Here is a 71,598-nt window from a genome sequence, read left to right as displayed (position 1 = left end):
CTCCTGAATCCCCCGAGATGGGATTGGCGGCGGCGGCGTCTCTGGAAGGTTTTCCGTATCGTGGCTCTCGGTACTGGGGGTTTCGCGACGGAGGCTTTAAGTAGGCGGAAGGGCAGGTCAGGAGGCGGCACGAGGGGCCCACACCATAGGGCCGCGCGGCCAGGGCAGGGGCCGCGCCGCCCTATGCTCTGGCTGCCTCGTGGCCCCACTTCGTCTCCTCTTCGGTCTTCTGGAAGCTTCGTGGCAAAATAGGACCCTGGGCGTTGATTTCGTCCAATTCCGAGAATATTTCGTTACTAGGATTTCTGAAACCAAAAACAGTAGAAAACGACAAATCGGCACTTCGGCATCTTGTTAAGAGGGTAGTTCCTTAAAATGCACGAATATGACATAAAGTGTGCATAAAACATGTAGATAGCATCAATAATGTGGCATGGAACACAAGAAATTATCGATACGTCGGAGACGTATCAGCATCCCCAAGCTTAGTTCTGCTCGTCCCGAGCAGGTAAAAAGATAACAAAGATAATTTCTGGAGTGACATGCCATCATAACCTTGATCATACTATTTGTAAAGCATATGTAGTGAATGCAGCGATCAAAACAATGTATATGACATGAGTAAACAAGTGAATCATATAGCAAAGACTTTTCATGAATAGTACTTCAAGACAAGCATCAATAAGTCTTGCATAAGAGTTAACTCATAAAGCAATAAATCAAAGTAAAGGCATTGAAGCAACACAAAGGAAGATTAAGTTTCAGCGGTTGCTTTCAACTTGTAACATGTATATCTCATGGATATTGTCAACATAGAGTAATATAATAAGTGCAATATGCAAGTATGTAGGAATCAATGCACAGTTCACACAAGTGTTTGCTTCTTGAGGTGGAGAGAAATAGGTGAACTGACTCAACAATGAAAGTAAAAGAATGGTCCTCCATAGAGGAAAAGCATCGATTGCTATATTTGTGCTAGAGCTTTGATTTTGAAAACATGAAACAATTTTGTCAACGGTAGTAATAAAGCATATGTATCATGTAAATTATATCTTACAAGTTGCAAGCCTCATGCATAGTATACTAATAGTGCCCGCACCTTGTCCTAATTAGCTTGGACTACCGGATCATCGCAATGCACATGTTTTAACCAAGTGTCACAAAGGGGTACCTCTATGCCGCCTGTACAAAGGTCTAAGGAGAAAGCTCGCATTGGATTTCTCGCTATTGATTATTCTCAACTTAGACATCCATACCGGGACAACATAGACAACAGATAATGGACTCCTCTTTTATGCATAAGCATGTAACAACAATTAATTTTCTCATTTGAGATTGAGGATATATGTCCAAAACTGAAACTTCCACCATGGATCATGGCTTTAGTTAGCGGCCCAATGTTCTTCTCTAACAATATGCATGCTTAACCATAAGGTGGTAGATCTACCTTACTTCAGACAAGACGAACATGCATAGCAACTCACATGATATTCAACAAAGAATAGTTGATGGCGTCCCCAGAAACATGGTTATCGCACAACAAGCAACTTAATAAGAGATAAAGTGCATAAGTACATATTCAATACCACAATAGTTTTTAAGCTATTTGTCCCATGAGCTATATATTGTAAAGGTGAATGATGGAATTTTAAAGGTAGCACTCAAGCAATTTACTTTGGAATGGCGGAGAAATACCATGTAGTAGGTAGGTATGGTGGACATAAATGGCATAGTGGTTGGCTCAAGTATTTTGGATGCATGAGAGGTATTCCCTCTCGATACAAGGTTTAGGCTAGCAAGGTTGTTTGAAACAAACACAAGGATGAACCGGTGCAGCAAAACTCACATAAAAGACATATTGAAAACATTATAAGACTCTACACCGTCTTCCTTGTTGTTCAAACTCAATACTAGAAATTATCTAGACCTTAGAGAGACCAAATATGCAAACCAAATTTTAGCATGCTCTATGTATTTCTTCATTAATGGGTGCAAAGTATATGATGCAAGAGCTTAAACATGAGCACAACAATTGCCAAGTATCACATTATCCAAGACATTTTAGCAATTTACTACATGTATCATTTTCCAATTCCAACCATATAACAATTTAACGAAGAAGAAACTTCGCCATGAATACTATGAGTAGAGCCTAAGGACATACTTGTCCATATGCTACAGCGGAGCGTGTATCTCTCCCACAAAGTGAATGCTAGGATCCATTTTATTCAAACAAAACAAAAACAAAAACAAACCGACGCTCCAAGAAAAGCACATAAGATGTGATGGAATAAAAATATAGTTTCAGGGGAGGAACCTGATAATGTTGTCGATGAAGAAGGGGATGCCTTGGGCATCCCCAAGCTTAGACGCTTGAGTCTTCTTAGAATATGCAGGGGTGAACCACCGGGGCATCCCCAAGCTTAGAGCTTTCACTCTCCTTGATCATGTTGCATCATACTCCTCTCTTGATCCTTGAAAACTTCCTCCACACCAAACTTAGAACAACTCATTAGAGGGTTAGTGGACAATAAAAATTAACATGTTCAGAGGTGACACAATCATTCTTAACACTTCTGGACATTGCATAAAGCTACTGGACATTAATGGATCAAAGAAATTCATCCAACATAGCAAAAGAGGCAATGCGAAATAAAAGGCAGAATCTGTCAAAACAGAACAGTTCGTATTGACGAATTTTATCGAGGCACCAGACTTGCTCAAATGAAAATGCTCAAATTGAATGAAAGTTGCGTACATATCTGAGGATCACTCACGTAAATTGGCATAATTTTCTGAGTTACCTACAGATAAAACAGCCCAGATTCGTGACAGCAAAGAAATCTGTTTCTGCGTAGTAATCCAAATCTAGTATGAACTTTAGTATCAACGACTTTACTTGGCACAACAAAACACTAAACTAAGATAAGGAGAGGTTGCTACAGTAGTAAACAACTTCCAAGACACAAAATAAAAACAAAGTACTGTAGTAAAAACCATGGGTTGTCTCCCATAAGCGCTTTTCTTTAACGCCTTTCAGCTAGGCGCAGAAAGTATGTATCAAGTATTATCAAAGGGTGGTGCATCTACAGCGGGGTGTGGAGTTTTCTCAACCAGGCATAGTATATTAGATACATAAGTTTTAGCGTCCCCCTTTTCATTAGTCTTGGGTTTGCTACTCTCATCAAACAAATTTTCAGGAACAAGCCAAGCATAATTATTTTCTAGTGCATCATTCATTACTAGGAGCTTACATGGTATTGGTGCTTTGATCTCCCCACCATCATTAATATTATTAGTGTACTTTATTCTATCCATATCCATATTTTCAAGGAGACTAACAAAATTGGTATAAGAACCAAGCATATTATATTTAGCAAAGACCTTTCTAGCCTCTCTTGCTATACCACCAAATTCTCTAAGAAGGGTTTCTAAAACAAAGTCTTTCTTTTCCCCTTCTTCCATATCACTGAGTGTAAGAAACATATGTTGTATTATAGGATTGAGGTTAACAAATTTAGTTTCCATCATACGAACTAAAGCAGCAGCGGCAATTTCATAGGTAGGAGCAAGTTCTACCAAGTGTCTATCTTCAAAATCTTCAACGGTACTGACATGATTGAAGAATTCTTCTATATTATTTCTCCCAATTATAGACCCACGTCCTACCGGTATGTCTTTCGTGGTAAAATTAAAAGGAAACATGATGAATCAAGTAAAGTAAATGCAAGTAACTAATTTTTTTGTGTGTTTTTGATATAGCAAACGAGATAGCAAATAAAGTAAAACTAGCAACTAATTTTTTTGTATTTTGATATAGTGCAGCAAACAAAGTAGTAAATAAAACTAAGCAAGACAAAAACAAAGTAAAGAGATTGGGAAGTGGAGACTCCCCTTGCAGCGTTTCTTGATCTCCCCGGCAACGGCGCCAGAAAAAGAGCTTGATACGCGTACAGCACGCGTCCGTTGGGAACCCCAAGAGGAAGGTGTGATGCGTACAGCAAGTTTTCCTCGGTATGAAACCAAGGTTTATCGAACCAGTAGGAGCCAAGAAGCACGTTGAAGGTTGATGGCGGCGAGATGTAGTGCGGCGCAACACCAGGGATTACGGCGCCAACGTGGAACCGCACAACACAACCAAAGTACTTTGCCCCAACGAAACGGTGAGGTTGTCAATCTCACCGGCTTGCTGTAACAAAGGATTAGATGTATAGTGTGGATGATGATTGTTTGCAGAAAAGTGAGAAACGTATTGCAAGAGATTGTATTTCAAGATAGAGAATTGGACCGGGGTCCACAGTTCACTAGAGGTGTCTCTCCCATAAGATAAACAGCATGTTGGGTGAACAAATTACAGTTGGGCAATTGACAAATAAAGAGGGCATGACCATGCACATACATATTATGATGAGTATAGTGAGATTTAATTGGGCATTACGACAAAGTACATAGACCGCTATCCAAAGATGCATCTATGCCTAAAAAGTCCACCTTCAGGTTATCATCCGAACCCCCTCCAGTATTAAGTTGCTAACAACAGACAATTGCATTAAGTATTGCGCGTAATGTAATCAGTAACTACGTCCTTGAACATAGCACCAATGTTTTATCCCTAGTGGCAACAGCACATCCATAATCTTAGAGATTTCTGTCACTTCCCCAGATTCACGGAGACATGAACCCACTATCGAGCATAAATACTCCCTCTTGGAGTTACAAGCATCTACTTGGCTAGAGCATCTACTAGTAACGGAGAGCATGCAAGATCATAAACAACACATAGACATAAATTGATAATCAACATAACAAGTATTCTCTATTCATCGGATCCCAACAAATGCAACATATAGAATTACAGATAGATGATCTTGATCATGTTCGGTAGCTCACATGACCCGACAATTAAGCACAATGGGGAGAAGACAACCATCTAGCTACTGCTATGGACCCATAGTCCAGGGGTAGACTACTCACTCATCACTCCGGAGGCGACCATGGCGGCGTAGAGTCCTCCGGGAGATGATTCCCCTCTCCGGCAGGGTGCCGGAGGCGATCTCCTGAATCCCCCGAGATGGGATTGGCGGCGGCGGCGTCTCTGGAAGGTTTTCCGTATCGTGGCTCTCGGTACTGGGGGTTTCGCGACGGAGGCTTTAAGTAGGCGGAAGGGCAGGTCAGGAGGCGGCACGAGGGGCCCACACCATAGGGCCGCGCGGCCAGGGCAGGGGCCGCGCCGCCCTATGCTCTGGCTGCCTCGTGGCCCCACTTCGTCTCCTCTTCGGTCTTCTGGAAGCTTCGTGGCAAAATAGGACCCTGGGCATTGATTTCGTCCAATTCCGAGAATATTTCGTTACTAGAATTTCTGAAACCAAAAACAGCAGAAAACAGCAACTGGCACTTCGGCATCTTGTTAATAGGTTAGTTCCAGAAAATGCACGAATATGACATAAAGTGTGCATAAAACATGTAGATATCATCAATAATGTGGCATGGAACACAAGAAATTATCGATACGTCGGAGACGTATCAAGGTTCATTGTTCATAAAGGCTGACATGTGAAACCCATTAGCCAACAACGTCCTCAACGTTTCAAAACCGGTATGAGATCGAAAGAAAAAAGGCAAATATCCAAAAAGTAGGCGTAAAAAATAACTCCAGGAAAGGAAAAGTTTATTGTTCATAGAGGATGACATATGGGTTCCATTTTGTAGGAGCGGTCTCAACATTTCCAAGATGGTACATAATTGAAAGAAAAAACAAGTAGCCAAACATCAGGTGGTTAAAAAAATCCAAGAAAAAAACATTTATCGTTTAGAGAGGATGACATGCGGGACCCATAAGGCAGCAACATCCTCAACGTTTTTAAGACGGCACGAGATCGAAAGAAAAAAATGAGTAGCCAAAACTCAGGGGGTCAAAAAAATCCAAGAAAAAAAACATTTATCGTTCAGAGGATGACATGCGGGACCCATGAGCCAGCAGCATAAACGGCTCGATCGGTGAACGTGAACGAGATGACGCGATAAAAAAACATCGCTAGAGACGCTGCCATCTGGGCCCTACATCCCTGGGTGGTGCGGATTTGCGTTGACTTGGCCAACGCACCGAGAATTCATCATGCACCATGTCTCAGGCCACCATACGCGACGTTTTTCACGTTGACGTCGTGCTAGATGACCTCAAAAACAAGAAAAAAAGTTCTGACATGCACCACAGAGAGAGAAAAAATCGTCGGGGATGATGGATCAGTAACCTTGTCCTGACTTTGAATTCGTTGGTCACGACAATTTTTCTTGTAGTGCTCGAGCGCTCGTTTCGCCTCATCTTTTCGCGAACCGACTTCTTTTAACCTAAAAACTACTATATATATGACCCTGAGGGTTTCGTCGAGGCTAGGGCAGCGTAGATTAAAAACACATAAACAGAGAGTCAGCAGGCCACCACCGGCGGAGATCGGAGGGGGGAAACGCTTCCGGAATCGCCTTCGGTGGACTCTACCCCCCTCCGGTGAAGGTATCAACACCATCTTCATCAACATCTACATCAACCCTTCATCACCTCCCTCTGTAATCTATTGTCAAATATGATGTATGATGCAATATATTGTTTTCCCATGATCTATTTGCGGATGAAGCTCGCTACCCACGGGGGTAGCTGCGCACCCCTTCCACGTATGACACCTGTCCACTTGGTCAAACCTCATTACCCCATCCCGCCTGTTACTGTATCTGTTTTTAAAAGTTAAACCATCTAGCACTTTAATTAGTGGTTGAACCGGATAGGAAAATCTCCCACCTAACCCCGAACGACTAGACCTCGTCTCCTTCCTCCGCCTCCTACCAGCGGGGCGCCTCGCGTTGTCCCTGACCGCTAAACGCCATCGCCTGGCCTTTGAATGCCGCCGCCGCTGCATCACCGGAGGCGCCCCCAAATCACTAGACGCCGCCGCCCTGGCCGCTAAACTCTCAGTTCCTTTGGAGTGGCCATGGGTGCTTTCCTCGTCAACCAGCACGAAGGGTCTCCAGATCTATGCTGTAGAGCACCACCGTCCTCGAGCGCGCACCACCAACGCCGTCCAAATTGAGGCCCACCGCGTGAACTCGCTGTAGCTAAATACATCGGCGCGGGTTGAGAGGAGGCGCCCACCGCGCAGATCGAGAGGAGGTGCCCTGAGCCGATAAAAACTTGGCCGCTTCTACGACTACGGGCGCATCGAGCATGGTCGTCATCTCTGATGGATACATGCGTTGTTGCGGCGGCGCTGAAGAGGAAAGGCGCGGACGCCTCGCCTGTTCGCTGGAGGGCCCGCCCCGACGCCCCGCCTTCTCCTGGTCCCAACGGATCTCGGTTTACTCGTGTAGCAGTGATAGCCTCCCCACCGGCGGGCCTTCCCCGCAGCGCACCGCCTTACCGCCCTGCGCTAACCCATCTCGGCCTCGCTGGCCCGCGCCGGCGGACGCCACCACACCCCGACCGGCCGTCGACCGATTCATGCCATTCTGCATCGATTTGGGAAGGATGACCAGTGGCGGCGTGAGGAGGTGGTGAGGATTGGGTGGGGAGAGGGAGATGTGCGGCGTGGGTTGGGCTAGGTGGGGAGACACGTCAAGCGGGAGGAGCCAAGCACGGCGGGCACGCGTCGAGCGCATGGACGCCGGCCATCGCCGCTGGTCAGCGCTAGAGAACAGCGCGGCAGGTTCATGGTCGAGGAGCGTTTAGCGGCCAGCGGCGACGTGCGGCGCCGCACTGGCGGTATGAGCGGAATCGGAGAGAGAGGGAAATAAATCGCTGCTAGCCAGAGGAGGGGCGGAATTGATTGGGCCCGGCGGTGGGTGTGGAAGCTCTTCTTCCAACTCGATTTCCATTTTCCTAACTCTCAATTTTTCTTCCCCGCACTTGATTTGAGCTCACGATTTGTTGTCTTGCTGTTCGCCGTTCAGAGCTGGTGCGCGCTCGAGATGGAGCGGCCGAGAAGGGCAAGTTGGGAAGAGAGGCGATGGAGCACGGCCGGAGCAACGCGGCTGCGCGCGCGGACGGCTCCCACACGAGCGCAGCGCTCTACGGCGGCAGAATCAGGAGTTGACCGGCGCGTCAGCGAGCACTCGACGGCGGCGCTGGTGTTCGAGCGCGGCGGGGCGCCGTTGTCGGGAGGAAGCGGAGGAGCGGAGGAGACGAGGTTTGGTCATTCAGGAGTTAGGTAGGGGATTTTTCGTATCCAGATTAACCACCAACGATTAGCCACCAGCTACATGACACGGTCAACGCGTGCAAAGTACCAAAATGTAATCTCGATGCAGATCGGACAGCAACCAATGCATGCGTAGCTACCCCCGTGGGTAGCAAATGCACTCTCGATCTATTTGTAGGGATTCGTTGCATAGAAAACAAAAAAATTCCTACCGCGAGAACGCAATCCAAGCCAAGATGCAATCTAGAAGATGGGATCAACGAGGGGATGATCGAGACTCACCCTTGAAGATTTCCAAAGCCTACAAGATGAGGCTCTTGTTGCTGCGGTAGACGATCACTTGCCGCTTTCAAAAGCGCGTAGAAGATCTTGATGGTGCCACAATCGGGCAGCACCTCCGTACTCGGTCACACGTTCGGTGTTGATGAAGATGACATCCTTCTCCCCGTTCCAGCGGGCAGCGGAAGTAGTAGCTCCTCCTTGAATCCGGCAGCACGACGGCGTGGTGGCGGTGGCGATGGAGATCTCCGGCGGAGCTTCGCTAAGCATTGCGGGAGAGGTGGAGGAGGTGGGGCGGCTAGGGTTTGGGAGAGGGGGTGGCCGGCCACTATGGGGTGCGGCCAAGGCTGTGGTCTTGTGGTGGCCGGCCCCCTCCCCTTGGCCCCTCTTTATATAGGTGGAACCCCCAAGTGTTGGACTACAAGTCTTCGAATAAGACCCCAACCCAATGTTGGAGATATGCCCAAGAGGCAATAATAAAAGTGGTTATTATATATCTTTATGTTTATGATAAATGTTTATATACCATGCTATAATTGTATTAACCGAAACATTGATACATGTGTGATATGTAAACAACAAAGAGTCCCTAGTAAGCCTCTTAACTAGCTTGTTGATTAATAGATGATTAGTTTCATAATCATGAACATTGGATGTTATTAATAACAAGGTTATATCATTATATGAATGATGTAATGGACACACCCAATTAAGCGTAGCATAAGATCACGTCATTAAGTTATTTGCTATAAGCTTTCGATACATAGTTACCTAGTCCTTATGACCATGAGATCATGTAAATCACTTATACTGGAAAGGTACTTTGATTACATCAAACGCCACTGCGTAAATGGATGGTTATAAAGGTGGGATTAAGTATCCGGAAAGTACGAGTTGAGGCATATGGATCAACAGTGGGATTTGTCCATCCCGATGATGGATAGATATACTCTGGGCCCTCTCGGTGGAATGTCGTCTAATGTCTTGCAAGCATATGAATAAGTTCATAAGAGACCACATACCACGGTACGAGTAAAGAGTACTTGTCAGGAGACAAGGTTGAACAAGGTATAGAGTGATACCGATGATCAAACCTCGGACAAGTAAAATATCGCGTGACAAAGGGAATTGGTATCGTATGTGAATGGTTCATTCGATCACTAAGTCATCGTTGAATGTGTGGGAGCCATTATGGATCTCCAGATCCCGCTATTGGTTATTGGTCGGAGAGAGTTCTCACCCATGTCCACATAGTTCACGAACCGTAGGGTGACACACTTAAGGTTTGATGTTGTAATAGTAGAACTTGAATATGGAATGGAGTTCGAAGTATTGTTCGAAGTCTCGGATGGGATCCCGGACATCACGAGGAGTTCCGGAATGGTCCGGAGAATAAGATTCATATATAGGAAGTCATATTCCAAGTTTGGAAATGATCCGGTGCATTTATGGAAGGTTCTAGAAGATTCTAGAAAAGTCCGGAAGAAATCACTAAGGAAGGAGGAGTCCCGGAGGGACTCCACCTCCCCATTGCCGGCCAACCCTAGAGGGGGGAGTCCAAGGTGGACTCTACCAAGGGGGCCGGCCACCCCCCTTCATGGAAGGGTGGGAATCCTACTTGGGTGGGAGTGCCACCTTGGGTAGGTTTCCCTACTACATGGAAGGTTTTGGGTTCGGGTCTTATTCGAAGACTTGTAGTCCAACACTTGGGGTTCCACCTATATAATGAGGGGCATAGGGGAGGGGGCCGGCCACCACAAGCCACCAAGCTGGCCGCACCCCATAGAGGCCGGCCACCCCCTCTCCCCAAACCCTAGCCACCCCACTCCTCCCCCTCTCCCGCAACGCTTAGCGAAGCTCCACCGGAGATCTCCATCACCACCGCCACCACGCCATCGTGCTTCCGGATTCAAGGAGGAGCTACTACTTCCGCTGCCCACTGGAACGGGGAGGTGGACGTCGTCTTCATCAACACCGAACGTGTGACCGAGTACGGAGGTGCTGCCCGATCGTGGCACCGTGATCAAGATCTTCTACGCGCTTTTGCAAGCGGCAAGTGATCGTCTACCGCAGCAACAAGAGCCTCATCTTGTAGGCTTTGGAAATCTTCAAGGGTGAGTCTCGATCATCTCCTCGTTGCTCCCATCTTCTAGATTGCATCTTGGCTTGGTTTGCGTTCTCGCGGTAGGAAATTTTTTGTTTTCTATGCCACGTATCCCTACAGTGGTATCAGAGCCGTGTCTATGCATAGATGGTTGCACGAGTAGAACACAATGGTTTTGTGTGTGTTGATGCTTATGTTGTCTTTAGTTTGACTACTTTGCATCTTTGTGGCATAGTGGGATGAAGCGGCTCGGGCTAACTTTACATGACCGCGTTCATGAGATTTGCTCCACGCTCGACATGCAACTTGTATTGCATAAGTGGCTTTGCGGATGTCTGTCTCTCCTACTATAGTGAAGATTCAATTTACTCTTCTATTGACAACACTAGTATCACCGTTGTGGTTCATGTTCGTAGGTAGATTAGATCTTACTCGAAAACCCTAAACCACGTAAAATATGCAAACCAAATTAGAGACGTCTAACTTGTTTTTGCAGGGTTTGATGATGTGATATGGCCATAATGTGATGATGTATATGTATGAGATGAGCATTATTGTATTGTGGCAACCAGCAGGAGCCTTATGGTTGTCTTTAAATTTCATGTTGAGTAGTATTTCAAAGAAGTTGTAATAGTTGCTACATGGGAGAACAATCATGAAGACGGCGCCATTGACCTTGACGCTACGCCGACGATGATGGAGATCATGCCCGTTGATGATGGAGATCATGTCCGTGCTTTGGAGATGAAGATCAAAGGCGCAAATACAAAAGGGCCATATCATATCACATATGAACTGCATGTGATGTTAATCCTTTTATGCATCTTATTTTTCTTAGATCGCGACGGTAGCATTATAAGATGATCCCTCTCACTAAAATATCAAGATAATAAAGTGTTCATCCTTAGTAGCACCGTTGCCAAGACTTGTCGTTTCGAAGCATCTCGTGATGATCAGGTGTGATAGAATCAACAAGTGCATACAACGGGTGCAAGCCAGTTTTGCACATGCGGATACTAAGGTGGCCTTGACGAGCCTAGCATGTACAGACATGGTCTCGGAACACGTGATACTGAAAGGTAGAGCATGAATCATATGATCGATATGATGAACACTTTGAGTGTTCGCCATTGAAATTACATCTTGTCTCGTGATGATCGGACTTGATGTAGTGGATTTGGTTCGTGTGATCACTAAGACAATGCGAGGGATATTGTTTTGAGTGGGAGTTCACATAGTTTTTAATTTTGTTGAATTAAAATTTGAACTCAATTTGTCATAAACATTAGTCTAAACTATTGCAAATATATGTTGTAGATATGGCATCCCCAATCAATTTTAACCAGTTCCTAGAGAAAGAAAAGCTTAAGAACAATGGTAGCAACTTCACCGACTGGTTCCGTCATGTGAGGATCTTCCTCAATGGTGGAAACCTGCAATATGTGCTTGATGCACCGCTAGGTGACCCTCCTGCAGAAACTGAAACCGATGAAGTAAAGAATGTTTACGCGACTCAGAAAACTCGGTACTCTTAAGTTCAGTGTGCCATCCTGTGCAGTATGGAAGCCGATCTTCAAAAACGTTTTGAGCACCACGATCCACATGAGTTGGTCAATGAGTTGAAAACTATCTTTGAGACTCATGCGGCCGTGGAATGCTATGAAGCATCGAAACACTTCTTTAGTTGCATGATGGAAGAAGGCAGCTCCGTTAGTGAGCACATGCTCACCATGACTGGGCACGCGAAGAAACTCAGTGACTTGGGAATAGTGATTCCTAACAGACTGGGGATTAATCATGTCCTTCAATCACTGCCACCAAGTTACAAGAACTTTGTGATGAACTACAATATGCAGAACATGAACAAAGAGTTACCTGAACTCTTCGCCATGCTGAAATCTGCTGAGATTGAGATTAAGAAAGAGCACCAAGTGTTGATGGTCAACAAGACCACCAGTTTCAAGAAACAGGGCAAGTCTAAAGGTAGAAACAAGAAGGGTGGCAAGAAAGCTGCCACGCCTCCTGTGAAACCTAAGACTGGCCCTAAGCCTGATGCTCAGTGCTATTACTGCAAGGAGAAGGGACACTGGAAGCGTAATTGCTCCAAGTATTTGGCGGGTCTGAAGAGCGGCCTTGTCAAGAAGAAGAAAGAAGGTATATCTGATATACATGTTATAGATGTTTATCTTACTGGTTCTCGTACTAGTACCTGGGTATTTGATACTGGTTCGGTTGCTCATATTTGTAACTCGAAACAGGAACTAAAGAATAAACGAAGACTACTAAAGGATGAAGTGACGATGCGCGTTGGAAATGGATCCAAAGTCGATGTGATCGCTGTCGGCACACTTCCTCTACATCTACCTTTGGGATTAGTTTTAAGCCTCAATAATTGTTATTTTGTACCCGCGTTGAGCATGAACATTATATCTGGATCTTGTTTAATGCAAGACGGTTATTCATTCAAGTCTGAGAATAATGGTTGTTCTATTTTTATGAATAATATCTTTTATGGTCAAGCACCTGAAAAGAATGGCTTATTTCTGTTAGATCTCGATAGTAGTGATACACATATACATAACATTGATGCTAAGCGAATTAAATTGAATGATAATTCTACTTATATGTGGCACTGTCGTCTTGGTCATATTGGAGTGAAACGCATGAAGAAACTCCATACCGATGGATTACTTGAATCACTTGACTTTGAGTCACTTGATAGATGCGAAGCATGTCTGATGGGAAAAATGACTAAGACTCCATTCTCTGGTATTATGGAGTGAGCTACTGACTTATTGGAAATCATACATACCGATGTGTGCGGACCAATGAGTGTAGCATCGCGCGGTGGTTATCATTATGTTCTAACCTTCACAGATGATCTGAGTAGATATGGGTATATCTATTTCATGAAACATAAATCCGAAACTTTCGAGAATTTTAAGGAATTCCAAAGTGAAGTAGAAAATCAACGTAACAAGAAGATTAAGTTTCTACGATCTGATCGCGGAGGTGAATATCTGAGTTATGAGTTTGGCATGCATTTAAAGAAATGCGGAATACTTTCACAATTGACACCGCCGGGAACACCTCAACGAAACGGTGTGTCCGAACGTCGTAATCGAACTCTCTTCGATATGGTTCGTTCTATGATGTCTCTTACTGATTTACCTTTATCATTTTGGAGTTATGCATTAGAGACAACCGCATTCACTTTAAATAGAGCACCATCAAAATCCATTGAAACGACACCGTATGAATTATGGTTTAATAAGAAACCTAAGCTGTCGTTCCTAAAAGTTTGGGGTTGCGAAGCCTATGTAAAAAAGTTACAACCGGACAAGCTAGAACCCAAAGCGGAGAAATGCGTCTTCATAGGATACCCTAAGGAAACTGTAGGGTACACTTTCTATCACAGATCCGAAGGCAAGATCTTTGTTGCTAAGAACGGAACCTTTCTTGAGAAAGAATTTCTCACTAAAGAAGTGACTGGAAGAAAAGTAGAATGTGGTGACCCTGCATACCACTGCATGTTGTAGTATGCCAGTCGTTGATATAACATTCACGAAGTACCATTCCGCAAATATTACATCCCTCAGAGTAGTACAACAGAACATAGCAGGTCCATAACTCATTCATTTATTATTACAACTATCATACACATGTCATCTCGGAGCTCCTCTTGGGTCCTAAGAGGAATACTCCTGGGTTCGAGGCGAACCCATCTTAGCTTACAATATAAGAGTCTCATTAAGTTATACATTTATTTCCTCGAGCAGCTAAATACTAAGAGTTCGGGCTGCTCGGTTACTACTACTACTGGATATCTCTAGGCTTGATCTCCTCCGGAAGCCTCCCCGGATCCGTAGACGATGAGGTAGTCTACGCCTTCTATACCTCCAGAGAGGTCTGGTTCTTCATAGCCGATGATCTCGGCTCCTTCATTGTTGTCGTAGTCCTCCTCCAGATGATTCAGACAATCTAAGCATGGGATTTAAGAGTGGTATGAGTACGAGCGTACTCAACAAGTTCATTATAGATAAGAGGTGTTTAATGCACTAGCTACGATATTAGACCAGAAAGTCTAATACCAATGCAAGTTTTGATAAACATTTCTTCAAGAGATTGCTTTTATTCCAAAGAGCTATGTCCGTCAGCCTTCACCGGTTTACTAGAACTTCATGGAGCTCCTTTCCGGCCGCGTTCGCAGTTCCTCATCCCGGAACAGGGAGTGACAGGTCACAGTTCTTTACACTCTGCAGAGGTGTGTTGCTTTACCCATAAGAGATCTTAACCTTGGTGCCAACTGGGCAGCTTTCCCGTTCACACTTCCTTTGGTGTGAGGCCCGGTATAAGGTCATAGCCAATCATATTCCTCCGCTACCTCGCACACCCACCCGTTGTTGCAAACCCCGACCCTAGGTCCTCGTCGGTCCACTTACACCATTTAAGGACGGACCCCGACCACGACAACAGTCTGGGATCGAACCAAACTCCTTCGCCGGTAGCTGCAACCCATCATAGACCACATTACCGTGGGGAATTAGAGTGGGATCCCCACCCTCAAGTTGTTCCGCAAGCCGCAACCGCTACGGTATGCACAGCATAACCGTGGGGACTTAGAATGGGTTCCCCACCCACAAGTTGCTCCGCAAGATACAACTGCTACGGTAAGCGCATCCGTTGATGTACAAGAGGTGGAAATACGATTGACTAGTCCGTCCCATTTCAGATCTTATGGTTAACACGGTTATTACGGCACAAGAATCACTGGCGACATTTGTTGTTTAATCCTAGATGGATATAAACCCTTGCAATGGAACCTCCACCATATCAACACAATCCATGGTTCCATTGCCCACCACTTAGTCATATTCATAGTTATGAAAATAGTGGTTTTGGTTTTTATGCAATAGTGATAATCATAGTACTTTGTAAGTAATTTGATAAAAGTACTCAAATGACATGAGCAAGTGATGAACTTGCCTGAACACTGCAAAGTTTTGCAGTTGGATGGTGTGGACTGACCCTTGTCCTCTGGTTCTGAAAAATAGCATCATTGTCCGATAAGGGCAATGGTTAAAGAAGCAATTATGCATGGTTCCAGTTTTAGGGTTTGTCCCCCCCTTCCGATGTCGTTATTATTTCATGTAGGAGGTTATTACTAAGAATAATTTGGGGATACTTGATTTAAAGTATTATACAACCTTGAAATGTTGTCAAGGTGTTTTTAAAGTCCAAATACATTAATGGACTTATTTTTATTATTGAAAATTATATGTGTGATTTAAATGATTATTTAAATCATCAAATGAAGACTTATTCTTAATTGTCTTCAAAAATTCCCCTTTGTATTTTATTATGATAGAGAATTTTATGGTGATCTATTTTCATATTTTTAATTATTTTTTTAGAGCTATTAAGTATTTATTGTGCCTTTCCAAAGTTTATGCATTTTAATTGAATTGTGAAATGGCAAAAATGCCCCTCGGCCCACCTGTCGGTGCAACCCAGTGGGTTAGGTCGAACCGACCGGCCTGGTCCGGCTCGTCTAGCCCCACTTCTCTCTCTCCCTCTCACGCGCGACCAAACCCTAACCCTAGCCGCTCTGGCGACTCGCGTCGCCGCCGTCTTCTCCGAATTATTCCGGCCATCTCCGGCCGCCGCCGCCGGCGAGATATGGCGCATCTGAACCGTCGTTCAACGGCGCTTCAGATCCACCGCGGCGATTTGTGAAGCGCCGCCTGCTCGTCTTGCCCCTCTTCGCTCTGGTTGCCTGGCGTGGAGTGCCGTGGCGATCTCGTCGCCACCGATGCTCCCGATGCCGTGGCGCCGCCGTGCCTGACCGTGGTGGTGCTGGTGCCGTGGCGCCGCCATGGCTTGGCCTGGCTCGGCCGCTGCGCCCTCGGCGTGTGCCGCCGTGGCCGCCATGGTCGTGCCCTGCGCTTCACTTCACCGGTGAGTATCCATCGCCTCCTACTCTCCCTATCTGCTCTGCTCACTTCTCTCCTCATCCTCTTCGTCTTGCTCAGCCACTGGCCTGCATCTCCATGTTGCGATGCTTGCCGTGACTATGCTGTATTCTTTGTGCCTTGCTAGCCTGTTCATGTGCTACTGTGCTTGTGTTACTATGCTACTGTGATGCTGCTGTAAATCTGCTGGCCTGCTACTGCCATGGTTACTACTGTTGTGCTATCCTCCATGCTATACATGATTCTGTGCAAGATTCCTAGGCTCTGTGCTTGCTTATGTTTGCAATTCTTGCTTAATTCTATCTCTGTGATCTTGTCCTTGATGCTATTACTGCTAGAGCATCAAGTGTATTCAACTATTTGCCCTGGCTGTGATTACTGTGTGTATTCCTGGCAATTTTTGCAAGTGCCAGTGCCATGGTGTGCTATTTCTTGTGCTCAAACTCATGAGCATGCTCAATTGAGCATTACTATTGCCTTAATAGTATTCTTCAGTGATGAATGCTATGTGTGTTACTTGTGTATCTTGATCCAGTGGTTCATCAAGCCTTTGATGTGCTTCTGGATACAATCATAAAGTCATTAATTCAGTTATCTATTTATTCAGTTATGACTTGGTTGGATTACTTCAGTAGCTGGTTAATTCCTGTTGTTGTACTTGGCTATGGCAATCTGTAGCAAGAGCTAGCAAGCTCTGATGATCATCTGATCATCATTTGCTTGATAGTTAACTGCTGTGTTTCTTTCTGTGGCTCTCTGGGGCTCACTCTGTGCTGTGTTTGCATCACACAGGCTTTGCCTGATGTGTGTTGTTGCTTGCTTAAGCATCAATTGATGCCTGCCATGATCCATTTGATCATTTGCAAGACCCTGGTGCATCAATTGCTTGTCTGTTTCATTTATCTGTTTATCTGGCTTTAATAGATGGATGAATGATGTGAACTGTGATTCAGTGATGATCATTTCAATGAATTTGTTAGGGCTAGCTGGATGCCAACCACTGGTTGGGTACCCTAGCCCACTACTGAACCTTTCTGGTGATGATGTGGTGGTTCTAAATGTTGGCTGTGGGTTGAGGTAGCCCTGGCAGCACTGTGATGCTGTCAAGAGTAGCTCCCCCTTTCTATGGCTTGCTGTGCATGGACAAATGCTTTCTGGCTGATCATGTTTGACTGCCAGAAGCCTTTTGATGTTGACAATGCTGGTAGAATCTTGTATTTCTACCATTCTGATGGTGTAGCTAGACTGTTAGGTGCTTGGTGACTTGGAATGGCTAATTAGGATCAAATCCATGATGGATTTCTCTGGTTGTGTCACTGTGTTGACACAACCAGTGTTCCCTTGGTTGTTTTCCTTCTAGCCTTTGCTTTATTTGCTGGCACCAAATGGTTTTGCAACCAAGTGATGATACAAACAGGGTATTCTACCCTTCTGTGCTCCTGTGATGCATTGTATGCTTATTTATGAGCAAAACTTGGTTTTGCTCAGGTTGATTTGGTTTATACCTCACTCCAGCTCCTAGATTGTTTGTTGGTGTAGAGGATTTCTTCAGTGTTGAGCTTATGCTTGCCCTGCTCCTCCTTGCAAGCCTGTGGTGCTTGAGTTGATGATGTGATGGTGTGAGCAGGTTGAACAGCAGTGCTGTTCTTCTTGTTCTTGAGTTCTTGGTTTCTGGTGGACTTACCCAGTGTAGCCTGTCGATGGATATGGCTTAGGGTTTACTGTGGAGGTTTTTATGTGGCCTTCTCCTTCCTCTCTGGTCGACAACAAGGCCTGCAACTTGTGGTGACTCACTGGCCTGTGTGTGCTGTTGAGCATGCACACTGCCTGGTGAGCAGTTTGGCTGTGTGTGTGTACCAAGTGCTTAGTACCTGGCTTGGTACTTGACTGTGAGTAGATCAGCTCGGCAGAGCTGTGAGCATATCCTCTCTGTTGCCATTTTCTTTCTAACCTGCCAAGTGGCAATGCCACTTGGCATAATTGTTGCTTTGCTTTGTTGTGTGCAGGGAGTCAAGATGATAATCGAGTGAAGATGAAGATCATCAAGTTCAAGATTAGTTGATATTCACATTGCAGTATTTAGAACAGATTCATACTTTGTAATTTTCTTTTCTTTTTCTTTTAATTTTCTATTTCTCCAATTCTTGTAATGTGTTGTAAATTTATATCTCAATTCTGGATATTGTAATTGACATTGTATCTTGTGTGAATATCAATAAAGCTCAATTTTCCTTAATGAGTTTTCTATAATAGTTGTTCTATTTATATTCTTGATTACTTATAATTGTTTATTGAATTAGCTCAAGTGTGAATAATGAGATATCCATTTGATGTTTGAATTTGAAATTCAAATTCAAATTTGGTTGGAATTCAATCATACAACTTAATTTAGAATTCAATCATGCAACTTAAGTTGTGATGCAAACTCTCCCCTCTCTTCTCAAAACCCTAGTTTAGTTAGATGAGAAACAAGTTTGTCGCACTCTCGAAACCCTAACCCTGTAAGGTGTCGAGAGAGAAACTTGTCCCCCTCCGATGCAGTTTTTGTTTAAAAGCGCGAAATTTCTCCAGAATTTACAATGCAATGCACATCCCTTTCTAAAATCTACCCCTCGATCGTCTCTAAACCTGGGACATTACAGCCTTTCCCCCTTAAAGAAAACTTCGTCCCGAAGTTGTGGTTGTAATACCTGAAGAGTTCGGGGTATGTTTTCCTCAGGTCTTCTTCTTTTTCCCAGGTGGCTTCCCTCTCGGGGTGATGCTTCCATTGTATCTTGCAATACTTGATAGCTTTATTTCTGAGTTGTTTCCAGCTCTCCTCGAGAATCTTGGCTGGCTTCTCGATGTAAGTCAAGTCTGGTTGTAACTCGAGCTCTTCATGTGATACTGGTTCATCGGGGTTTTTCAGATCTTTTGGAGTTGTGACACATGGAATACATTGTGAACTTGAGCTAGCCTTCCCGGTAGATCCAATTCAAAGGCTAAACCTCGGTTCTGACTCAGTATCTTGAAAGGTCCTATGAATCTAGGGCTGAGCTTTCCTTTTACTCCAAACCTCTGGAGTCCTTTCATCGGGCTCACCTTAAGATATACCATGTCTCCAACTCGTGGCTCCCATGTTCTCCTCTTCTGACCGGCATAACTCTTTTGCCGACTTTGGGCTATCTTGAGCCTATCTCTGATAATGTCAATGATTTGTTGTTTTTCCTTTACATAATCAGGATTGAACTCTTTGCTTGCTCCGGCTTCATACCAACATATAGGTGATCTACACTTCCTTCCATACAAAGCTTCAAATGGTGCCATCTTGATGCTGCTTTGGTAACTATTGTTATATGAAAACTCTGCTAGTGGTAAGTGCTCCTCCCATGATCCTCCGAAGTCTAGGGCACAAGCCCTAAGCATATCCTCTAAGATCTGGTTGGTTCTCTCGGTTTGTCCACCTGTCTGGGGATGGTAAGCGGTACTATAGTCCAACTTGGATCCTAAAGCTTCGTGTAGTTGCTTCCAGAATGCTGATGTGAACACGGATCCTCGATCCGACACTATCTTCTTAGGCACTCCATGCTTACTCACGATCTCTTTGATGTAAAGATCGATGAGTTTCTCTCCTTTATCCTGCTGATTTACCGCTAAGAAGTGGGCGCTCTTCGTCAACCGGTCCACGATTACCCATATCATGTCCTTCTTTTTATTGGTCATGGGTAGTCCGGTGATGAAATCCATCCCTATTTCCTCCCATTTCCACTCTGGAATAGGTAAAGGTTGTAACTTTCCTGCTGGACTCTGGTGTTCAGCCTTCACTCTCTGGCAGGTATGGCATTCCGCCACATATTGTCCTATCTCTCTCTTCATGTTATTCCACCAGAATAGTTCCTTTAGATCCATGTACATCTTTGTACTTCCCGGGTGTATGGAATATGGTGTTTGATGAGCTTCCCGGAGTATTACTTCCTTAATTTCAGCAATATCCGGAACGCAAATTCTCTTCTGGAACCATAATGATCCAGATTCTCCGCGGTGAAATTCTGATGGTCTTCCTTCATCTATTCTTCTCATCACCTCAACGATAAATGGATCGTCCAGCTGACCCATCATTATCTCATTCTTCAGGTTGACATTTAACTCATCGGCTACTTGCAACGCCGATAATCCTTCATGTGCTTCCTTCTCCCAAAGTTGTATTTGGGCTTGACTTATTTCCTTCCTCAACTCCGGTGAGATTTCTTGTTCCACTCCGCCGGTACTCTTCCTGCTCAAGGCATCTGCTACAACATTGGCCTTCCCTGGAGTGTAATTGATGGTCAAATCATAATCCTTGATTAGTTCAAGCCATCTTTTCTGCCTCATGTTGAGTTCCTTCTGAGTGAAGAAATATTTGAGACTCTTATGATCTGTATAGAGCTCACACTTGGCTCCATAGAGAAAATGTCTCCATGTTTTGAGTGCAAATAAAACTGCTGCTAATTCCAAGTCATGTGTTGGATAATTCACTTCATGAGGTCTGAGTTGCCTCGATCCATAAGATATAACCTTCCGATCTTGCATGAGTACGCAACCCAATCCATGCTTGGATGCGTCACAGTACACGGTGTAATCCTTGCCAACTTCCGGAACTGCTAACACCGGTGCCGTGGTGAGTTTCTCCTTCAGAGTTTGAAATCTCTTCTCACACTCCTCTGACCACACGAATGGTGTGTTCTTCCTTAACAGCTTGGTCATTGGTCCTGCTATCTTAGAGAATCCTTCAATGAATCTCCGGTAATATCCTGCCATTCCTAGGAATCCTCGGATTTCCTTGACAGTCTTGGGTGCTTCCCATTCTAGAACTGCTGCTACCTTGCTCGGGTTAACAGCTATTCCATCTTTACTAATAACATGACCAAGGAATTCCACTTGATCTAGCCAAAATTCACACTTGCTAAATTTGGCATAGAGTTGATGTTCCCTTAGTGTTTGCAACACTAACCTCAAATGTTCAGCATGTTCGGCCTTGTTCTTGGAATATATCAAGATATCATCGATGAATACGATGACAAACTTGTCTAGATATGGCATGAAAATCTTATTCATGAGATTCATGAATATTGTTGGGGCATTGGTTAATCCAAAAGGCACTACAAGGTATTCATGATGTCCATACCTTGAGACAAAAGCAGTTTTCGGAACGTCTTCCTTCTTGATCTTTATCTGGTGATAACCGGATCTTAGATCAATCTTGGAAAAGACTCCCGCGCCTCTAACTTGATCAAATAGATCTTATATTCTTGGAAGTGGATACTTGTTCTTGATTGTGACGTTGTTCAGATTCCTGTAATCCCCACACATCCTTCTTCCTCCATCTCTTTTATCCACGAAGATCACAGGTGATCCCCATGGTGAAACACTTTCTTGTATGAATCCTTTCTGTTCTAAGTCATCCAGTTGCTCCTTAAGTTCTTTCAACTCCTTAGGCCCCATTTTATATGGTGCTTTAGCAATCGGAGCTGTTCCTGGAATTAGGTCGATAGTGAATTCTATCTCCCTATCTGGTGGCATACCAGGTAATTCCGCAGGAAATACATCCTGGAATTCATTCACTACAGGTATATCTTCTAACTTCACCTCCTTCATGCTGTTCAGCTGTAGCTCAACTTCAATTTGTGTATGTTTGTCGCCTTGGTAGATCATTCTACTTCCATCGGGGCTTTTCAAAGATACGGTCTTGTTCACACAGTCGATCAATGCTCCATTAGCTTCCAACCAGTTCATACCAAGAATGACATCAATGTCCTTCATCGGTAAAATGAACAGGTCCACGTCAAACGCGCACTTATTGATCATGATGACTTGTTTTTGTTTGGTGTGGGTTACTACTATCGTTCCCCCCGCAGAAAGTATGGTTATGGGTGTGTCTAACTTAGTGCAACTAATCCCATGTTTGGTGATGAATTGTTGAGAAATGAATGATGTAGTTGCACCAGTATCAAAAAGTACTTTGCCAGGATGAGTGAGTATCTGGAGCGTACCTATCACCGCCTGATCGGAGTTGACCACCTCCTCCAGACTGGTACAGTTCAGCTTGCCGAAGGGCTTCTTATTCTTCCAGTTCCCTCCGGTGTTTCCTCCTCGGCTTCCACCTCCTCCAGACTGACCTCCTCCATTCTTCTTATTAGGGTAGTCTTTCATCATGTGCCCCTCCTGACGACACCCGAAGCAAATGATTCTGGGTTTACGACAATCCTTTGAAGCATGTCCTTTAAACCCGCAGATGCGACAAACTATTTGGTTAGCAGTTTGAAACGCTTGGTTCTTCCTGCTACCATAGTAGTTGATGTTGTTGTTGTATCTTGGCTTGAAATTCAAGCTGGTGTTGGGCTTGTTATTGGAAAATCTTTTAGGCTCAAACTTGGCCTTCTTCCTCTTTTCCTCCTGCAGTTGTTTGAAATCATCTTCCAGAGTGATGGCAGCATCCACCAACTCTTGAAACTCCGTTGCTCTCATCATACGGAGCTGAACCTTGAACTGGGGACTTAACCCCCTCAGAAAACTCTTCTTCTTCTTGTCCTCGGTGTTGACTTCTTCAACCGCATACCGGGACAGCTTGGAGAATTCCCTGACATAAGTCAGGATGGCCTTGTCCTTCTGCTCGAGACTTTCAAATTCTCGACGCTTCAACTCCACAATACTTTCAGGGACATTGGATTCCCTGAACTTCCTCGTGAACTCCTCCCAGGTAAATACCTTTCTAGCCGGATAAACGGCTACGATATTGTCCCTGATGCGGCAGGTCCACATAGCAGATGAGTAGCATAACGAACCTTCTCTTGGTCGTTACATCCAACGGTATTGAGCTTTCGCTCAGTATCCATAAGCCAATCTTCCACGTCCATTGGCTCGGGCGCGTAAGCGAAAGATATAGGCTTGGTGTTCTGGAAGTCTGCTAAGGTGACTCCCGGATTCTCAGGTCTCTCCACCCTGTTCTGCTGCAGCAATTCTTGGAAGAATTTATTCTACTGCTCCAGTGTTACACGCTATCTCTCCTCTACCAGCTGCATGTACTGGATGAAATTCTGCTGCGTCATGGGTGGTGGTGGTGGTGGAAACTGATATCTGGCTGCTCCCTCAGCCTCTTCCTTTTGTTTTGCTTCGCGCTCCATGCGCTGCGCTTCGGTCTCCTCTCCTAACGCTCCCGACATAACCCCCTATTTCTGCAACACAAGATGATACTCATAGTTACTCCATGCGCAAGTTTTCGGAGCTCAACTTTGTGCACAGAACTAGTCACGCAATGGAAATCAAGAAACAAATCCAAATCATACAAAACATATACCCTGTATATACATACTTAAGTGGTCTTATTACAATACTCAAGTCGATGTGAGTATGCAAACTCACTTATTAAAGTATATGTACAAATTTATACAAATATTACATACTATAATACACGTGGTACTTGTGTATTATAGCCTCGCCTCCCTTGGTGGACTCTAGTCGATCTTCACTCCCGGTACATCCCAGGCTTCCATCCGGTCGAACGTGTCGTCCTTCTGATAGACCCTGGAACATAAGGTCTCCCCGTCGGCTGGTAATCCGAATCGGATGATGATCCTAGGGAGAAATCAGTGTTCACAAACTGATCGTTAAGTGCATCATAGTCCACCCATCGGGTATACTCCCCTGTAGCTCCACCATAGGTGTTACCAACACTCATACCCGACTCAACCTGTGTCGGATACCCTCCATCAACTCCTTCATTACTAGGATAACTCTGGTTCTGGGTTGTGGCGTCATCATTCATCTCCCCATCATAATACACAGAAGTACTATGAGTTCCAGTATCAGATCCCCAACGCCAACCCGTGGAATTTTCGATAGGAGTCTCGGAACGCTGATTGTTTCCGGATTCCTCTCCACCCTCGTATCCCCCATAGGAACTACCCGTATAGTTCCCAGGTGTAACTGGTGTAGTTTCACGCTCAAGAGGATCAATACTAATGTAGTCACCAGCTGAGTAAACTGGTGTGTGCACCACATTCTCCATAGGTTCTTTCCCCCTAATCTCCTCCTTGGGTTCTGTAAACTCCTCTAGCATCATATCAATTGCTCCCGTCAGATGATGGTTCAACTGAAAGAGTAATGATATGAAGTTGCGGCTGTTATCCATGTATTTTGCAGCTGCTATGGGTTTGCGTTTTGCATATTTGTAGTGGTTAAGCATAGGATCTTCCTCCTCCTGGTTATGAGGAATATGGGAGAATTCGGAACCCATAAGCTCTTTCGTCTTATGTTCCCGAATGTCGGTTATGGCTCTCATAACAACTATATGGTAGGCTGTGTTGATAGTCCTAGCTTCCCCTGCTGGCATGACTACGCTCATTCCCAGAGATTCGGGAAGTTGCAGTCCTACCCTACACTTGGCCAATACAGTACCATCATAGTACATGTATTTCTTTACTTGAATCTGGGGATCACACCCAAATTCAAGTAACATGGCTCGTAGAATATCTGCAAGTCCTCCTTCGTATTCACTCAGTGTGGAATCCATCACTTTCACGTTTCGTCCGGGACGTGAACTTGCCATGTTGGCTGTAGAAATAGAAAGATTATAAGATTAGTAATAATGCATCATAATAGAGATAATAAAGAATTATCGCACTAAAAGATATGATTGTTGTATTCCCAATTGAATATACACCATATTTTTAGAGAATTCTTTACTAGTCCTATTTGACTCCTAACGTTTGGTCCCATTTACTAGGTTCCAACCTAGGGTCAAAGCTTTTGCTCTGATACCAACTGTGGTGACCCTGCATACCACTGCATGTTGTAGTATGCCAGTCGTTGATATAACATTCACGAAGTACCATTCCGCAAATATTACATCCCTCAGAGTAGTACAACAGAACATAGCAGGTCCATAACTCATTCATTTATTATTACAACTATCATACACATGTCATCTTGGAGCTCCTCTTGGGTCCTAAGAGGAATACTCCTGGGTTCGAGGCGAACCCATCTTAGCTTACAATATAAGAGTCTCATTAAGTTATACATTTATTTCCTCGAGCAGCTAAATACTAAGAGTTCGGGCTGCTCGGTTACTACTACTACTGGATATCTCTAGGCTTGATCTCCTCCGAAGCCTCCCGGATCCGTAGACGATGAGGTAGTCTACGCCTTCTATACCTCCAGAGAGGTCTGGTTCTTCATAGCCGATGATCTCGGCTCCTTCATTGTTGTCGTAGTCCTCCTCCAGATGATTCAGACAATCTAAGCATGGGATTTAAGAGTGGTATGAGTACGAGCGTACTCAACAAGTTCATTATAGATAAGAGGTGTTTAATGCACTAGCTACGATATTAGACCAGAAAGTCTAATACCAATGCAAGTTTTGATAAACATTTCTTCAAGAGATTGCTTTTATTCCAAAGAGCTATGTCCGTCAGCCTTCACCGGTTTACTAGAACTTCATGGAGCTCCTTTCCCATTGCGTTCAGCCCTCATCCCGAACAGGGAGTGACAGTCACGCTTCTTTACACTCTGCAGAGGTGTGGTGCGTTACCCATAAGAGATCTTAACCTTGGTGCCAACCGGGCAGCTTTCCCGTTCACACTTCCTTTGGTGTGAGGCCCGGTATAAGGTCATAGCCAATCATATTCCTCCGCTACCTCGCACACCCACCCGTTGTTGCAAACCCCGACCCTGGGTCCTCGTCGGTCCACTTACACCATTTAAGGACGGACCCCGACCACGACAACAGTCTGGGATCGAACCAAACTCCTTCGCCGGTAGCTGCAACCCATCATAGACCACATTACCGTGGGGAATTAGAGTGGGATCCCCACCCTCAAGTTGTTCCGCAAGCCGCAACCGCTACGGTATGCACAGCATAACCGTGGGGACTTAGAATGGGTTCCCCACCCACAAGTTGCTCCGCAAGATACAACTGCTACGGTAAGCGCATCCGTTGATGTACAAGAGGTGGAAATACGATTGACTAGTCCGTCCCATTTCAGATCTTATGGTTAACACGGTTATTACGGCATAAGAATCACTGGCGACATTTGTTGTTTAATCCTAGATGGATATAAACCCTTGCAATGGAACCTCCACCATATCAACACAATCCATGGTTCCATTGCCCACCACTTAGTCATATTCATAGTTATGAAAATAGTTGTTTTGGTTTTTATGCAATAGTGATAATCATAGTACTTTGTAAGTAATTTGATAAAAGTACTCAAATGACATGAGCAAGTGATGAACTTGCCTAAACACTGCAAAGTTTTGCAGTTGGATGGTGTGGACTGACCCTTGTCCTCTGGTTCTGAAAAATAGCATCATTGTCCGATAAGGGCAATGGTTAAAGAAGCAATTATGCATGGTTCCAGTTTTAGGGTTTGTCCCCCCCTTCCGATGTCGTTATTATTTCATGTAGGAGGTTATTACTAAGAATAATTTGGGGATACTTGATTTAAAGTATTATACAACCTTGAAATGTTGTCAAGGTGTTTTTAAAGTCCAAATACATTAATGGACTTATTTTTATTATTGAAAATTATATGTGTGATTTAAATGATTATTTAAATCATCAAATGAAGACTTATTCTTAATTGTCTTCAAAAATTCCCCTTTGTATTTTATTATGATAGAGAATTTTATGCTGATCTATTTTCATATTTTTAATTATTTTTTTAGAGCTATTAAGTATTTATTGTGCCTTTCCAAAGTTTATGCATTTTAATTGAATTGTGAAATGGCAAAAATGCCCCTCGGCCCACCTGTCGGTGCAACCCAGTGGGTTAGGTCGAACCGACCGGCCTGGTCCGGCTCGTCCAGCCCCACTTCTCTCTCTCCCTCTCACGCGCGACCAAACCCTAACCCTAGCCGCTCTGGCGACTCGCGTCGCCGCCGTCTTCTCCGAATTATTCCGGCCATCTCCGGCCGCCGCCGCCGGCGAGATATGGCGCATCTGAACCGCCGTTCAACGGCGCTTCAGATCCACCGCGGCGATTTGTGAAGCGCCGCCTGCTCGTCTTGCCCCTCTTCGCTCTGGTTGCCTGGCGTGGAGTGCCGTGGCGATCTCGTCGCCACCGATGCTCCCGATGCCGTGGCGCCGCCGTGCCTGACCGTGGTGGTGCTGGTGCCATGGCGCCGCCATGGCTTGGCCTGGCCTGGCGCTGCTGCGCCCTCGGCGTGTGCCGCCGTGGCCGCCATGGTCGTGCCCTGCGCTTCACTTCACCGGTGAGTATCCATCGCCTCCTACTCTCCCTATCTGCTCTGCTCACTTCTCTCCTCATCCTCTTCGTCTTGCTCAGCCACTGGCCTGCATCTCCATGTTGCGATGCTTGCCGTGACTATGCACTGTTGCTGTGCCTTGCTAGCCTGTTCATGTGCTACTGTGCTTGTGTTACTATGCTACTGTGATGCTGCTGTAAATCTGCTGGCCTGCTACTGCCATGGTTACTACTGTTGTGCTATCCTCCATGCTATACATGATTCTGTGCAAGATTCCTAGGCTCTGTGCTTGCTTATGTTTGCAATTCTTGCTTAATTCTATCTCTGTGATCTTGTCCTTGATGCTATTACTGCTAGAGCATCAAGTGTATTCAACTATTTGCCCTGGCTGTGATTACTGTGTGTATTCCTGGCAATTTTTGCAAGTGCCAGTGCCATGGTGTGCTATTTCTTGTGCTCAAACTCATGAGCATGCTCAATTGAGCATTACTATTGCCTTAATAGTATTCTTCAGTGATGAATGCTATGTGTGTTACTTGTGTATCTTGATCCAGTGGTTCATCAAGCCTTTGATGTGCTTCTGGATACAATCATAAAGTCATTAATTCAGTTATCTATTTATTCAGTTATGACTTGGTTGGATTACTTCAGTAGCTGGTTAATTCCTGTTGTTGTACTTGGCTATGGCAATCTGTAGCAAGAGCTAGCAAGCTCTGATGATCATCTGATCATCATTTGCTTGATAGTTAACTGCTGTGTTTCTTTCTGTGGCTCTCTGGGGCTCACTCTGTGCTGTGTTTGCATCACACAGGCTTTGCCTGATGTGTGCTGTTGCTTGCTTAAGCATCAATTGATGCCTGCCATGATCCATTTGATCATTTGCAAGACCCTGGTGCATCAATTGCTTGTCTGTTTCATTTATCTGATTATCTGGCTTTAATAGATGGATGAATGATGTGAACTGTGATTCAGTGATGATCATTTCAATGAATTTGTTAGGGCTAGCTGGATGCCAACCACTGGTTGGGTACCCTAGCCCACTACTGAACCTTTCTGGTGATGATGTGGTGGTTCTAAATGTTGGCTGTGGGTTGAGGTAGCCCTGGCAGCACTGTGATGCTGTCAAGAGTAGCTCCCCCTTTCTATGGCTTGCTGTGCATGGACAAATGCTTTCTGGCTGATCATGTTTGACTGCCAGAAGCCTTTTGATGTTGACAATACTGGTAGAATCTTGTATTTCTACCATTCTGATGGTGTAGCTAGACTGTTAGGTGCTTGGTGACTTGGAATGGCTAATTAGGATCAAATCCATGATGGATTTCTCTGGTTGTGTCACTGTGTTGACACAACCAGTGTTCCCTTGGTTGTTTTCCTTCTAGCCTTTGCTTTATTTGCTGGCACCAAATGGTTTTGCAACCAAGTGATGATACAAACAGGGTATTCTACCCTTCTGTGCTCCTGTGATGCATTGTATGCTTATTTATGAGCAAAACTTGGTTTTGCTCAGGTTGATTTGGTTTATACCTCACTCCAGCTCCTAGATTGTTTGTTGGTGTAGAGGATTTCTTCAGTGTTGAGCTTATGCTTGCCCTGCTCCTCCTTGCAAGCCTGTGGTGCTTGAGTTGATGATGTGATGGTGTGAGCAGGTTGAACAGCAGTGCTGTTCTTCCTGTTCTTGAGTTCTTGGTTTCTGGTGGACTTACCCAGTGTAGCCTGTCGATGGATATGGCTTAGGGTTTACTGTGGAGGTTTTTATGTGGCCTTCTCCTTCCTCTCTGGTCGACAACAAGGCCTGCAACTTGTGGTGACTCACTGGCCTGTGTGTGCTGTTGAGCATGCACACCGCACAGTGAGCAAGCTTTGGTGTGTGTGTACCAAGTGCTTAGTACCTGGCTTGGTACTTGACTGTGAGTAGATCAGCTCGGCAGAGCTGTGAGCATATCCTCTCTGTTGCCATTTTCTTTCTAACCTGCCAAGTGGCAATGCCACTTGGCATAATTGTTGCTTTGCTTTGTTGTGTGCAGGGAGTCAAGGTGATAATCGAGTGAAGATGAAGATCATCAAGTTCAAGATTAGTTGATATTCACATTGTAGTATTTAGAACAGATTCATACTTTGTAATTTTCTTTTCTTTTTCTTTTAATTTTCTATTTCTCCAATTCTTGTAATGTGTTGTAAATTTATATCTCAATTCTGGATATTGTAATTGACATTGTATCTTGTGTGAATATCAATAAAGCTCAATTTTCCTTAATGAGTTTTCTATAATAGTTGTTCTATTTATATTCTTGATTACTTATAATTGTTTATTGAATTAGCTCAAGTGTGAATAATGAGATATCCATTTGATGTTTGAATTTGAAATTCAAATTCAAATTTGGTTGGAATTCAATCATACAACTTAATTTAGAATTCAATCATGCAACTTAAGTTGTGATGCAAACTCTCTCCTCTCTTCTCAAAACCCTAGTTTAGTTAGATGAGAAACAAGTTTGTCGCACTCTCGAAACCCTAACCCTGTAAGGTGTCGAGAGAGAAACTTGTCCCCCTCCGATGCAGTTTTTGTTTAAAAGCGCGAAATTTCCCCAGAATTTACAATGCAATGCACATCCCTTTCTAAAATCTACCCCTCGATCGTCTCTAAACCTGGGACATTACATAGAACTCGATGAGATTGATGAATCTTCACTTGTTGATCAGAGTAGCGCAGTACCGGAAGTTGTTCCTGTGCCGCCTACACCGGCAACAGAGGAAGCTAATGATAATGATCATGAAACTTCGAATGAGATAGCTACTGAACCTCGCAAATCGACAAGGGAACGTGCCACTCCTGATTGGTATGATCCTTGTCTAAATGTCATGATTGTGGACAACAATGATGAAGACCCTGCGACGTATGAAGAAGCGATGATGAGCCCAGATTCCAACAAATGGCAAGAAGCCATGAAATCCGAAATGGGATCCATGTATGATAACAAAGTATGGACTTTGGTAGACTTACCTGATAGCCGCAAGGCTGTCGAGAATAAATGGATCTTCAAGAGAAAAACAGATGCTGATGGTAATATTACTGTCTATAAAGCTCGACTTGTCGCAAAGGGTTTCCGACAAATTCAAGGTGTTGACTACGATGAGACTTTCTCACCTGTAGCGAAGCTAAAATCCGTGAGGATTTTGTTAGCAATAGCTGCATTTTTCGATTATGAGATTTGGCAGATGGATGTCAAAACGGCGTTCCTTAATGGCGACATTGAGGAAGAGTTGTATATGGTACAACCCAAAGGTTTTGTCGATCCTAAAAATGCTGACAAAGTATGCAAACTTCAGCGTTCAATTTATGGACTGAAGCAAGCATCAAGAAGTTGGAACCGACGCTTTGATAAGGTGATCAAAGACTTCGGGTTTATACAGTGTCATGGAAAGGCCTATATTTACAAGAAAGTGAGTGGGAGCTCTGTAGCGTTCCTGATATTATATGTAGATGACATATTATTGATTGGGAATAATATAGAACTATTAAGAAGTGTAAAAGGTTATTTGAATAATAGTTTTTCAATGAAAGACCTTGGTGAAGCATCGTATATATTAGGCATCAAGATTTATAGAGATAGATCAAGACGCCTAATAGGGCTATCACAGAGTACATACCTGGACAAGATTCTAAAGAAGTTTAGAATGGACGAAAGTAAGAAAGGATTCTTACCTATGTTACCAGGCAAGGTCTTGAGTAAGACTCAAGGTCGGCTACTGCGAGAAGAAAGAGAAAGGATGAGTCGGATCCCCTATGCCTCGGCGATAGGCTCTATCATGTATGCCATGCTATGTACAAGACCGGATATAGCACATGCCGTTAGTTTGACTAGCAGATATCAAAGTGATCCAGAATGGAACATCGACAGCGGTCAAGAATATCCTGAAGTACTTGAAAAGAACTAAGGATATGTTTCTTTGTTATGGAGGTGACCAAGAGCTCGTTGTAACCAGTTACACCGATGCAAGTTAGAACACTGATCCTGATGACTCTAAGTCACAGTCTGGGTACGTGTTTATATTGAATGGTGCTGCGATGGCTGGGCAAGCTCGAAGCAGTGCCACGGTGGCGAAGTCTTCAACAGAATCGGAGTACATAGCGGCTTCAGAGGCTTCATCAGAAGCGGTATGGATGAAGAGGTTCATTGTAGAGCTCGGTGTGGTTCCTAGTGCATTGGACCCACTAGTCATCTACTGTGACAACATGGGTGCCATCGCCAATGCACAAGAACCAAGGTCACACAAGAGGCTGAAGCATATCAAGCTGCGTTATCATTCGATTCGCGAGTACATCGAAGATGGAGAAGTAAAGATTTGCAAAGTACACACTGATCTGAATGTAGCAGATCCGTTGACTAAAGCTCTCCCTAGGGCAAAGCATGACCAACACCAGAATGCCATGAGTGTTAGGTACCTTACAATGTAATCTAGATTATTGACTCTAGTGCAAGTGGGAGACTGTTGGAGATATGCCCAAGAGGCAATAATAAAAGTGGTTGTTATATATCTTTATGTTTATGATAAATGTTTATATACCATGCTATAATTGTATTAACCGAAACATTGATACATGTGTGATATGTAAACAACAAAGAGTCCCTAGTAAGCCTCTTAACTAGCTTGTTGATTAATAGATGATTAGTTTCATAATCATGAACATTGGATGTTATTAATAACAAGGTTATATCATTATATGAATGATGTAATGGACACACCCAATTAAGCGTAGCATAAGATCACGTCATTAAGTTATTTGCTATAAGCTTTCGATACATAGTTACCTAGTCCTTATGACCATGAGATCATGTAAATCACTTATACTGGAAAGGTACTTTGATTACATCAAACGCCACTGCGTAAATGGGTGGTTATAAAGGTGGGATTAAGTATCCGGAAAGTATGAGTTGAGGCATATGGATCAACAGTGGGATTTGTCCATCCCGATGACGGATAGATATACTCTGGGCCCTCTCGGTGGAATGTCGTCTAATTAGCTTGCAAGCATATGAATAAGTTCGTAAGAGACCACATACCACAGTACGAGTAAAGAGTACTTGTCAGGAGACGAGGTTGAACAAGGTATAGAGTGATACCGATGATCAAACCTCGGACAAGTAAAATATCGCGTGACAAAGGGAATTGGTATCGTATGTGAATGGTTCATTCGATCACTAAGTCATCGTTGAATGTGTGGGAGCCATTATGGATCTCTAGATCCCGCTATTGGTTATTGGTCGGAGAGAGTTCTCACCCATGTCCACATAGTTCACGAACCGTAGGGTGACACACTTAAGGTTTGATGTTGTAATAGTAGAACTTGAATATGGAATGGAGTTCGAAGTATTGTTCGAAGTCTCGGATGGGATCCCGGACATCACGAGGAGTTCCGGAATGGTCCGGAGAATAAGATTCATATATAGGAAGTCATATTCCAAGTTTGGAAATGATCCGGTGCATTTATGGAAGGTTCTAGAAGATTCTAGAAAAGTCCGGAAGAAATCACTAAGGAAGGAGGAGTCCCGGAGGGACTCCACCTCCCCATGGCCGGCCAACCCTAGAGGGGGGAGTCCAAGGTGGACTCCACCAAGGGGGCCGGCCACCCCCCTTCATGGAAGGGTGGGAATCCCACTTGGGTGGGAGTCCCACCTTGGGTAGGTTTCCCTACTACATGGAAGGTTTTGGGTTCGGGTCTTATTTGAAGACTTGTAGTCCAACACTTGGGGTTCCACCTATATAATGAGGGGCATAGGGGAGGGGGCCGGCCACCATAAGCCACCAAGCTGGCCGCACCCCATAGAGGCCGGCCACCCCCTCTCCCCAAACCCTAGCCGCCCCACTCCTCCCCCTCTCCCGCAACGCTTAGCGAAGCTCCGCCGGAGATCTCCATCGCCACCGCCACCACGCCGTCGTGCTGCCGGATTCAAGGAGGAGCTACTACTTCCGCTGCCCGCTGGAACGGGGAGGTGGACGTCGTCTTCATCAACACCGAACGTGTGACCGAGTACGGAGGTGCTGCCCGATCGTGGCACCGTGATCAAGATCTTCTACGCGCTTTTGCAAGCGGCAAGTGATCGTCTACCGCAGCAACAAGAGCCTCATCTTGTAGGCTTTGGAAATCTTCAAGGGTGAGTCTCGATCATCTCCTCGTTGCTCCCATCTTCTAGATTGCATCTTGGCTTGGTTTGCGTTCTCGCGGTAGGAAATTTTTTGTTTTCTATGCCACGTATCCCTACACCCAAAACCTTCCATGTGTAGGGAAACCTACCCAAGGTGGGATTCCCACCTCAAGTGGGACTCCCACCCTTCCATGAGGGGGGTGGCCGGCCACCCTTGGTGGAGTCCACCTGGGACTCCACCCCTCTAGGGTTGGCCGGCCATGGGAGGTGGAGTCCCTTCGGGACTCCTCCTTCCAAAGTGATTTCTTCCGGACTTTTCTAGAACCTTCTAGAACCTTCCATAAATGCACCGGATCATTTTCAAACTTATAAAATGACTTCCTATATATGAATCTTATTCTCCGGACCATTCCGGAACTCCTCGTGATGTCCGGGATCCCATCCGAGACTTCGAACAATACTTCGAACTCCATTCCATATTCAAGTTCTACTAATACAACATCAAACCTTAAGTGTGTCACCCTACGGTTCGCGAACTATGTAGACATGGTTGAGAACTCTCTCCGACCAATAACCAATAATAGCGGGATCTGGACATCCATAATGGCTCCCACATATTCAACGATGACTTAGTGATCGAATGAATCATTCACATACGATACCAATTCCCTTTGTCACGCGATATTTTACTTGTCCGAGGTTTGATCATCGGTATCACTCTATACCTTGTTCAACCTCGTCTCCTGACAATTACTCTTTACTCGTACCGTGGTATGTAGTCTCTTATGAACTCATTCATATGCTTGCAAGCTAATTAGACGACATTCCACCGAGAGGGCCCAGAGTATATCTATCCGTCATCGGGATGGACAAATCCCACTGTTGATCCATATGCCTCAACTCATACTTTCCGGATACTTAATCCCACCTTTATAACCACCCATTTACGCAGTGGCGTTTGATGTAATCAAAGTACCTTTCCGGTATAAGTGATTTACATGATCTCATGGTCGAAAGGACTAGGTAACTATGTAACGAAAGCTTATAGCAAATAACTTAATGACGTGATCTTATGCTACGCTTAATTGGGTGTGTCCATTACATCATTCATATAATGATATAACCTTGTTATTAATAACATCCAATGTTCATGATTATGAAACTAATCATCTATTAATCAACAAGCTAGTTAAGAGGCTATACCAGGGACTCATTGTTGTTTACATAACACACATGTATCAATGTTTCGGTTAATACAATTATAGCATGGTATATAAACATTTATCATAAACATAAAGATATATAATAACCACTTTTATTATTGCCTCTTGGGCATATCTCCAACAGTCTCCCACTTGCACTAGAGTCAATAATCTAGATTACATTGTAAGGTACCTAACACCCATGGCATTCTGGTGTTGGTCATGCTTTGCCCTAGGGAGAGCTTTAGTCAACGGATCTGCTACATTCAGATCAGTGTGTAATTTGCAAATATTTACTTCTCCATCTTCGATGTACTCGCGAATCGAATGATAACGCAGCTTGATATGCTTCAGCCTCTTGTGTGACCTTGGTTCTTGTGCATTGGCGATGGCACCCATGTTGTCACAGTAGATGACTAGTGGGTCCAATGCACTAGGAACCACACCGAGCTCTACAATGAACCTCTTCATCCATACCGCTTCTGATGAAGACTCTGAAGCCGCTATGTACTCCGATTCTGTTGAAGACTTCGCCACCGTGCACTGCTTCGAGCTTGCCCATCTTGCGGCACCATTCAATATAAACACATACCTGCATCGTGACTTAGAGTCATCAGGATCAGTGTTCCAACTTGCATCAGTGTAACTTGTTACAACGAGCTCTTGGTCACCTCCATAACAAAGAAACATATCCTTAGTTCTTTTCAAGTACTTCAGGATATTCTTGACCGCTGTCCAGTGTTGCATTCCTGGATCACTTTGATATCTGCTAGTCAAACTAACAGCATCTGCTATATCCGGTCTAGTACATAGCATGGCATACATGATAGAGCCTACTGCCGAGGCATAGGGGATCTGACTCATCCTTTCTCTTTCTTCTGCCGTAGCCGGACCTTGAGTCTTACTCAAGACTTTGCCTGGTAACATAGGTAAGAATCCTTTCTTACTTTCGTCCATTCTAAACTTCTTTAGAATCTTGTCCAGGTATGTACTCTGTGATAGCCCTATTAGACGTCTTGATCTATCTCTATAAATCTTGATGCCTAATATATACGATGCTTCACCAAGGTCTTTCATTGAAAAACTATTATTCAAATAACCTTTTACACTGCTTAATAGTTCTATATCATTCCCAATCAATAATATGTCATCTACATATAATATCAGGAATGCTACAGAGCTCCCACTCACTTTCTTGTAAATACAGACCTCTCCATGACACTGTATAAACCCGAAGTCTTTGATCACCTTATCAAAGCGTCGGTTCCAACTTCTCGATGCTTGCTTCAGTCCATAAATTGAACGCTGAAGTTTGCATACTTTGTCAGCATTTTTAGGATCGACAAAACCTTTGGGTTGTACCATATACAACTCTTCCTCAATGTCTCCATTAAGGAACGCCGTTTTGACATCCATCTGCCAAATCTCATAATCGAAAAATGCAGCTATTGCTAACAAAATCCTCACACATTTTAGCTTCGCTACAGGTGAGAAAGTCTCATCGTAGTCAACACCTTGAATTTGTCGGAAACCCTTTGCGACAAGTCGAGCTTTATAGACAGTAACATTACCATCAGCATCTGTTTTCTCTTGAAGATCCATTTATTCTCGACAGCCTTGCGGCTATCAGGTAAGTCTACCAAAGTCCACACTTTGTTATCATACATGGATCCCATTTTGGATTTTATGGCTTCTTGCCATTGGTTGGAATCTTGGCTCATCATCGCTTCTTCATACGTCGCAGGGTCTTCATCATTGTTGTCCACAATCATGACATTTGGACAAGGATCATACCAATCAGGAGTGGCACGTTCCCTTGTCGATCTGCGAGGTTCAGTAGCTATCTCGTTTGAAGTTTCATGATCATTATCATTAGCTTCCTCTGTTGCCAGTGTAGGCGGCACAGGAACATCTTCCGGTACTGCGCTACTCTGATCAATGAGTGAAGATTCATCAATCTCATCGAGTTCTACTTTTCTTCCAGTCACTTCTTTAGTGAGAAATTCTTTCTCAAGAAAGGTTCCGTTCTTAGCAACAAAGATCTTGCCTTCGGATCTGTGATAGAAAGTGTACCCTATAGTTTCCTTAGGGTATCCTATGAAGACGTATTTCTCCGCTTTGGGTTCTAGCTTGTCCGGTTGTAACTTTTTTACATAGGCTTCGCAACCCTAAAATTTTAGGAACGACAACTTAGGTTTCTTATTAAACCATAATTCATACGGTGTCGTTTCAACGGATTTTGATGGTGCTCTATTTAAAGTGAATGCGGCTGTCTCTAATGCATAACTCCAAAATGATAACGGTAAATCAGTAAGAGACATCATAGAACGAACCATATCTAAGAGAGTTCGATTACGACGTTCGGACACACCGTTTCGTTGTGGTGTTCCCGGCGGTGTCAATTGTGAAAGTATTCCGCATTTCTTTAAATGCATGCCAAACTCATAACTCAGATATTCACCTCCACGATCAGATCGTAGAAATTTAATCTTCTTGTTACGTTGATTTTCTACTTCACTTTGGAATTCCTTAAACTTCTCGAAAGTTTCGGATTTATGTTTCATGAATAAGATATACCCATATCTACTCAAATCATCTGTGAAGGTTAGAACATAACGATAACCACCGCGCGAGGCTACACTCATTGGTCCGCACACATCGGTATGTATGATTTCCAATAAGTTCGTAGCTCGCTCCATAATACCAGAGAATGGAGTCTTAGTCATTTTTCCCATTAGACATGCTTCGCATCTATCAAGTGACTCAAAGTCAAGTGATTCAAGTAATCCATCGGTATGGAGTTTCTTCATGCGTTTCACTCCAATATGACCAAGACGACAGTGCCACATATAAGTAGAATTATCATTCAATTTAATTCGCTTAGCATCAATGTTATGAATATGTGTATCACTACTATCGAGATCTAACAAAAATAAACCATTCTTTTCAGGTGCTCGACCATAAAAGATATTATTCATAAAAATAGAACAACCATTATTCTCAGACTTGAATGAATAACCGTCTTGCATTAAACAAGATCCAGATATAATGTTCATGCTCAACGCGGGTACAAAATAACAATTATTGAGGTTTAAAACTAATCCCGAAGGTAGATGTAGAGGAAGTGTGCCGACAGCGATCACATCGACTTTGGATCCATTTCCAACGCGCATCGTCACTTCATCCTTCAATAGTCTTCGTTTATTCTTTAGTTCCTGTTTCGAGTTACAAATATGAGCAACCGAACCAGTATCAAATACCCAGGTACTAGTACGAGAACCAGTAAGATAAACATCTATAACATGTATATCAGATATACCTTCTTTCTTCTTCTTGACAAGGCCGCTCTTCAGATCCGCCAAATACTTGGAGCAATTACGCTTCCAGTGTCCCTTCTCCTTGCAGTAATAGCACTCAGCATCAGGCTTAGGGCCAGTCTTAGGTTTCACAGGAGGCATGGCAGCTTTCTTGCCACCCTTCTTGAATTTTCCCTTAGACTTGCCCTGTTTCTTGAAACTGGTGGTCTTGTTGACCATCAACACTTGGTGCTCTTTCTTGATCTCAATCTCAGCAGATTTTAGCATGGCGAAGAGTTCAGGTAACTCTTTGTTCATGTTCTGCATATTGTAGTTCATCACAAAGTTCTTGTAACTAGGTGGCAGTGATTGAAGGACACGATTAATCCCCAGTCGGTTAGGAATCACTATTCCCAAGTCACTGAGTTTCTTCGCATGCCCGGTCATGGCGAGCATGTGCTCACTAACGGAGCTGTCTTCTTCCATCATGCAGCTGAAGAAGTGTTTCGATGCTTCATAGCATTCCACGACCGCATGAGTTTCAAAGATAGTTTTCAACTCATTGACCAACTCATGAGGATCGTGGTGCTCAAAACGTTTTTGAAAATCGGCTTCCAGACTGCATAGGATGGCACACTGAACTTGAGAGTACCGAGTTTTCCGAGTCTCGTAAACATTCTTTACTTCATCGGTTTCAGTTTCTGCAGGAGGGTCACCTAGCGGTGCATCAAGCACATATTGCAGGTTTCCACCATTGAGGAAGATCCTCACATGACGGAACCAGTCGGTGAAGTTGCTACCGTTGCTCTTAAGCTTTTCTTTCTCTAAGAACTGGTTAAAATTGATAGGGGACGCCATATCTACAACATATATTTGCAATAGTTTGGACTAGGTTTATGACAAATTGAGTTCAAATTTTAATTCAACAAAATTAAAAACTAGGTGAACTCCCACTCAAAACAATATCCCTCGAATTGTCTTAGTGATCACACGAACCAAATCCACCACACCAAGTCCGATCATCATGAGACAAGATGTAACTTCAATGGCGAACACTTAAAGTGTTCATCATATCAATCATATGATTCATGCTCTACCTTTCGGTATCACGTGTTTCGAGACCATGTCTGTACATGCTAAGCTCGTCAAGGCCACCTTAGTATCCGCACGTGCAAAACTGGCTTGCACCCGTTGTATGCACTTGTTGAGTCTATCACACCCGATCATCACGAGATGCTTCGAAACGACAAGTCTTGGCAATGGTGCTACTAAGGATGAACACTTTATTATCTTGATATTTTAGTGAGAGGGATCATCTTATAATGCTACCGTCGCGATCTAAGCAAAATAAGATGCATAAAAGGATCAACATCACATGCAGTTCATATGTGATATGATATGGCCCCTTTGTCTTTGCGCCTTTGATCTTCATCTCCAAAGCACAGACATGATCTCCATCATCAACGGGCATGATCTCCATCATCGTCGGCGTAGCGTCAAGGTCAATGGCGCCGTCTTCATGATTGTTCTCCCATGTAGCAACTATTACAACTTCTTTGAAATACTACTCAACATGAAATTTAAAGACAACCATAAGGCTCCTGCCGGTTGCCACAATACAATAATGATCATCTCATACATATTCATCATCACATTATGGCCATATCACATCACCAAACCCTGCAAAAACAAGTTAGACGCTCTCTAATTTGGTTTGCATATTTTACGTGGTTTAGGGTTTTCGAGTGAGATCTAATCTACCTACGAACATGAACCACAACGGTGATACTAGTGTTGTCAATAGAAGAGTAAATTAAATCTTCACTATAGTAGGAGAGACAGACACCCGCAAAGCCACTTATGCAATACAAGTTGCATGTCGGGCGTGGAGCAAATCTCATGAACGCGGTCATGTAAAGTTAGCCCGAGCCGCTTCATCCCACTATGCCACAAAGATGCAAAGTACTCAAACTAAAGACAACATAAGCATCAACGCCCACAAAACCATTGTGTTCTACTCGTGCAACCATCTATGCATAGACACGGCTCTGATACCACTGTAGGGATTCGTTGCATAGAAAACAAAAAAATTCCTACAGCGAGAACGCAATCCAAGCCAAGATGCAATCTAGAAGATGGGAGCAACGAGGGGATGATCGAGACTCACCCTTGAAGATTTCCAAAGCCTACAAGATGAGGCTCTTGTTGCTGCGGTAGACGATCACTTGCCGCTTTCAAAAGCGCGTAGAAGATCTTGACGGTGCCACAATCGGGCAGCACCTCCGTACTCGGTCACACGTTCGGTGTTGATGAAGATGACGTCCTTCTCCCTGTTCCAGCGGGCAGCGGAAGTAGTAGCTCCTCCTTGAATCCGGCAGCACGATGGCGTGGTGGCGGTGGCGATGGAGATCTCCGGCGGAGCTTCGCTAAGCGTTGCGGGAGAGGTGGAGGAGGTGGGGCGGCTAGGGTTTGGGAGAGGGGGTGGTCGGCCACTATGGGGTGCGGCCAAGGCTGTGGTCTTGTGGTGGCCGGCCCCCTCCCCTTGGCCCCTCTTTATATAGGTGGAACCCCCAAGTGTTGGACTACAAGTCTTCGAATAAGACCCCAACCCAAAACCTTCCATGTGTAGGGAAACCTACCCAAGGTGGGATTCCCACCTCAAGTGGGACTCCCACCCTTCCATGAGGGGGGTGGCCGACCACCCTTGGTGGAGTCCACCTGGGACTCCACCCCTCTAGGGTTGGCCGGCCATGGGAGGTGGAGTCCCTTCGGGACTCCGCATTCCAAAGTGATTTCTTCCGGACTTTTCTAGAACCTTCTATAAATGCACCGGATCATTTTCAAACTTATAAAATGACTTCCTATATATGAATCTTATTCTTCGGACCATTCCGGAACTCCTCGTGATGTCCGGGATCCCATCCGAGACTTCGAACAATACTTCGAACTCCATTCCATATTCAAGTTCTACTAATACAACATCAAACCTTAAGTGTGTCACCCTACGGTTCGCGAACTATGTAGACATGGTTGAGAACTCTCTCCGACCAATAACCAATAGCGGGATCTGGAGATCCATAATGGCTCCCACATATTCAACGATAACTTAGTGATCGAATGAACCATTCACATACGATACCAATTCCCTTTGTCACGCGATATTTTACTTGTCCGAGGTTTGATCATCGGTATCACTCTATACCTTGTTCAACCTCGTCTCCTGACAAGTACTCTTTACTCGTACCGTGGTATGTAGTCTCTTATGAACTCATTCATATGCTTGCAAGCTAATTAGACGACATTCCACCGAGAGGGCCCAGAGTATATCTATCCGTCATCGGGATGGACAAATCCCACTATTGATCCATATGCCTCAACTCATACTTTCCGGATACTTAATCCCACCTTTATAACCACCCATTTACGCAGTGGCGTTTGATGTAATCAAAGTACCTTTCCGGTATAAGTGATTTACATGATCTCATGGTCGAAAGGACGAGGTAACTATGTAACGAAAGCTTATAGCAAATAACTTAATGACGTGATCTTATGCTACGCTTAATTGGGTGTGTCCATTACATCATTCATATAATGATATAACCTTGTTATTAATAAAATCCAATGTTCATGATTATGAAACTAATCATCTATTAATCAACAAGCTAGTTAAGAGGCTTTACTAGGGACTCATTGTTGTTTACATAACACACATGTATCAATGTTTCGGTTAATACAATTATAGCATGGTATATAAACATTTATCATAAACATAAAGATATATAATAACCACTTTTATTATTGCCTCTTGGGCATATCTCCAACACTATTGTATCTCTATGTTGATGTTTGAGCAATGAATTGTTCATGGTAATTGTTATATAGTTTATTGTTGGTTGCATACAAGTATTTGTTATGTTCTATGATGATATTTTATACTGATATATGAGTGCACACATATGTCAGGGGATGCATAAGGTTGTCACCGTTGCATGTCGATAGGGAGAGGGACAACGGGAGCTGACAGAAACATTGTCCTAATTCTTAGATGCATGTTGTATTAATCATGATTTATCAAACGAGGGTATAACTATGTGGACCTTTAATGTTACAGTGGTGGTTGGACTTCATGTTTTAATAATTCCCTTGTTTGCTCTTAATTGTCCTTAGGATCAATTACTAGGGGTGCACTTGCTCATATCTATGGCTACACCTATCTATGGCTCCTCTATAGAAGAAACACTACAAAGACTATAATGAGTTTCACTAATTGTGACAACCACACAAATGAAATAGCAATTTTCCTAAACACTTGCTCTCTGGAGTTACTCCACTTCACTTCCCTTCATCTCATTGCATTTTACTTTATTGCACTTTTACTTTTCTTGCATTTGTTTCACTTGCATTTTATTTTCAGCACTTATAGTTCCTAGTAAAACCTCTACACACACCATATCTTCTAGCTTTGCATAGAAGGCCATATAAGTGGGTTTTAGGGTTTTAGAGAATAAATAGTTTACCTTCAGCTCCTCGTGGGTTCGACACTCAAATACTTATCGAATTGTACTACGGTGATCCCAACACTTGAGGGTTATAACTAACTGAAAATATATACCATTCATGATCCACATTTATAAAAATAATATGAAATCGCCAAGAAAAAAACAATGTAAATTTGCATCTTCTCGAGAAGTTTGTCGGAAGGATATTGGGAGAGCCTTTTGATTGTTGCAAGCTCGGTTCGTTGTTGTTTAAGGTCATGCTCATTTCTAGGACGAGGAACCCCTCACCGATATCATGACGGCTTATGTTATTCTACAGAACATAATCATCGAGAAAGTGAGGGGTTTACGCTTAAATTCTGTGTATGGCAATTAGGGGTGGAGAAAGAGAACTACAAAGCATGTTGATAGGGGATCCCCCAAAGCTACCAAAATACTTGTTAATATGGTAGCAGATATGGTAAAAATTAGCAAGTTTACAAAGGAAGAATAATCTACCTGGTATTGAGCCCTTCTAGCCATGCTTGCATCCACCACTTATGGCAATGTTGATAGCCGCCTGGCAATGTTGATCCCGTGTGGCAATATTGATAGATGTGTGAAATCTCGTTGGAATTAGTACCAAACTAAAGCTTTTCTTGAGACGTACCGAATAATTGAAGCGCATGCCCAGCTTCGTGAAAAACTCATTCAACATTAGTGGAAAATATTTAGAAGACATGCTCCTCAACTTTATTCATTTCTATTTACTTTTATATATGTGTGATTTGAATTGTTCTTCGCATTTGACGACAAACTTATTTTTTATTGTTTCTATTCTAGCGGAGCCCGTGCCTTATCATACGGTAGCTTTCACGGTATTTTTTTATTGGATCAGTTTTAGTTGCTCTCGCATGCAGGTGTAGTAAATAAAATGATGCATCTCCAGTAAAATGATGTATTTCAACTCCAATAATGACCTGCTTTTCCCCTGCGTGCCAGCTCGCTTCTCGGCAGCTGACAGCTCGGATCACACACGATCCCCAAACCCAACGGCTCGCAGTCGCAGTCGCAGCCGCACCACCAACCGCCGTTTTCCTCCTCCTCCTCGCCCCAACCTTCGCCCTCCTCGCCTCTACCGGAGGAGCTGCTTCCCCCCCCGCAACTGGGCGGATCCCGCGAGGCGCAGGCGGAGATCCAGTAGCCAGCAGTTCAACGAGCCGCCATGGCGGCGAGCGACGTGCCCATGAGCCCCGAGCTCGAGCAGGTCGACGGCGAGATCCAGGACATCTTCCGCGCCCTACAGTGAGCCAGATCTCTCTACCTTCTTCTCTTTTTGGCCGAAATGCCGTTTTTCCTTCAAAAAAATTGGTCTCAATTTCGTCCTGTTGTTAACTGCGGGTTGCCTGCTGGCATCAGATTTAGCCAGCTCGCGCTCAAACTATGCCTGGTTGCTTCCTCGCTGGTTGACTGATTCTCATGGGGGATTTTTTTTTTTTTTGCTTGCTTGCTGCAGGAATGGGTTCCAGAAGATCGACAAGATCAAGGACTCCAACAGGCAGTCCAAGCAGCTGGAGGAGCTCACTGGGAAGATGAGGGAGTGCAAGCGGTAGGTTCGGTCTGCCTGAACCCTGCCATCTGCTTCGATAATGCACCACTGCTGTTCCCATTTCAACATGCCCTTTTCAGATCTCCGCATGTGGCATGATGAAATTTTGGCTACCTCTTTGCTCTGGAGAATGTAACACTGCTGAGTTCTCATGCGATGTCTTAAATCCGTGCAACTTCCTGCAGCTTAATTAAGGAATTTGACCGTGTGCTCAAAGACGAGGAGAAGAGGAACACTTCTGAGGTTAACAAGCAGCTAAATGACAAGAAGCAATTTATGGTGGGTAGTTTCCTTCGTTGCCGTTCTTTGTTATGCCATGTTATCACACATGTATAATTTGTATGTTCGTGTGTTATGACAGATCAAGGAGCTGAATTCCTATGTCACCTTGAGGAAGACGTGAGTACATGCTTTCATGTATACACGTACTGTCCCGTTGTAAATCCCTTGGTGCTAATAGATGTGATTTTTCGTTCTTTGTGGTGTTGCAGGTACCAAAGTAGCCTTGGTAATAAGAGGATTGAACTATTCGATGCCGGCAATGACCATGTGGCCGAGGATAACGTTCAAATGGCATCAGGTGGAACCGATTGTCATAAGGTTGTGTTATTATTATTCTGTGCGTGTAAAGGGTAACATTCTCATCCAAGTAGCTCGTTCTTTTTGCAGAAATGTCAAATCAACAGCTCATTGATTCTGGTATGAAACAAATGGACCAAACAGACCAAGCTATTGAGCGTTCAAAGATGGTGCGCTGCAAACTTACAATTCCTTTTGTTGACACTCTTTAATAAGGAATTTTATAGAAGTGCCAGGAAAGATATGGAATTTATAGAAAGTTGTTTTGTAGGTTGTTGCACAAACTGTTGAAGTCGGAGCTCAAACTGCTACGACTCTAACACAGCAAGTAAGTTTTCTGGAACGATGAAATGGCTGCAATTTAATTTGAATGTTTCTCGTTTTCAAATATGTTCTCACCAGGAGTGGGACACTATATTATGCCCTTTCAGATAGTTCAACTGTGGTTCGTATTCTGTTTCTCCATTTCAAGTATATTCACAGCACTTCCTTAAAGCAAAAGCAACATTCATCTTTATTCAAGGAGCTTACGTAAGGAGTTCCGATCAATCTGTACTTTCCAGAGCAAATTGGTCTCAGTATTTGACCATAGGACCACAAAACCAGAACCAATGTATCTATGTACAATAAAAATGTTATATGGGTAGCTATAAAGACGTTCTGTAAACCTTAATAAATAGATTAAAGAATCTTTTTTCTTGATCTGTTAGAAGCTATGATTTGAAGGTCAGTTTTGGTAAGTGTCATGTACTAATGGAAATGTGTCATGCCCTAACTTATCCATCATTTTCAGACTGACCAAATGAAGAGAATTGGCAATGAGCTAGATTCCGTTCACTTTTCGTTGAAGAAGGCTAGTCAAATGGTGAAAGAGATTGGTCGCCAGGTTCTCTTGCCCTGTCCCTTCATCTTAGTTTGAGTTGTGTGAAGAGAATTGCAGAGACTTACAATTTTTGTTGTTGCAGGTTGCAACTGACAAATGCATCATGGCGTTTCTGTTTCTGATAGTTTGTGGTGTGATTGCGATCATTGTTGTCAAGGTATGATATGTATTGTGTTAGTGTTCGTATTGTACTTCAATATGATTAGTTGGTAGTTGAGGGATAAGCCCTCGATAAGTAAGGTTGGACTAAATGCGCCCCTCCAGTGATCGGAAATCCTTGTGCAGTCAGTTGAGTCAGCTCCTGCAGTTAGCTAGTTTCCTCATATGAGTATACCTTGTAGATAGTTAGCTAGTTTCCTCATATGAGTATACCTTGTAGATAAAATGTCCAACGAAAAAGTGGGAATAACCAAAATCCGTGCATAACCTGTGATGGAGTTGGGCACTTAGCTGATGTCCTTATAAGAGGATACATTGGAGATAAAATATGCACTGAAAAAGCATGCATAGCTTAGTAAAGTAAAAAAAAAGAAATCACATCAATTTTGGGAAGTAAAGGTGGGGAAGCCAAATCCCCTCTGGGGAATCAGCTCCTGCACCCATCTAATTTCCTGATTATAATATAATTGGAGATAAAATATCCCACGACAAGTGGAAATCTCATTTGGATAATAACATTAAAACAAAAATAAAAATGGCGCATGGCAAATGGGAAATAACATTAAAACAAAAATAAAATCTGATTAGGTTACTAAGATTAAAACAAAGCAGCAGCACTTCAATGTTTGGGAAATAAAGGTTGGCAATCTTGACAAAGTCTCTAGCAGCTGATTTAATATCTTTGCATGCATGCACACTGCCTTTTCTTTTTTTGTGAAACCATGATATGTTATTTTCTGATTTGATATCCGTGTCTCCAGATCGTCAACCCACATAACAAAAACATCCCAGACATCCCAGGACTGGCACCTCCTGCACCTCCAGCACAGAACCGGAAACTGCTATCCATAGATGGTTTCAGAATGCTCTGAGCATTTGGGATGTCTTCTGCAGAAGCCAAAACACGCATTGTTAACTCTTCCATTTGAGCTTGTATAGTGTCTCCTATGTAATTTTCTTCAATTGGTTCATTCTTTCGGCATCAGTGTTGTTAGCTTCAGATCATTGGTGGCACTTCGGTTGTGTGTGTGCCTTTTGCAAATCACCCAGCTTTCTTGGTTGTGTATATGCTTAGTGCTGAGAAGTACGAGATCGATGTTGTCCATTTATTTTCCTGGTCTTTGTGAATTATAAGCATGTGGCTTTCTTGGTTGTGTATATGCTTAGCGCAGATCCTCGACTAGCATCCTCGACTAGCAGATCGCTGAACATGGATTATCAACTATCAAGGAACTCATCAAGGGAAGCTCTAGCAGAACTGCAGAAGGGCATGAGGAAACCCGTCACTTGAACGACCCGAGACCCTCTTGTATTTGTCGTGCCACATCTAGGGAAGTGCCACATCGGTTGTCGTTCCCTGAAAATACTCACCTCGGATCTCTCCTGTACCAAAATATCCATGATGCCTTTTTTTTTTCTGCAAGTGAAGAGCCATGATAATAATTTCTGTTCAATGTGAGATTCAAATTTAGACAAATCTTTAACATCCTTTTCGAGACGGATGAAGTAGAAATGACTGCTATTGGCATATTTATGGTAAAGAAAAATCTCTTGTCAATATGTAAATTTACCTGCGATCCCCAGCATTCCTTGTTTTTTTTTTCATTTCCGGGTAAGCTTCTAGCGGCACTTACGAGAACCATGCATTAAAAATTTAAAATAGCTCAAAAGGGTTTATTATGGAAATCCGAAAATTCATCATTTGAAAACCTGCGTGTCCATGGGTTGGCCCAGGATTTATTTAATGGGTATTCAAAATAGAAATAATTACCAAGAAAATTGCAAAAAAGGTGAAATGATTAACATAGTGAAAGTATGCTTCCTATCAACTCTAGAAATGGTTTGTATACATAGTAGACTTGAGTTTATGGCTGTATCATATAATATGAAAAGTTTGCCATTTTTTTGGGTATGCGCGTCTCCTTTCGGTTGTTTAAAACAAGTTAGGGTCGTTAGACAGGTCAAGAAAGAGAATGGAACCACCTCGACATTCCAAAAGTATTCTTTCACTATTTTTACTACCCACTCGGTTCCAAAAAGGTTGAAGATATGTTTAAATTTAAATGTATCTAGGCATGATTTAATATATAGATACATCTAAATTTAGATAAATATGTGGCATTCTTTCGGAACGGAGGGAGTACGTAATATTTGAATTCAATTTTTCGGAGTCTTGTTTGATCATATCCAAATATTCCTACTCGGAAGGCGTCTCGCTGTCGACGGGAACGGCACCTCCTTTGAACTCTGGTGGGCTGGGAGTACAACCATCCTCCTAACTAGAACTGGGCATGGGCAGCCCGGCCCGGACGGCCCGGCCCGACCCAGCCCGAAAATCCCGGGCCGGGCCGGGCCGGGCTTGCATGTCGGGCCGGGTTCGGGCCTGATTTTGGAGCCCGAACATCGGGCCGGGCCGGGCTCGGGCTTACAGAAAATGTGATTTAAGCCTATTTCGGGACGGGCTTGTCGGGCCGGGCTTTTCTCTGTTCGGGCCCGATTTGTAAGCCCGAAGGTCGGGCCGGGCCGGGCTCGGGCCTGGGATTTTTGGTTCGGGCTTTTTCGGGCCTGGCCCGAAACCCGGCCCGGCCCGAGAAATGCCCAGATGTACTCCTAACCACCCAACCTTACGTTGGTTCTCTACCATACTCATATTCTACCCATTGATATCCTTAACTGCAAGAAAAGGGGGCCGGACAAATGTTGTGCCGGGACGCAATAACCTAGACCGCCTCTTGTTTCTCCAGCACCTTCACGCACGGGTTCAAGCCAGCCCTTACCCAGGATATTCACCGTGTGAGGGGAAGTTTTAGCGAATGCCATAGGAGCAGCGACTACTAATAGAGTCCAGCAAACCTTTAAATACCAAAACAATATTGTGCATGCAAAAGTAAAATGAAACTCAATAATGGCGCATTTCATAAGGACTAATCAATGGCATGGATAGAGACCCTGTGGCAATCAGATGCCGGTTCTCGCTGCCCCTGATACTTTTCAAACTAGATTTGCTCACTCATAAAAAAAGAAGAGAAGCAAATCTAGTTAAAATTTATCCAAAGGGGGGAAGAATGTCAGTTGATGTGGTGCCCCGTTTGGCACTAAACTCTGGTGAGAGCATTCCCGATCAAAGGATTCTCAGTAGCTTCGCACCTCATAAATCAAAGTACACGACGTAATCTTGAACATACGGGTTCAACGCTTGCTTCCGTAAATCTCAGCCTCAAGCGGCGTGCTGGGCTCAATGCTTGCTGCGACCTACCATGGGCAGGCTCGACTGCATCAAACACATAGCTTACATACTACATCGATATATACAAGTAGTCATGTAAGCAATCTAATCATCTTTCTCGCAGGTAAGCTAATCAAAAGCACATAAACGCTAAATCCTAAACTAATGAAAGGTTAGGCATCTTCCTCTTCTGACAGCAGATCACTGAAAATGGGATCTGCGAGGCAATCTCTAGCAGAACCACATGAAGAAAGCCGTTTCTTGAATGACCGGAGGTCCCTCTCGTCCTTGCTGGTGCACGTCTAGCAAAGTGTTCACAAAGATTGAGAATCTCGCAATTTTCATTTTCCGGGAATGCCAAAGCACATACAAATGCTAGAATTATCAGAAAAGTGTGACACACCTCGTATTTCTTCTGTAGCACAATATCCACAAGGTAAATTAACCAGACAACGTTTGTCTGTGGGAAGCTGCAACAAGTACATGATCAGATCTTGTCGGGTCTGCAAATTTTTGAGTTCAAAAGTAATAGCTAATTCATATTTATATAATCTCCTATTTTGTTTTCTAGGTCCATTTACTGATAGCTGATTATGCATTTATGCACAAATTTTTTGCAAGCGAAGAACCCCCGGTGAGAACAAGAATTTATACATGCTACAAGCTATGGGCGTTTTTAAGCAACGATAGCAAGGTATGACTTGATCCCAAATAGTATTGTGAAGAAAACTCTGCTGACACATATAAATGTACCTGCCCTCCCAGTATTCCTTTGTAATCTGTTTCATTTTGCGATAAGTTTCTGCCTGCATATACGAGAAGCATGCGTTAAAATAGCTCAAAAAAGGTTTATCATGGAAATACGAATAATGATCATCTGAAAACCTGCTTGTTTCCTTTTAGTCCTTTAAATAATTCAGGGTCCTCAGACAGATCAAGAAAGAGAATGGCATCCCCTGGAGATTAATATTACAAGGAAAAGGTTATCAAGGTAACAGGAAGTTGGGAACATATGGGGAGCAAGATGAACTGCAGAGGAGTGGGAAAGCACAAAGAATATACACACAATGTATTCCTAACAAAAAGGCAACGTAAGCACCTGTATTGATCCGAGAAAGAGTGAAATCGATTATGGAGATGCTCAAACCAAAAGTTCTAGCACAAATCCTCTTCCCTTGAAGAGTAGCGGTCATTGTGCGGTTCTTGTCTGGAATTTCATCTCGAGCCAAAAGAATATTACCCCTGCCATGCACGTCATGCCGGTAAGTAACCATTAACAGCTAAAACTACAAAGCAACAAGAAATAAACAACATGCAACCGCAGGCTATAGACATGAATGAGAAACAGAGCTGAAAGAGCAAACCAATGCAAATCTCGGTGTTCAAATTCGCAGGCACTTTCAGCTACAGCTAAGGAGAGAGTGACCTGCATCATGGAAGTTTTATGATTACCTAACAACTTTGTAGTTATAAAGTAAAATGTCAAAGCTTAGAAAATGCCAAGTGCATACTTGAAGCAGTAAACTGCGAGCCTCATTGTAGTCGAGTAAAGAGAATTTTTCAAGGTCTCTCCCACCATCGGCTTGTACGAAGATAATATAACACTGAAACAAAAGACTATCTGCGTGAGGGAGGTAATTGAGAAACATGATCCTCAGTTCTTGTTCATGCTCCACCACAGTGAGTGAATGTTGTGCTCCATCTGACCTAAGCTCTTACCTGATCTTTTGCAAAAACATTTGGATGATCATTCTCAGATACATATTTAGCATCCCAATCTTCCCAAGCTCTAACGAGTGATGGGTCATATGGTCCCTGACAGACCCAAAAGCTGCAAATAAAAAAATTGAGGACCCACAAGCTGCAAACACACAATATTGAGGACCATATAGAAATACCCATAAACTGGTATGCACGACCATGCGCAAACAAAATCAAGTATCTTGTTGTGTCGGACAGGCTTACTCATTTTTATGATTTCAACATCTTGAGGGTATAACATAAATTCTTTAGACAAAGTGATATATGTGCAGTAAAATTGTGTATGTGCATTTTTTTCCACAGCAAGCATCGCGAAAGAAGCATACTCTTTAGTTTCAATGAACCCATTGCAGGAATATTCTTTCCCCTTAGCCCCCCGGTCCGATCTCAGGTTATTGAGTGTTAGACAAAGCAAAGCTTCCTCAAGTACTTCTTCTGATTTCTACAAAACAGAACAATCTAATGAGTAGCAGAACATTTCAGAGTGGACAACAATATATATGAAAGAAATAAACCTTCTGAGTCTCTCCATTGACCAATGAATCTCCATCGAAGGGAACCACTTTACAGACAGTGCTTCCAGCCCTGTAGGCTTCCCCATACGTTCCTTCGCCAAGCTTGACTATGCTGCCTAATGTGCTGTTTGCACAAACATCTTTGTTAAGTGATAAATAAAAGCAACATTGTAGGTGAATAAAAATGGGGTTTTGGTTTTTCTACTTAACTAATTTTTAACATGTTATGACAAACTGATCTTCTAACTGCGCAATAAAACAGAGTTAAAGAAATTTACATGGAAGGTTGAAACACGTACCAATAAGTAGAAAAAACGTCTCCTAAAGTAGCTGGTACAGATTGCCCGCAAACCATGAGAAGTTGTGCAAAGGCAGTCAGAGCTTCACCACTTAATGATGGAATGCTGGTGCGCGTGGGTTCATCCTTAATCTTAAGTTCACTAAAGGATTTGTCAATGCTGGTTTCGGCTGAAATGTTCTTTAAACTGTTGATAGTATACCCTGAAGGGATTGTCCTTCTCGTAGGGTGCATCCCTGAGATTCTATCCTTTTCAGGGGTTTTAAAACTCTCGCCAGAATATTTATCAGTGCTACAGTTACTGAGGACTGATGGTAAGAGTGGGGTTTCCATGATATCAAACAAGGGACTGGATGTTGCACATCTTGCAATCTTGGAGATTTTCCACCTCTCCAATATTGCAGACAGATCATGCACGGTGATATTCTGCTCTATTCCTCTAGTCCAAGTGCCGAAGTTCTTGGGTGAAGGGCTCTCTTCCATCAACTCAAAAGCATCTACTTCTTCAAAATAAGTTTTTTCTTTCCTCAAGTCAGGTGCCCCCCAATGAGTATTTTTCTGTAAAAGGGAAGCAAACTTAAAAGGCAAGCAACTTCAACATTATCCGAAAATACAACAACAACATCAAACCCTTTTTCCCAAGCAACATTATCAGAAAATATGCCTGAAAAATGTGAGCAGTACCTCTCTGTTACATGGCTTTGGTGGTCGTTTGAGCGCTCTGCTGGGTTTCTGCTGAGGCTGGATATTTGTGCCCGGGGCAAAAAATATACTTTCCCGCCCTCTATCAAGTTTCAGCAAATAATGTTAGCTAAAAAGGTGTTAAGAGATCCATAGTACTAAATTGCAGTAATTAATGGGAAAATCTTCGATGAGCAAACAAAGAAGATAATGCACAGGACGTACAATTCGAGAAAACAAATTTCTCGACCCAAATTTATTTTCAGTTTACAAGAACAATAGCAGCTGCAATATTTTTATGAGCAAAAATTTTCTGAAACAAAACACAAATACAAAATAATTGCACCAAATGTTTCAAATCTTGAATGAATTCCATCTAGGTCGCTATAATTGATACTTTTTCAGATAAGTGCATGAACCAGCTAGTTGTGCCAATTAAATATGTGTATCCTTCAGGTAAATAGTAGCTCTGCCATCGCAGGGACGTAAGACTTGTTACACACTTGAAAATCCTCGGAAAATCAATGTAATTTCGAAGTACAATATAGTGACATACAAAATAACATGATTCACAGACACTAGTGCCCATCCTCCCCAGGGTGCCTCACTTCTTTAAAAAGTGCGCTGGGTGCTAGTGCCCATGGGTCAGAGTTTTTTTATAAGATACCTGATTCGCTAAAATTCCAAAAAGAAAAACGAAAAAGGTGGTTGAAACCTCCTCTGCATCCCAATATTTCTTATTGAACACCAAATTGCTAGCTCTACAATAAAAAAGAGAGGAGACAGACACATCCAGATTTGGATTCAAACACCACAGAATCCCACCAACAAGTTATGCAAGGGGTTGCTAAAGGGAAAACAAAAAACCTTAACGATATGCTAACTGACGAACAAGACTTTCAGAAAGCTTCCCTGTTAAGCTGAACCTCCTCACATAAGGTTCAGGGCTGTCTCGTTGCCCATGCTTACAAAAGACGTTCGTACAGACAAGGTAGATTACTAACTGAACTTATTTACTTGTTTTGACCAGATTAAGAAAAACAACCAAGACTTAATTACAGCAGAACAACGATTTCAGCACATGCCAGCAGCCAAACACATTCGTAAAATGACAGAGATCGAAAGAAATGGAGATCCGCGCGCGCACGCACGCACCTGATGGAGAGCGCCCGGTTCCAGCTGTTCCTCCTGATCGGCACGAAGCTCGGCCGGTTCTCGGCAGCCGCCAAGCTGACCCTCCTGAGCGGCAGTAAAAAACATGGCGGGGATCAGCGAAACCCTAGGACCGACCGAATCCCGCAAGGTCGGCGAACCCGGCACTTACGCGTCCGCGTTTCTCTGCCGCGACGCCTCCTGCGCCCGGCGGCGCACGTAGACCGCGCCGATGTGGGCCCCGCCGCCGTCGCCGCCGCCACTGGCCAAGATCTCGGACCACGCGTCGTCGCCGCGAGCGCCTGCGCGGAGAGAGTGCGATTGGGTCAGTAAGGGGCTGGCGGAGGATGGTTGGCGCGGCTAGGGTTTGGGGTTTGTACCTTCCCGGGACGCCATGGCCATGGATGGGGCTTCGCCTTGAAGAAGGGAGAAGGAGGGGACACGTATCGGGGTGCGGAAGACGAGGGTTCAGAGCCTGGCGAGTGAGTTTGAATTTTGAGTTCGGTTTCTGCGGCCGTTGCAAAAGCTGCGGCGCAGTAAAATGGCGATTTATACAAAAATGGGAAAGATCGTGCGAAATGACCCCCGGTCAATCCTTTTGTCTCTAATCCTCTTGTGCGGCGTTCTATACGAACAGCGTCACACCTATCTATGTAATGCCCGTGGAAACGGCGCCACACATCGTGTCATACGTGGCTCGCTCGAGCCAGTGGCGGAGCCAGGCTATACCTGTGTAGTTAATTGACTACACAGTTTTCAGCTACATAGGCAGAAATTATATAAAAAAATAATGAAAAATTCATATGAATACATGTATTTGACTACACAGTTTTAAGCTGACTACACATGAGTATTGTTCTGGCTCCGCCACTGGCTCGAGCCTGCGTGGTGTTGACCAACCGACGTGGCATGAATGTGTGGCGTCGCTCCCATGAGCAGCCGCCTCAGCCCGACTCAGCCTCATTTGTTCTGCTCAGTTTCTTCCTCCAGCTGCTCTCCACCAACCATGCACCCCACCTCTCCCCTACCAAAATCTCCCTCAAATCTTGGTGGATTTCTACAGATCTGTCCGTGGAGTTCGTTCCCAACCCGTTCCTTCAGGTAATCTCCTCCGATCCCCTTCTTTTCATCCAATGTATTGATGGATTTAGTTGGATCTAGATGTGAAACCCTAGCTTGATTTGGCAAGTCAAACCAAGTTTTTTTTTGGAATGGTAGAGTTTGTTGAAGTAGGAAAAGTGTTAGGGGTAGGTTGTATGAGTAGAAAATCCTAGCTTGATTTGTTTCGACTATGGCTAACTATTGAACACATGTATGTATGTGTCGTTGACATTATGCTAGGGATGGCAAGAATTGTTCATGTTCATCATGTGGACATGGATGTTTTTTTGAAAGGAAACATAGAGCCGAACCCGGAAGAGCTTGACTAGGTGTTTGACCGTAGCCCTAACTATGTCGAGGTGGTAGCACAAGTGGGGATTGACTTGAATTGGAATAAGCCAAGTGATGGTGTTGAGCTAGAGGGAAGACATAATATGGGGTTTGGAATGCACATCCGTTGGAAGACTATGTGTATCAACTCCGAGCAACGTTAGTCCATTTACAAGGAGACGGTGGCTGAATCACAAGACAAAGCTCTGGAGTTGTTTGCAACCAAGACGGTTGATGCTAATTTACAGCTTGACCTGAACCGGCGCGCCTCCCCGATTGATGCTAGGAGTCCACCAACCATGAGCCAAGAAGAAGTCGATCACCGAACCTCCCATGATCGAAGATGAACCGTTGGAGAAGGAGTAGATGAGCATGAGGATGGTGACAATGATTTCGAGATCAATGACAACAATGTTGGTGATTTGGACGCATATTTGACGCAAGAGGACATGGACAACTCCATTCCTCATTATTGATGTTATGCCTCTAACTCGGATGATGATGGTCCCGATGAAGATCTTGGTGAAGATGGTTGACGCGGCTATGGTTTGGGGTTTGTACCTTCCTGGGAGACCATGGCCATGGGGCTTCGCCTTGAAGAGGGGAGAACAAGGGGACAAGTATCAGGGTGCGGAAGACAAGGGTTCAGAGCGTGGCCAGAGAGTTTGAATTTTGAATTCGGCTTCTCCGGCCGTTGCAAAAGCTACGGCGCAGTAAAATGGATACTGCTATTTTTTTCGGCGCACAGGCTAATGCCTGGCTACTTGGCACTTGCACAGTTGCCCCTTCTTTACTCTGGGGAAATTATGCTTTCCCATTTTTCACTATCTAAAATTTTAATCCAAATTTCATGGCGTCCAATTTCAAGAAATGTAAATACCCTAAATTTTATTCTAACTCATCTTATTTCGCGGGGTAGAACCGTAGCAGGCCACACACCACACACACCATGACTCGCTATTCAAGGGCTCGTGACATGGTGCATGCCTACATCAAGAGGATTGGTAGGTTGCACGACATCTAATTAGGTCTTGGGAAGTCAAAAAACAACCGATTGGATGCATGTGCTCCCTTTGTGTTGTGGCCATCGCGCGTCAAAGGAGTCTTCGCCAGACCTAGCGGCTATTCCCGAATGGTCGTTCCCTCGAAGGCAGGTCCCGTGGAGCGAGAGGAGCCTTCCCCTGTATGCTTGGGGGAGAAGCGCGAGACGCCACGTCGGGACACGAACCATAAAATCCCCTCACCATCCATTCCTTTCGTGACACTATCCCTCGCCTCACTAACTTCATCCAAACTCGTCGGTGGTTCATCTATCGAGTTAGGGTTCAATGTTATTACTTTTCCGGTTGTGGTTCAGTTTGTGTCATGCATTGTCTTCTACATATACCTAGTGATTGATTGTGCTTATATTTGATTTGTGCAGTGGTTTCTTGGTTCACTAAGAGCTAGTAGTTTGATTGTGAGTACTTTTGTGCTTTTGCCAATGATTAGCAATGTGACGGTAGTGCATCACTAGGGTAATCTGCATTTAACATGTGTTTTGTCCAACCAAATTGGTTGTGTGTGGTATTTGCTAAATGTTGGATTATCCAGGCAAATCCCTCTGGTGATAGGCCCGATGGGCTATATCCCCATCATGATAGTTCATGCTCAGAGATATACAAGTTCGTACAGCAGACAGACGTACAATGTTCGGTAATAACCTTACTTCAGCTTTGTGGTGTCTCTATCTCATCTATGGTGGGTTGAGAAAAATAATGTTGTGTATACTTGCGAGCTAACAGCCTTATCAATTTAGAGGCCCACTCCCCAAAAGTCACTTTGGAGCATGGGCTCTCGAGAAGTCACTTTGGAGCACGGGCTCAACATTTTGAAGTTTCCAATATTCTGGCAAAAATCCTAGATGTTGTTCATGAAGTGTTCATCAGTCCTGCAAAATATCAATGCAAAATAATTTATATACTAGCCTACACAAACAAATCAGAAGGTTTTCAAAGTTTGCACTGTCCACTACCTCAAATCTATAAATTTGACATTTTTGCACAACCCACAATACATAACATTTTGAACAGATTTTTTGCACACATGTAGAAATCATCATTATCTACATCTAAGCTTTTTTTACATAATTTTTTGAAACTTCAAAATGTCAATTTTAAAAAATCCTTCAAAATGAGGTTCCATCACCCCTCCCCCCCCCCCCCCCCCATATACACAGTGGGAATTAAAACGTCTGAGGCAGTACTTTATTTTATTAAGTTTGTTTCAAAGTTCTTTTAAAATTCAGAGACCAATATTCTAACTAAACTGGCAATCTAGTCAAAATTTATCCAATATAGAGGGGAGAATGCCAGTTGAGATGATGCCACTTCGTCACTAGCTATAGTGAGAGTGCTTTCTGTCAAACGATTGTTAGTGCCTTCATATCTCATACTAGTTCTAAGTATACAAATATGATCTTGAACATTGCTTGCTCCCTCTTTTTACCTCAAGCTGTGTGCTGGGCAAGGAATAACGAGTGGGAGAGTTGCATCTTGGGCGGAAGCCAAAGCCAGAATCCACCGCGTGTTTACATAAGACAGGAGCAAAATATACAGAAGACTAGCCAGGCACCAAGAATCGCACGCTGCACGTAACAAATTTACAGATGCACCAACCAGGTACACCTCAAACAAACAAAATTCCTTTGCAGCCGTCGCCATTCTGACCTACAGTCAGAGAGGAGGCGAGGCCGCCTCTGTAGTACAAACACAAGCAGTGTCTGATCTGATCCGACGTTGTATGTACCGTCCGTCACTGGTGTCTGCCGTGGCGTGTCCTCGAGCTCCCTGCCGCCCCGTTGGTACGGGAGCGCTCGTGTCTCGCGTGGGAGACGAGCATGTCCGACTGAGCCAGCCTCCTGCTGAACTCGCTGCTGGCCGAGCGCTGGCTATTCCCCTGTAAAAAAAGATTAGATTTGGGTCTCAGAAGAGGGAACTGCAATTGCTGAAGGATTTGTCAGTGTTGGAATGGGCGGGTGGGGGGTGTTCACCATTCTGAGAGTCGTGTCTGCTCTGACTTGATTTGAACCTTCTAGCAATTCAATGGTCTCGTCCATCTCCATGATCTTCTGCTGGAGGTTCTCTTTCTCCATCTACAAGAACAGAAAAGTTTAGTCTAGCATCACATGTGTAACCCGGTACTTTGGATACAGTAGTTTACTTAGGAAGTTCAAAACAGGCAGGGTTCAGTAAAGACATTATATTTGGGAAGTTTAAAATAATTATCTGAACCTGTAGCATTTCGTTCTGGGCTTCGAGCATTTGCTCCCTCTGCTCAAGTTGTTCGACGAGCAGTTGGGTCTCCAACAGGTCAGCCTTTCTTTGGTCCATGTCATCAAGCAAGCTTAAACAGAGAAAGTGTTCCATATTAGGTAATTTGCGGTGTAGTTTCAGTGTGCTTCCTTGATTGAACAGTCGCAACTGGAAATAAAAGCAGAGACGGTTCAGGGTGTTAAGACTCACCTGTCCCTGTTTTGAATGAGTTGACCAAATTGTTCCTTCAGAACGTCAAGTTCTGCATCCTAGATTTATAATACAGATGAAAATTGCAAATGTCATCGTGCTATATGATGGAACATAGTAAACAGAAATTTGATTTGTTGTTTTGACCTACCTTCGCTTTTGACTGTTCAATCTCTTGCTGGGATGCTAGTAACAACTTGTGCACTTCTTCTTGGTCAAGCAAATTCTAGATGTGTGAAGAAATAAATCTCATATAAGTCAACTAGTACGTGATGAGCCATGATGCGCTCCAAGAGGTACTGCTGCAACTTACAGCATAGTTTGTCATGTCTAATTTGACGCCGAGTAGTTCCCTTATAACGTCATGTGTCATGCTATCCACAGCTGCCAGTCTTGATGTTAGCAAGCATATCTACAAACAGAGGAGAAAATATGAGTGCACCTTTGAGGTGCTTCATTACACACTGGGTATTGAATTCATATGCTTTTTAAATTAGAAGTGAACACACAGAGCGCAGCTACTCTTTTAGTGTTTCCTAGGGAATATGGGAAATAAAACGTTCTTAGAATTGATATAAAAATGCTCTTTACATATTGCATCCAGTTACATGCTTGTGTTCATGACATTTACCATGGTCTCAAGCAACTAACCAGGACATGTCTTAACCGACCACATTGTAATCTAACTATCTAACAACATATATAGCACTGTGCATACATATTGCATCCAGTTACATGCTTGTGTTCATGACATTTACCATGGTCTTAAGCAACTAACCAGGACATGTCTTAACCAGTAACTGTAGTGGACCATATTGTAATCTAACTATCTAACGACGTATATATCACTGCGCGGATATTCTGTAATTGACAGAAGCAGTTAAGTCCAACAACCTCAGTAACCATATTAGAAATATATGATTACGAAGGACCATTGCCAATTAATTTTCCTAAACTATGATGAAAAGACAAAGCCAAAAGTATTACCTCTTTCTGTTTGTTACTAAGCAAAGCTTCAAGTTCTTCAATTCGCTGGCGTGCCAAAGAGATTTCTTGATCTTTCTCAGAGTTCATTTGTTGAACAAGGCTAGATATGCACCGAAAAGGTGAACCAGATCCTCTTATTCGCCCTGAAGGCTTTTCAGCTTTTGTATGGATAGTCTCAGAGCTAGATTCATGTGGAACAAACTTCTGTTCAGAAAACATGTGCTCCATTTCCCGATACTGAAAAAAAAAATGTTAGCATTTCTGTAGTATTGTGTAGTTGTATAACTATATTGGGTAGTTGTATAACTATATTGGCAATATATAGCTGAAGGTCTTGTACCTTCTCCTGAAACAGCAATGATTGTGCTTCTGAATGTAGGACCAGCTCTGCTATATGCTCTTTGTATTGCCTTATCTATGTACATCAAAATGGTATAAAGAAGATTAATTCCATACACGAAACTAACTTATGAGAAGATTATTTGAAAACACAGATTATGTATGATTACTCCTCTATATACCTCCTCATCTTTACGTTTTGCCTCAGTTTTGAGTCCTTCAATCTTTTTTCTAGCATCTTGATGTGCCATGATCTCAGCTCGCAGTATCCTACCATTGAATGCAATCGATTGAATGATTACACAATTACATCTAGCAGGGCCCTTTAAGAAAAACAGAGGGAGAAAATTCTCACTTTTTTAGTTGGCATTTCCTTGGACACAATCCTTCATTGCCATCACATCTTGAGGCAGTATCTAGCGTAAGCATCTCTTCAACTGCTTGAAATTCAGCTTCGGACTGTTTGTGTGCTTGATAGCTCCTTACTTCCTCTTTAAGGTTGCGTACCTTCAGTAAAAACATATAAATGATGAAACTCATAATTTGCATCAAAACTTAAGTATTCAGCATCACTTGATTTTTGCACCAATCCCTAGATCTACACACTAAAAGCTCTAGATTGTTGTAAATTTTTTTAGCCATCTCGTATTACTCAATCCTGCTATATTGGGGACATTGAGGTCATTCCATAACCGTTCTAGCACCATTACAGTTGATTATGCAACATCTCGAAGAGCCAATTATCGAAACGGCGAATACAATAGATTAGAGAAATGAACAGCTTACCTCTTCCTCGAGAACAGTAATTGTAGATTCAAGTTCCTCAACAGAATGTTCAAGAATCGTAACCTCCTCTTCTTTCTCTTCTGCATGGATTTTACTTATCTCTGCAGTCTGCAAAAGCAGGACAAGTGAATATTTGTATAAATTGTACAGAAAGCAAAGGGCACTAGTAATATACTCTCCCCCATTCCATATTTCTTGTCGTGGTTTTAAAACCATGACAAGAATTATCGAACTGAGGGATTAACACTTACTTGCCGAGCTTCAACAGTAGCAGCTTCATTCTCCTCAGCTAAAGCCATTGCCATCTCAAGCTTGTCATTTAACTTAAGTATCTCTGCTTTCAAGTTTCTATTTTGGTTACATAAAATTTCAATGTTGTTACTTAGTTTTTCAACATCTGACCTTAGTTTTCCTTCTTCAGAAGAATTAAGCAATAGGATTTCGCTCTCCAATCCCTCTATGACCTTAGCTTTGTCTTCCAATAGCGCTTTGATTTCACTGGTCTTCCCAGTTTCCTCCTCCAACATCACTCTCAGATCACCATTCTCCTTCAACAGGACAGATGATGAGTCTTGAGACAGCTCTAACTCTGATCTTAAAATAATGAGCACAGCTCCATTTTCAGCTAGTTCTTCCACTAGTGCCTTTTGTTTTACTAACATTTCTTCTGTCTCAGAAGTTTTTATTTCGAGTTCTCTTTGAACGTTTCTAAGGGCACTTGATACATCATCAGCTTTATCTTTAATGTCCTTCGCATATGAGGTAGACTCTTGCAGTAATTTAAGGTCAAAAGACAATCCTTCTGCAATATCGCTTTTCCTGTCAAAGTCTCTTCTTAATGATGCGTAGTCTGCAGTGTAACCAGCCTGAGTATTACCATTCTGTAAGCATATTTGCTGATGCTTCAATGCTTTCTTGTGAACATTACCAATTCCATGAAATCCTTCCCAAGTCATATCAGTTAAAGATATAATATGCTCCCTGGAATTCTCCGGAATTGCTTGAGTTTCATGAAGGAAAGCAGGATTGCTGTCATCCACCTCACATGAACGTGAGCCAACTTGTTGACACACACATGTACACACATTTGCATTAAGAAGATGAACATGCTGAGCTGCAGAAGTGGCCTTTTCTTCTAGAACTGACACAACGCTTACCAGATAAGACTTTGAATCACGTATCCATCTCTTTAATTCCTGCCCAAAATTAATAATTTCCGAGCAAAGCCCAAAGAGTTCCACTGTAGTAACCCGTTGTATTTGGTGAAAAGAACCCTTCATTAGAGTAGCAATGTTTGTCATTTCCTTGATACATTCATTCATCTGTTGATTTAATTTGTTGTTCCTCTGTGCTGTACAAGAACTTGACGCTTCAAGCTGCTGCAACTCCTCGATTAGAGAAGTTTTCTCGGCCAATAAAAGTTCCACTGCTTCACTGCAACTATCTTTTTCAAGCTTTAACTCCTCATTGGCCTTCAACAAAGCCGAGAGCATAAGATCAGCCTCTTTCATGGTTTCTTGAGCCTCCTCAAAATTTGAAAATAAGGCCAAGACCTTATTTGACTTGTCTTCAACAAGATGTAACACATCATCGAGCTTTGACTACAAGGTATTAGAAAATGAAGTGCATATTAGTGACCTTGTTAAGTATATGATTAGAAAATAATGGAGAACCCACACAATATCTATACAGAAAGAATTTCTGGTATCTAAACCTGATGCAATATTCTGTTTATGTCTTGATAGATGATACGTAACATAAAGCAGCTTCTACTGGTTTAGAAATATATGAGCAGATTGTAGCAAACTCTGTGTGAGGCATTTGATCTGATGGTATGATCGCAAAAGCAAACGTGAAATATGAGCAATGCATCTGGTCTGGTTAGAATGATCAAATCTTGACATGGCACATGCACATGCAGCACAAATATAGTTTTCTGAAAACCTTTGTTCAAATATAACTTCTCTGTAGATCTAGAATTTGTGCATTTAAGAAACACAAATTATGATTAGTAGCATAAATAAATAGAAACATCAGTCGCAGTACAGAAGCTCCTTCCGGAACATAATTTTTTTTTCTATTTTTGCTAGCCAATATGTGTGAAATAGAGTAATGGACTGCCCAGTATGCAAAAAAAAAGTAACTGTCCAGTAATTCGATAAAATGGACTGTTCACGTAATGTCTACTTCACAAGTAGTCACAGTAAAGGCGATCCACCTATTATCCTTCAAAGCTAAGCCATGTGAACATGTAGAAGTTGGGCAATGGACTCAGTATGTTTTATATTGAATACTTCACTTTAAATTTCAAAGAATTGTCCTACTTTAGAATCAAATGATATGCTGATCCTGTATATTCTCGAAGATACAGTCTTGCTTGTTTTAATAATGAGGAAAATCCTAGCGAGTTATCTCCTGTTACAACTGCAATTCGAAACTCTCTACACAAACATTATCACCGGCTTCGCATCAGGTGCACTCAACCATACAATTTATGTAACTACGGTAAAGAATGCATACCTGGTAGTCCGGAATAGCTTCACTGACTGCTGATCCATCTTCATTATGAATCTTCTGTGCACTCATGTCATTCTTCCTTTCTACTGCTTCTGCAAAGAGGCAATTTTGCTCTTCCACATTGCAATCCTGTTGGCACTTATTTTCTCGTGTTTCCTGAGAACTTTCATCATTATATAACTGCTGAGCTTCACTGATAGCAAGTGTTGCACCTCTTAAGATGTGCAACTTTTCTTTCACTTCCCTGCCCATACGGTGTGCAGCTTGTAGCTCGATCTGAAGCCTGAAGATTATTTTTTCCTTTTCAATGCTAACTTTCATCGCCTTCTCCACATGTTCACTGACAGTATTATTGCTGTAAGGAAATGAACTAATCATATTATCAATATTCTGATATGCATCATCTAGTGATCTGCAGCCATCTGTCAAGAAGCTTGTTAGATCAACTATTGCCATCTCCCATTCTTCAGACAAAGAGGCAATTTCTACATCTTTGGCAACAATGATCTCTGCAAGCCTGGCACTTTCTTCAGCCATAGTAACTAACTTCTTTCTGAGCTCTTCATTTGTACTTTTAATGTGCACCAATTCAGCCTGTAATACATGTTTACTTGAGCTCGGTATTTCTGTCTCTTGATGGCACAGTGAAGTCTCTCTATGCAAACATGTATCCATATTTGGTACATTTCCATTTATTTGATCTATTTCATCATGCTGTAAATTCAATATTTGTTCATCTTCTTTGTGCCCACTAATGCCTTTGTCAAATATATTATGTGAAGATCCAAGAGCCAAGCTGTAGCATTGAGACAATTCATCACCACACTCTGGCACTTGCGTACAATCATTCACACCGCATCTTTCTGAATCAAAGGGATGCAGATGAGAATGGGACTCCTGGTCTTCACTAGTAATTTCAAAAGGTATCTTGAGTTCAACTGATTCTGTACTATTTGTTGTTATCTCAGCATCATTGTATGCTAAAGATGAGAAGTTCCATCCCACTGGATCCTGATATAAAGTTCAAACATAAGAGCTACAGAAAAAGGTAAAGCAAGTAAAATATTTGGTTATCGAACACAAAATAAAAAATGTGTAATCATCTCACATGTTGCATCTGACTGATTTCTGGGATCCCATGGTTCCTCTCTGTCTCTGGAGCAACCTGAATAGTGATGAACATCAAAGCACCACACATAATTTGATCAAAACAAATAGCACAAAGAATTGCTAGTGGCTGCAAAATTTTCATACATACTTGGTGTGCACTAGACTCCTGGTGTTGTTTCAGTTCACACCGCAGCTTATTTACTTCACTGCAAACAATATGAATAATCATAACCGTCAATTAGCAATGTACTCGAAACAAGCAGACATAAGGTGTGTGACTGTAATTATCAGAGTGAAATTCCTGATTCGCAAGACGTAAGATAGATGAAGAATAAATAATCAGACATACTGACACTTCCGATTGAGAACATCAGAATTTCATTGCTCAGGGAGGTGAAGCTAACTTTGATTACAGTCTATTACTGTGCAATTTCCAGATTTAACAAAAAGGTGAGAATGAGGACATATGCTGCTCTATTTGCTTTCTCACCACGGGGGTGTTCACTGTTCAGTCATTCTCATTTTCTGGAACTCAAATGTCTTTAGTTTTTTTTTTTTTTTTGAACAAGTCTTTAGTTAATCAAGAGCATCACATAATGCAGGATTTGCACAGGGAGGTGAAGCTAACTTTGATTACATTTTATTACTATGCAATTTCCAGATTTAACAGAAATGTGAGAATGCGGACATATGCTGCTCCACTTGCTTTCTCACCACAGGGGTGTTCACTCATTCTCATTTTCTGGAACTCAAATGTCTTCAGTTAATATTTTTTTAAACAGGTCTTTAGTTAATCAACAGCATCACATAATACATGATTTGCACAGAAAGTATTGCCTGACAAACCATTGTGTTTGTAAATGCAAACATACATCGCGGTGATAGGATTGATATGGCCAAGAACTTACCGTGCTAGCAGAACATTATTTTCTAAGCACGCATCCAGCTCATTCCTGCAATCGTTTAGTTCCTTGACGATCTCGTCACCCTAAATGCATTGCAGACCACATCAACAACTTACAAAGATTCAGGTTATTCTACAGTATACATTTGGGACATGTGGTACAAAGTTTCCCCTATATATGTTAAGACATGAGAATATTGCTTGTTCTTAATTTCAGTACTAAGGTTGTGGTCATCTTTGGAACAGAAAAAGGAAAAAATGCATGTGGATAAGTGCTTTCGGAAGTAACATTATATCCAAATGAGAACACACCTGAGCTTCTATATTCCTAGGAGGTGTTGCATACTTCTGCTCCAGAATATGAAGGAACTACACACATATAATAAAAAGATAAGAGTACATGCGACAACAAAGAAAATGAGATCAGCAAAAAAGTTCAGGGAGAATGAACATACATGATCACGCAAAAGAGATATCTCTGTTAACAGCATCTCTCCCTCCCCTTGCTTGTGGAAGTTCTGAAGACTGTACAGTACAGTAGATTAAGTTATCGCCAGTTTATTCAAGTAAATAAAATTATACCAACTTGCTGTGCAAAGTGTGTTGTCCACAAACTCATAGTGCAAGTAAGGACTCAAAACTGCAGTACTGGGACATTACGTTCTAACTTGCTCGATTAATCTCTTGTTTTCAAAAGCAAACTGAGTCAGCTGAGGATTTTCATTGATTTGTTTTTGCAGTAGCTGAATCTCTTGGAACATTGCAGCATTTTCATCAACCAAATAGCCATCAGATGGCACTAGATCATCTGCTAACAAATGCAATCTTGTTAGTTTTTCGTCACGAAGTTTCAGCATCGCTCTCAAGCGTTGGGAATCAAATTCCTTCAGGTCGACCTGCCAAAACATATAACAAGTGTCATTTTAATATCTAAGAGGCATGCACTGCTAAGGCAGCAATAGCTGTTCATGTGGAAGATGATTAAGCTCTGTGGCTTTGAAGAATATAATGTATCCTTGAGCTTTGCCATATAGAAGAATATAGTATTACCAAACGACTCAGATGCTTTATTTCAGCCTCCAGCTTCCTGATATCCACCTCAGCCAGTTTTTCTCTCCTAAGGCTCCCAACCAAAACAGCTTCCAGATGGCTAACCTGCATTAGATATATAAGTAATTGCTGCAAGTAAACTGTAGCACTTCATTATTCATTTTCCAATCAAATAAATCATGGTATGTGACCTTTTGCTTTAGAAGATTCAGGTCACAGCTTGATTGATGATCTTCAGCTGAAGTATTATACTCATTATCAGAGCCTGAATTTAGCAGGTGAAAGCTAGGGGATCCAGGGACATTTTGTTGCTTCCTCAAGCATGTTAATTGAACCTGGTAAAGATAATTAAATATTTTAACTAAAAAACACTTCTAAATCCAGAAAAGAGTTTTCAGCATGAAGCTTACCTTTAGCTCTTCTATCTGCCTTTGTAAAGCCATAACATCTCCTGAAGCATCTTCATTTACTTTTGCCTAGAACAAGTAGAAGAATCCCCAAATGAGTCAACAAGATAAACTTTCTGTACAAAACTTCAACATGCTTAGAACACAAGTACATTGTTTTGAATCAACTTCGCCCGCTGAGCAAACTTTAAGGTACTCAATGTCTCATTGGAGGAACTGCAATAGTGCAATCCAAATACCGGTTAAGGATACTATTCAGATCTAGCAAAATAAACTGAATACTAGAAATGAAGGTACACAATATGGATACCAAATAGATGGGCTGATGTTGGCAACAATTGTTGTTTTCGAGTTTCCTCCGAGAGAATCCTAGGGAAGAAGGTATAATGAGCCAGAGAAAACAAATACAACAGAGAGAAGTCTCAGGAGCATGTTTTCATTGTGAATTTACCTGGAGGAGAAATGTAAGCCTCGAGTCTCTATAGGGAACATGGCGGCTTTTCCCATTAGCGACTTCCCCTAGAGTCATGATAACAAGCCTGAAACGGATAGCTGGATTATCACCATAAATAGTGCTTCTTGAAATAAATTATTGATTTGGTAACCCAATACATGTACTCCCTCCTTGCCACAATGTAGTACATATTAGATTTAAAAAAAGTCAAACTATGTTAACTTTGACCAAGTTTTTTGATAAAAATATCTACATCTACCATATCAAAAGTATACATATTAAAATATACATCTTGAGGAATCTAATGCTGTTAATTTGGTATTCTAGATATTCATCTTTTTTCCTAGATAGTTGGTCAAACTTTACATCGTTTGACTTTTAAAATTTCTAATATGCACTACATTTTGGCAAGGAGGGAGTACATGCTAATATAAGAAAGAACTTTGTAATGAATACTAGAAAAATTTACAAACTTCTACAAATGCTTCATTTGAAAAAACAGGTACCAATACCGAACTACAACATTTTGATGCACAATGCACACGTGGTTATTTTTCATTCAATGCAAGACAGACAAAAATGTATATGAACTGCATCAAAATTTATGAATGTTGTCTGGGAGGAAAAGGTACCCAAGAGTTGATAAGGATCTATTAATGTTTGCAGCTTCTTTCAAGCGTTCTCCTTCAGCACCCGAGCTTTTCTGCCTAGTTGGAATTCAGTCAGTATTTGTCAAGACAAGAAAATGCGGTCACCTTTATTCTGTAACTCACCTCTCAGAACCGGCAAGATCAACCAAATTCAGCCGCCCAAAGCGGAGATGTGCCATTGAATCCCTTTCCCAACGGCTCTCAATGACGCAAGTGAAGACACTATGTGAACGGCTGCTCTCACTGTTCATATTTGTGGCTGCCATTTTCCTATTAGCAACCCCCTAAAATCACATTTCAATAAATGCATTAGTGTAAATTAGCACATGCCTGTTATAGTTCCTCTGATTCAATTAAGCATACAATGAAGAGAAGATATTCCGTCACCTGTAACAGTAATAGCATAACGTCTTTAACAGATGACACATAACACTCAGTTAGGTTGTCAACATATACACCCTTCTTTATATCTTCACGGATCTACAAAGGGAAAATAAGTGCGGGTCTGTTAGATTTCATATTCAATACATGCATTACAAATTTTCAAGTACTAAGCAGGATACCTGAAGATTGGTTGATGATGGTTCAAGTAGATCAGTTATCTGTTCATTGTATATCTCCAGGAAAGAGCATTTACAGATATATTTCAGTCTGTCATCTCTTCGTCTCTCCTCTTCCTTCAAATAATATATAATTAGATCCATCTTTTAGAGAGAAAAAAAAATCATCAAAGTATTTGCCTGGCATACAAACACCTCACCTCCTTTATCCGAGCAAATAAATACTCGAAAATGCGAGGCGTCAAACCAGAGTCACTGTTAAGTTCATTGCCCTCCTTACTAAGCTCTCCCATCATTGTGTAAGTTTTGCCGCTCCCTGTCTGTAAAGGCGATTGTATGTAACTACATACAAGCCGACGAATTCTTGAACGGGCACAAACGTGTGCATATTAGTCTTACCTGGCCATAGGCAAACAAACATCCATTGTATCCAGACATGCAGTTCTCCACCATTGGTAGACCAACTACCCTGAACAGCTTTTCCTGAAATCGTTGCAGAGAATATTTCTTAAGCTGAAGGTTGAATGTTTTGGAAAGAATTAAGTTAGTTGAAGAATTGTAGTACACACTGCATACCTGTGATATTGTTTCACAAGCGACATGATCAAACGTGAACATCGTTTCAGGGTGTCCTATCCAGCTCAATGCCTTTGAGCTATCCTGTACCAAACATCTTTTTTGACCCTGCGCAGTGCTCTCGGTGGCACTAATCGGCCTTATTCTTACCAAAACCTGTAAATCACACCAACATTTAGATTTTTCAAAAAAAAAAAACGAGTAACATTCAACCATATTAGCTTCGAAACCATATTAGCTTTAAAAAACCCATATTAGCCTCGAAACCACCGGACCATACACATACAAAATGAAAGTAGCCATTATATTAAAGTGTGTTAACTCACACTTGGTATGATACACATGATGGTGGATTTGGCCGTTTGGGAAATGTGTGATATTCAACGAAATCATATAGGCCACTTTGTTGTGATATTTGCTACTCCCACCCATCCAAATTAATCGACTACACTTTGTCTAAATACGGATGTACCTGCATGCGTTTATTGACTAGATAGACACATCCATATCTAGACAAAGTGGAGTCAATTAATTTGGATCAGAGGGAGTGATTTAATTGGACACATATTGGCTACTTATGTTATGTATCATTGGCTCACTGCAGCACTTCACTTTGTTCAGTCATCTAGTCCGCAGGCATACGAACCTGCACATTGCGATCCATCCAGAAGGCGGGGTCCTCGTCGAGCTCGAAATGCGTGGCCGTCAGATCCCTGGGATCGAACACGCGCTTGGCCGCCCCGCCAATCGAGGAGCTCCGATCCCTGGCCCCAGACGCCGCCGCGGAGGCCCTGGGCGTGCCGGCCAGCGACTTGGGCGTCCCCGGCGCGGACCGGGGGTTCCTGCCCGGGTCAGCGATGGCCGCGAGCGGCGACCTCGGGGGCAGCGCGAAATGCGTGGCGGCGGCGGCGGCAGAGGGGGAGGAGGAGGAGGAGGGGGCGGCGGCGAGGTCGTCGTTCTCGTTGGGCTCTGGCGCGGCGCGGCGGGAGGCGCGGGAGGTGGAGGCGCGCCGGCCGCCGCCGCCGCCGCCGGGGGCGGCCATGGCGGAGGTGCGGGCGGAGCGGGGGGCGCGGCGGTGGCGGAGTGAGGTGGCGTGGCGTGGAGCTCAGCTCGAGCGGAGGAGGAGAGTGAGGGGGAGCGGGGTGGTGGTAGTAATGGCCAATGGGGTGTTCCAGTTCCGGCTGTTGGGACTCTCCGCCCGATTTCGAATTTGAACTGCGCTTGAGGAGATCGGGGGTGGATGGATCTGGGGAAGTGACCAGTCATCTGACTGGCGAGTAGGGCTTTCGGCCGCCGCTCCTCTCGTTAACGACTGATATAATTAGGAAACTCGTTTCCTTTGTTCCAGACTTATTAATGAAGACTTGCATTTCGCGACGAAAACAATCGAAGTATCTCTATCCCAAAATAGGATGCCTACTATAATATTTAGATAAAGTTAAACTTCTCAAAATTTGACCAACTATATAGAAAAAATGTCGATATTTATAATCTCAAATTAATATTTTTATAACCATCATGAAATATATTTTCATATTGTGTGCATTTAAAATCATAGATGTTGATATTTTCTTGTATATAGTTACTCAGACATGAGAGCAATACTCCTTCCATATCAAATTATTAGGGCAATACCTATTTCGGGAAGAAAAAAACTTTGATCAATAATTTCGTCAACAAAATAAACCCTTGTTTTTATTTACGTTGCATTCCTAGGTTTAGTTGAAGTCAATATTTGCCAAATTTGACAAAAACATATACTGTAATAAAAATATCAACATTCATAATATTAAATACATAGATTATGAAACTATGTTTTATGATGATATCAATATAATAGGTTTTTATTTTTAAATACTAATAGCTTTCATAAATATATAGTTGAAGTTTATTTTTTTTTGGCTTTGACTAAATCTAGATGTGAACGGAGAGAGTATTAGATATACTTTCTCTGTTCTAATTTACTACCTTCGTTTCGATGAATAAAGAGCTCACGTATTTTAAGACGAACTTTGATCAAAAAAGTTGAGCAACAAAATATTGATTATATTGTACATAATTAGTATCGCTGGATTCATATTAAAACCCACTTTCTAATGATGCTAATTGTATGCCAACAATCTTTATATATTTGATATATCATTGGAGATATTGTAATCCTCCATCCTCTCTCCCCTACTTGTAATCTTGATCCATTCACGATTGGAGATATTGTAAAACTATTTAGTGGGTCGATAGTGACAACATTCATGGGTCGATAGTGTGATTATCTTCTAGGGGGTAATGGTGATGTAATTAATCCTAATAGTATTGTCTAATTTATCTTAATATCAAGGCTCTCCGTGTTGCGTAGGAACTTAAGGTGGATAATTGATCCGTAAAGACCACAACATGGGACATTATGGTGTTTTTAGGTCGCATCGCCCATGTTATATGTTGCATTTTATTTTGATATATTGACACATGTCAACTTTATTTTATCTTTCAAACCCGTTTACTAAAGCATAGTTGCAGGTGAAACCTTAATCCCTAGCATGTCTCCAAACCATTGATACACAAGAAAAACATAAGAAAAATG

General features: G+C 42.8%; 3 protein-coding genes across 3 annotated transcripts; 1 reads left to right on the top strand and 2 right to left on the bottom strand.

Annotated features, from left to right (window-relative positions):
- Positions 1 to 43,912: 43,912 nt before the first annotated feature.
- On the top strand, positions 43,913 to 47,271 carry LOC127331960 (novel plant SNARE 12). Its single transcript, XM_051358192.2, has 10 exons — positions 43,913 to 44,188; positions 44,400 to 44,492; positions 44,678 to 44,771; positions 44,854 to 44,891; positions 44,984 to 45,072; positions 45,162 to 45,241; positions 45,343 to 45,399; positions 45,865 to 45,957; positions 46,037 to 46,111; positions 46,875 to 47,271. The coding sequence occupies exons 1-10, from the start codon at positions 44,109 to 44,111 to the stop codon at positions 46,983 to 46,985; spliced, it is 810 nt and encodes a 269-aa protein (XP_051214152.1). The 5' UTR covers positions 43,913 to 44,108; the 3' UTR covers positions 46,986 to 47,271.
- A 1,961-nt stretch (positions 47,272 to 49,232) lies between these two features.
- LOC127331959 (serine/threonine-protein kinase haspin homolog) lies at positions 49,233 to 54,282 on the bottom strand. Its single transcript, XM_051358191.2, has 15 exons — positions 54,127 to 54,282; positions 53,919 to 54,048; positions 53,750 to 53,833; positions 52,598 to 52,697; positions 51,915 to 52,471; positions 51,616 to 51,739; positions 51,427 to 51,542; positions 51,059 to 51,170; positions 50,851 to 50,943; positions 50,704 to 50,765; positions 50,439 to 50,581; positions 50,225 to 50,295; positions 50,093 to 50,145; positions 49,743 to 49,809; positions 49,233 to 49,641 (listed from the first exon to the last, which is right to left on the bottom strand). The coding sequence occupies exons 1-15, from the start codon at positions 54,146 to 54,148 to the stop codon at positions 49,513 to 49,515; spliced, it is 1,863 nt and encodes a 620-aa protein (XP_051214151.1). The 5' UTR covers positions 54,149 to 54,282; the 3' UTR covers positions 49,233 to 49,512.
- Positions 54,283 to 57,631: 3,349 nt separating this feature from the next.
- On the bottom strand, positions 57,632 to 70,273 carry LOC127331958 (kinesin-like protein KIN-12E). Its single transcript, XM_051358190.2, has 33 exons — positions 69,667 to 70,273; positions 69,021 to 69,176; positions 68,844 to 68,927; positions 68,645 to 68,764; positions 68,448 to 68,561; positions 68,272 to 68,364; positions 68,008 to 68,168; positions 67,867 to 67,941; positions 67,232 to 67,319; positions 67,091 to 67,149; positions 66,933 to 66,996; positions 66,784 to 66,849; positions 66,565 to 66,708; positions 66,374 to 66,478; positions 65,984 to 66,219; positions 65,779 to 65,848; positions 65,636 to 65,692; positions 65,328 to 65,407; positions 64,568 to 64,625; positions 64,418 to 64,474; positions 63,313 to 64,320; positions 61,044 to 62,393; positions 60,793 to 60,900; positions 60,362 to 60,513; positions 60,189 to 60,276; positions 60,008 to 60,082; positions 59,668 to 59,904; positions 58,994 to 59,092; positions 58,832 to 58,906; positions 58,681 to 58,739; positions 58,450 to 58,561; positions 58,209 to 58,310; positions 57,632 to 58,114 (listed from the first exon to the last, which is right to left on the bottom strand). Exons 1-33 carry the CDS (start codon positions 70,060 to 70,062, stop codon positions 57,971 to 57,973), a joined length of 5,892 nt encoding a protein of 1,963 aa, XP_051214150.1. The 5' UTR covers positions 70,063 to 70,273; the 3' UTR covers positions 57,632 to 57,970.
- Between the last annotated feature and the right edge of the window lie 1,325 nt (positions 70,274 to 71,598).

This window comes from Lolium perenne, chromosome 2 (assembly GCF_019359855.2).
Source record: "Lolium perenne isolate Kyuss_39 chromosome 2, Kyuss_2.0, whole genome shotgun sequence".
NCBI classification, from domain to species: Eukaryota; Viridiplantae; Streptophyta; class Magnoliopsida; order Poales; family Poaceae; genus Lolium; species Lolium perenne.
The sequence above is the reverse complement of the archived record's forward strand: the minus strand, read 5'-3'. Positions and strand labels throughout refer to the sequence as shown.

What these genes read in the sequence shown, in the direction of transcription:
- LOC127331960 (XM_051358192.2), top strand. Translation starts at nt 44,109, where the DNA reads ATGGCGGCGAGCGACGTGCCCATGAGCCCCGAGCTCGAGCAGGTCGAC. An exon ending in GACATCTTCCGCGCCCTACA is followed by an intron (nt 44,189 to 44,399) that starts GTGAGCCAGATC and finishes TGCTTGCTGCAG; the next exon opens with GAATGGGTTCCAGAAGATCG. An exon ending in AAGATGAGGGAGTGCAAGCG is followed by an intron (nt 44,493 to 44,677) that starts GTAGGTTCGGTC and finishes AACTTCCTGCAG; the next exon opens with CTTAATTAAGGAATTTGACC.
- LOC127331959 (XM_051358191.2), bottom strand. Translation starts at nt 54,148, where the DNA reads ATGGCCATGGCGTCCCGGGAAG. An exon ending in CGGCAGAGAAACGCGGACGC is followed by an intron (nt 53,834 to 53,918) that starts GTAAGTGCCGGG and finishes ACTGCCGCTCAG; the next exon opens with GAGGGTCAGCTTGGCGGCTG. An exon ending in TCTTTCTCGGATCAATACAG is followed by an intron (nt 50,296 to 50,438) that starts GTGCTTACGTTG and finishes ATTAATCTCCAG; the next exon opens with GGGATGCCATTCTCTTTCTT.
- LOC127331958 (XM_051358190.2), bottom strand. Translation starts at nt 70,062, where the DNA reads ATGGCCGCCCCCGGCGGCGGCGGCGGCGGCCGGCGCGCCTCCACCTCC. An exon ending in TTGAACAGTCAAAAGCGAAG is followed by an intron (nt 58,740 to 58,831) that starts GTAGGTCAAAAC and finishes TTATAAATCTAG; the next exon opens with GATGCAGAACTTGACGTTCT. An exon ending in CAGACACGACTCTCAGAATG is followed by an intron (nt 58,115 to 58,208) that starts GTGAACACCCCC and finishes CTTTTTTTACAG; the next exon opens with GGGAATAGCCAGCGCTCGGC.